The sequence below is a fragment of the Rhinichthys klamathensis genome, unplaced genomic scaffold (genome assembly GCF_029890125.1).
Source record: "Rhinichthys klamathensis goyatoka isolate OS25496 unplaced genomic scaffold, OSU_Roscu_1.1 h1tg000262l_1, whole genome shotgun sequence".
In the NCBI taxonomy this organism is placed as follows: Eukaryota; Metazoa; Chordata; class Actinopteri; order Cypriniformes; family Leuciscidae; genus Rhinichthys; species Rhinichthys klamathensis.
In genome coordinates, this window is record NW_026606783.1 from 3,151,358 (window position 1) to 3,222,813 (window position 71,456).

The 71,456-nt window shown below is 39.7% G+C and overlaps 4 protein-coding genes across 8 annotated transcripts; 2 read left to right on the plus strand and 2 right to left on the minus strand.

Annotated features, from left to right (window-relative positions):
* Positions 1 to 3,640: 3,640 nt before the first annotated feature.
* Positions 3,641 to 5,262, minus strand: LOC130101820 (uncharacterized). Its single transcript, XM_056267674.1, has 3 exons — positions 4,564 to 5,262; positions 4,220 to 4,354; positions 3,641 to 3,937 (listed from the first exon to the last, which is right to left on the minus strand). Exons 1-3 carry the CDS (start codon positions 4,973 to 4,975, stop codon positions 3,756 to 3,758), a joined length of 729 nt encoding a protein of 242 aa, XP_056123649.1. The 5' UTR covers positions 4,976 to 5,262; the 3' UTR covers positions 3,641 to 3,755.
* A 3,602-nt stretch (positions 5,263 to 8,864) lies between these two features.
* Positions 8,865 to 20,906, plus strand: LOC130101821 (RIIa domain-containing protein 1). The gene is made up of 4 exons (XM_056267675.1): positions 8,865 to 8,982; positions 9,196 to 9,272; positions 20,370 to 20,416; positions 20,816 to 20,906. Exons 1-4 carry the CDS (start codon positions 8,902 to 8,904, stop codon positions 20,878 to 20,880), a joined length of 270 nt encoding a protein of 89 aa, XP_056123650.1. The 5' UTR covers positions 8,865 to 8,901; the 3' UTR covers positions 20,881 to 20,906.
* A 780-nt stretch (positions 20,907 to 21,686) lies between these two features.
* On the plus strand, positions 21,687 to 38,594 carry otoa (otoancorin). Its single transcript, XM_056267697.1, has 30 exons — positions 21,687 to 21,851; positions 23,347 to 23,437; positions 23,587 to 23,690; positions 24,738 to 24,759; positions 25,223 to 25,259; positions 25,368 to 25,509; positions 25,828 to 25,896; positions 26,068 to 26,258; positions 26,391 to 26,554; positions 26,742 to 26,807; positions 27,222 to 27,334; positions 27,496 to 27,638; positions 29,365 to 29,473; positions 29,566 to 29,790; positions 29,879 to 30,040; positions 31,141 to 31,281; positions 31,366 to 31,421; positions 31,682 to 31,802; positions 31,910 to 32,028; positions 32,187 to 32,322; positions 33,095 to 33,288; positions 33,563 to 33,653; positions 33,918 to 34,083; positions 34,213 to 34,415; positions 34,608 to 34,760; positions 35,394 to 35,536; positions 35,662 to 35,798; positions 35,884 to 35,981; positions 37,718 to 37,925; positions 38,061 to 38,594. The coding sequence occupies exons 1-30, from the start codon at positions 21,747 to 21,749 to the stop codon at positions 38,138 to 38,140; spliced, it is 3,789 nt and encodes a 1,262-aa protein (XP_056123672.1). The 5' UTR covers positions 21,687 to 21,746; the 3' UTR covers positions 38,141 to 38,594.
* An 833-nt stretch (positions 38,595 to 39,427) lies between these two features.
* On the minus strand, positions 39,428 to 54,094 carry znf687a (zinc finger protein 687a). 5 transcript variants are annotated; one of them, XM_056267672.1, is made up of 13 exons: positions 53,954 to 54,084; positions 53,729 to 53,842; positions 50,900 to 52,952; positions 47,070 to 47,139; positions 46,838 to 46,922; positions 46,507 to 46,691; positions 46,229 to 46,420; positions 44,016 to 44,178; positions 43,709 to 43,933; positions 42,833 to 42,945; positions 42,462 to 42,564; positions 41,054 to 41,513; positions 39,428 to 39,791 (listed from the first exon to the last, which is right to left on the minus strand). In XM_056267672.1, exons 3-13 carry the CDS (start codon positions 52,935 to 52,937, stop codon positions 39,769 to 39,771), a joined length of 3,657 nt encoding a protein of 1,218 aa, XP_056123647.1. In that variant the 5' UTR covers positions 52,938 to 52,952; positions 53,729 to 53,842; positions 53,954 to 54,084; the 3' UTR covers positions 39,428 to 39,768. The 5 variants fall into 5 exon arrangements, with proteins under 5 accessions (XP_056123647.1, XP_056123644.1, XP_056123645.1 ...); XM_056267669.1 differs by lacking the exon at positions 39,428 to 39,791 and having other exon boundaries at positions 40,928 to 41,513; positions 53,729 to 53,837; XM_056267670.1 differs by lacking the exon at positions 39,428 to 39,791 and having other exon boundaries at positions 40,928 to 41,513; positions 53,729 to 53,805; positions 53,954 to 54,083.
* Between the last annotated feature and the right edge of the window lie 17,362 nt (positions 54,095 to 71,456).

Here is a 71,456-nt window from a genome sequence, read left to right on the forward strand (position 1 = left end):
GGTGACAATGAAAGCGCGGCTCACTCAGGAGCGCGCGCTCTCTGTGCAGACACTGGCAGCCGCATTCAGGGCGCGCGAGCACGCGCCTCTGAAGAGGTTTCAAAAACTGCTTGGTCTAATGGCAGCCGCATCATCAGTACTCCACATGGGATTACTGCGCATGCGCCCGCTGCAGCACTGGCTGAAACGCCGTGTGCCAACCCATGCATGGCAGTCAGGCAGCCTGCGCATTATGGTGAATCACGGGTGTTTAAGAGCACTGATTCCCTGGCGGGCTCAGGACTGGTACCACAAGGGGGTGACCATGGGGGTAGTTTCCAGGAGGAAGGTGGTTTTTACAGACGCATCCAACCTGGGTTGGGGAGCGCTGCACGAGGGCAAGCCTGCCTCCGGCCTCTGGTCGAGCACGGAGCAGAGCTTACATATCAACTGTCTGGAAATGAAAGCAGTTGGTTTGGCCCTGAAAGCATTTCTGTTAAACCTCAGGGGTCACCATGTCCTGGTCCGTACGGACAACATGTCAGTGGTGGCCTACATAAATCGCCAGGGTGGCATCAGGTCGGGCAACCTGTATGCTATGGCGAGGGACCTCCTCCTATGGGCACAGGCCAACCTGAGCTCCCTGAGAGCAGCGCACATCCCGGGCGTCCAAAATCTGGGCGCGGATATGCTCTCACGGGGCAACACTCCCCTAAGCGAGTGGTCTCTGAACCCTCAGACGGTCAGTCTGATATGGGAGAGATTCGGCGAGGCCGAAATCGACCTTTTCGCCTCGAGAGCCAACACCCACTGCAGGGTGTTTTTCTCGAAGAACAGGGACGCGCTGGCCCATCCCTGGCCCAACCGCCCCCTTTATGCTTTCCCCCCCATCTCGATGGTCCCACAAGTCATCGAACGGGTCAGGGAGAGCGGATGCCCAGTCCTTCTGGTGGCTCCTCTCTGGAAATCCAGACCATGGTTTCCGGAGCTGGTTCAGCTGTCAGACACGGTCCCCTGGCCCGTTCCAATGAGGAGGGACCTCCTCACACAGGCCAAAGGGACGATATGGCACCCCCGACCCGATTTATGGGCCCTCCATGTGTGGCCCCTAAACGGGTACCCGGGGGCCTTCCTGACAAGGTCTTAGGCACTATCTCTGAAGCAAGGGCCCCGTCTACTAGGCGTCTGTATGCTTTGAAGTGGTCGGGTTTTTCCAGCTGGTGCTCGAAAAATCGAGTTGACCCAGAGTCATGTGAGGTATCGGTGGTACTCTCCTTCCTGCAGGAGCTACTGGACGCGGGCCGCACCCCGTCCACGCTCAAAGTTTATGTGGCAGCCATCGCAGCGCATCATGCGTTGGTGGCTGGTCAATCACTGGGAAGAAATGACCTGGTAGTAAGATTTCTGAAGGGCGCTAGGAGAATTAACCCCTCCAGGCCCCCATCAGTACCTCCCTGGGACCTCTCCACGGTCCTCAGGGCCCTGAAGGGGCCGCCTTTTGAACCGCTCCGGTCGGTGGGTCTAAAACCACTCTCGCTCAAGACTGCTCTCCTGTTGGCATTGGCATTTATCAAGCGAGTGGGAGATCTGCAGGCCCTTTCTGTGAGTCCGGCATGTTTGGAGTTTGGAGCGGATGACTCCAGAGTCATTCTCAAACCCAGGCATGGTTACGTACCCAAGGTGCTCTCAACGCCGTTTAGAGCGCAAGTTATCACGCTATTAGCCCTTCCCCCTTCTGCCGAGGATGGGGAGGTTAATCTTCTCTGCCCTGTTAGGGCGCTGAGAGTCTATTACCCCTTTTCCACCAAAAAAAGAACTGGTTCGGAACTGGTGCTGGTTCAAAGTTGGTTCGAAGTTGGTTCAACTTGCGAACCTTCTCAGAACCTGTTTGTTTTTCCACTGACTAAAGAGCCCAGCGAACGACGTCATTACGTCACTGTGTACGTCGCCATACGTCTTAGCCTTCCCAGAAACGCTTGCGCCAACTCCAAGCATAACAGTTACAATGGCGGACTACATCGGATTTCTGCAAATGTTTCTCCTGGCTTTGCGATCTTATATTGGGGTCAGAAGAAGACGTATAGAACACATTTGTGCTGCTCGTCTGGATAACTGTAGACGGAGGTTACGTTCGAGAAGAAGGGTAATTATATAACTTGTTTCGGTTCTTATTATTATTGATGTTAGCTCTTGTTGGATGCAAATGCCAGGCCGCTAGCTCTAATGCTAACGTTAGCTACAGTATGTACCGGTAGCGCAGACTAACTATAGATTACATTGGAAATAAACACAAAAAAATAATGGTGAACCGATTTTTATCTTTACAGGCAACGTTAGTATTGCGGCACATCGCAAGACGGAGACCGCCTGTTGTCTGGGCACACCCACGATCTCAGCACTGGTGGGACACAATCGTTCCGGATTTCAACGCTCAACAGTTTTTGCATAATTTCCGAGTGTCCCGGGAGTCATTTGAGTACATCTGTGGTCGACTCAGGCCTGACATGGGGAGAAAAAACACAAATTACCGTATGTGTGTCACAATCCGAAAGCGAGTGGCAATTGCCATCTGGAAACTGGCCACCGGCAGCGAATACAGGACCATAAGCCATCTTTTTGGGGTAGGCCTCAGCACTGTGTTTAACTGTGTTCAGGACTTTTGCTACGCAGTCAACAGGGTGCTGCTTCCTATGCACATTTCATTTCCTGACGCTGACAAGCTTGTAGAACTGGCCACATTCTTCCAGAATCGTTGGAGAGTACCACAGTGTGTTGGAGCAATAGATGGAAGTCACATCCCTATAATTGCACCAGAGGAGTACCCTAGAGACTATTACAACCGGAAAGGATGGCATTCAATTATTCTCCAAGCAGTGGTTGATGGCAAAGGTCTTTTCTGGGATGTATGCGTTGGCTATCCAGGTAGTGTTCACGACGCAAGAGTACTGAGACAGTCAAATTTGTGGGAAGTCCTAAATGACGGGGAGTTATTAGGCCAAAATAAAATGAACATCTCTGGGTGTGATGTTGGATATTATTTAATTGGTGACCCAGCTTACCCCATGCAGAACTGGCTCATGAAGCCCTTTTCAGACACTGGCAGACTGACACATGAACAACGGACCTACAATTACCGGCTGAGCAGTGCACGGTCAGTTGTGGAGATGTGTTTTGGGAGACTAAAAGGTCGATGGAGGTGCCTCCTAAAAAGAAATGACTGCAAGCTGGAGCTGAGCAAGCAAATGACACTCGCCTGCTGTGTGCTTCACAACATTTGTGAGGAACATGGGGATAACTTTACAGAGGAGCATCAAGACAGGCCTATAAACATTCAGCCTCCTGTCCAGGCGGTACCTGAACATGGTAATCAAGAAGGGGCTGACATCAGAGCTGCGTTAATACAGTACTTTTGTACAGGGAATGACTGATTTTTTTTCCCTTACCACTGCCATACATTGCAATTCTACCTGTGTTTTTTTGTTAAATAATTAAACTGCCATAACACCAGATGTTACATTTTTATGTTTACTTGCTGAGTTATCTCTTTCTGGTTTCCTGAAATGCAGCAGTGTGTAAATAAAATACACAATTTCAGCACAAATGTAAATAAATAAAAATTCGTACACCTTGATTACTTGCATTTGTTTCTCTCTTGATTAAGCATACCACAGCAGACATGTTTCTTTATAAAACGTTTATTTAAAAACAAGTACAAAAAAATCACAAAATATTAAAGTGTGTGCAGTGCAAAGTGTGCAAGATTGTTTCTTTCTGATTCAGTGGGGTTGCCTCTCCATCACTGTGACCATACGCTCCATTAGTCCAAGCATTGCACTTGAGTCTGCATCCAATTTCCTCAGCAAGGTATCATTCATGTCCTTGCAGTGCTGCAGGAACCTTTCATCAGACCTCTCAAAATATTCCAGCAGCTCCCCATTCATGTCTCGTTTCCTTTTGCCTGTGCACCAAAAAAAAACATAAAAATTAACACAGATCTTTGTGTATTTAGCAATTGTAAAGAATCTGACACAAGAGTCAATGCAACATTAAAAAAATAATATTATATGATATAATACTACACTGATACACCTTATAATGTATATCTACTATCATATCTGTACACTAGTACACACTATTGAGCACTTTATGCTATCTAATCAAATACAACAGATCTGCAGTGAATTATTTAATGAAGACTGATATATTTCAGTTTGTTGATACTCATAACAACAATCCTTACCCTTTCTGGTTGACCGACTGGAAGAGGAAGATGAGGAGGTTTCAGCTGCTGAGCTGCAAGACGGTACTGGTGAGCTGCAGTGGAGTGGTAGCGGTAGCTCCCGGTCAGGTTCACAATCATCAATGGCCAACAACTCTATAAACAACAAAAATAAGACAGTGTTTCAATCACAAAAGTTTCCATTGCACCCTATTCAGTGTCTGCGTTAGCTATTGTTAGCAATAGCATGCTAGCTAGCTGACTCAAGCAAGCACCGCTACTAATAAGTAGCATTGCAAACGAAACAGCTAAGAAATGTATAGTTGGTTTGCAACAAGGTGAAACATTAGAAAAGTTAAACTTACCAGAATCAGTAACGTTGTTGGCAATACCCTGCAGCAGCGTCTCATCCACCACCATAGACTCTAGCATAACAGTTGTTGAATTTAATGCGCCGGTGACCTGGCACGCCGGTCTGTCGCCGAGGACCGAGTCCAAAACCTCAAAATGGGTATTTCTACTGCGTGGCCGTCCATTACCACTTCGGCCCAATTCCTTCTTTTGGTCCCTGTAATCCTTTTTTAGTTTTTTTAACTTGTTATTGATCTGCTCTATGGTTCTGTTAAATCCTGCTGCAGCCATCTCCCTCTGGATCTCCTCGAACACATGTTTTGTTCTCGAAGCACCTTCTATTTTTTGCTGTACCTCTGCCGAAGACCATATCGCTAACAAACAGTTTGTCTCCTCCACCGACCACTGTTTCGCTTTAGAATCCATTCTTCAATCGTTGTTACTATCTTTACTAGCGCTGTGTTTTTAGCAATGGCGGTCACAACCTTTCCCATCCCGTTGTGTTGTTGGTCACAATAACCCCGCCCCCAGCCCCCGACGTAAGCATGACGTGGTAAAAGAACGGTTCTAGTCCAGCAAAGAGTTGGTGCCGCTTTGGAACCAGTTCCCCTGGCCGAGAACTGGTTCTTTGGCTGTCGAAACACAAAGAACTGGTTCGCGAGTAGGCACCGGCTCCGAACCGGCTCTCAAAATGCTTCGGTGGAAAAGGGGCTTATCTGGAGCGTTCTGCGTCTTTTAGACAGTCAGAACAGCTGTTTGTCTGCTTTGGTGGCCGATCTAAGGGTGGTCCAGTTACCAAACAAAGACTGTCTAGATGGATAGTGGATGCCATTTCTATGGCTTATACTTCAGTGGGTCAGGTTTGCCCTATAGGTGTCAGGGCCCATTCGACTAGAGGCATGGCCTCGTCATGGGCTTGGTCATCTGGGTTTCCCATTCAAGATATTTGTGAGGCGGCCGGCTGGTCCTCGCCTTCCACATTTATGAAGTTCTATAATATGGAGGTGCCTTCCCTGCAGGCGAAGGTTCTTTCAGTATGATTAAGACTCGATGCTGTCTGGTCTTGTCTACAAAAAATTACTGTGCATAATCACATACATACATATATAAAACCCGCTTAGGCTGGTTATGAATTGTACTAATAATCCTGACAGTGTCGGGGTTTGTTAGTATATTCTGTTGGTTGTTACTGACTCTTATATATTATTCAGGCCTGACAGTGTCTGGTCTGTTATATATATATATTCTTATATTGGGTTCTGGCTTGTTCTGTTAGCTCAGGGGGCCTGAGTTGCAGTGCAACCAGTTACTAAGGGTGCGGCGTTTTACAGGGCGTCCCCACTGCGTATAGCTACGCAATACGAAGTGACCGTTCGAAAGGGAACTACTCGGTTACTATCGTAACCTCGGTTCCCTGAGAGAGGGAACGAGTATTGCGTAGCCGGCCGCACTTAGTAACGGGTGAAGTTGTCGCTTCAGTCGTATAAACCTGCTATAATGGCGAATTCGGGGGTCTTTTATAGGCTAAACCACACCCCCTTGACGGGCTCTGACGTTGAGCTAGCTCATTGGCTGTATGTCAGAGTCGCCCGCGCCATTGGTTGTGCAGTTGCGGCAGCACAGCCTATGAGCGTGCCAGACGCTCAGTGTGCTAGCTGTGCAGCTGCAAATGCGTTTTACATATAGGTTTCAGTAAATCGAGGAAAAGGAGTTTCCCCACTGCGTATAGCTACGCAATACTCGTTCCCTCTCTCAGGGAACTGAGGTTACGATAGTAACCGAGTAGTTTCATAAAGCGTTTATCTTAAAGCAAGTGTCATGAAACCTGCAGTGTTGTATACATTTGATATTTTGGTGATTTTGTTTTTTTCTTCTTTATAGATTGTGCCATTGCTGTTGCTGCCACATTTGTCATAAGCTTTGTCATTTTGGCATTCTCCATCTGCAGGACAAACAGGTAGGTCCATTTAACACATTAATGCATAAAAAAACCTAAATAACTACTTACTATAAGATATCCGTTTATTAACTAAACACAACTAAATTACCTTGTTTCAATTTCTAGCAGTGCAAAGTATGCTCCTACTAGAGCCCCAGCTGATGAACAAAACCAGCCTGGTTGAGGGAGGCATCTGTACCTGCCCAACAAACAACAGCACATGACGTGGAGTCATAATAACACATTATCATATTAACATGTAATAAACTCTATATTATTATATTATATCATATTAGGCTTTATATTATATTATATCATATTATATTAGTTTTTATATTATAGTATATTATATTATATCATATTATATTAGTTTTTATATTATAGTATATTATATTATATATAGACCAGTGTTGTTTGTATATTATCAACAGCAATGGTCTTTAGAGCTTTCAACACGTTTGTATCACATCTGTGTTTGCACGTCCCATTATTGGAGGAGATTTTTCATTGACATGGTTCCATGCAGTGTTGGGTGTAATGCATTACTAAGTAATTAATTACTGTAATTTAATTACTTTTCCCTTAAAAATTAAAGTGTGAAATTACTCATAATTTTCTGTAATTTAATTAGGCTAGTTACTTCTGATGTAATTGCATACTGTAACACAATAGTGGATTTAACATACAATTTTAACTTATCTTATAAAATGTGTGTTTTTAAAGTAAACTTCTCTGTTTAAATACTTAAGTCAGTTCTAGATTTAAAAGAGTAGTTTCATGTCTATCCTTGTATTGTTCAACTCAATGTTGGCATGGAATTTAGAAAGTAATAAAGTAATGCAATACTTTTTAGAGAGAGTAATTAAAAATGTATTATTATATTATATAGTGAAGGCTAATATAAATGTTTTAAGTTTGTATTTCCTCCCAGAATGGGAAACAATAGTTCCCTGCCTCTTCAGTTTGTGTTACGTGTGGAATATTCACAACAAGAGGTCACTCTTACTGTAGTTCTGGGCAATCTTTTTCCACCGTCGTATTTGTTACTTTGTTACTGTTGTCTTTTTCTGTAACGTTAGCTATTATTTACTCGGTGTCTTGGGTTATTCTGAAACTGCCATTAAACTTTGCTAATGGTTCTTGCTCAAGTCTCTGAATCTGTCGGGCCAAACTATTGCGCTTGGATTTGTGTGTGTGTGTGTGTGTGTGTGTGTGTGTGTGTGTGTGTGTGTGTGTGTGTGTGTGTGTGTGTGTGTGTGTGTGTGTGTGTGAGAGAGAGAGAGAGAGAGAGAGAGAGAGAGAGAGAGAGAGAGAGAGAGAGAGAGAGAGAGAGAGAGAGAGAGAGAGAGAGAGAGAGAGAGAGAGAGAGAGAGTGCTTTCAAGATTCAAGAACATTTCTTTGAATTGACAATAACACTATAACAGGACTCAGCAAAAAAGAAAAAAAAGAAGACAAATCCGCCGTTAGAATGAATGTAGTTAACTGCATGTTAGCTATAACCAAACGACTTTGCCTAACGTTACATGAACAGGAGAACGATTTAGAAATGGTTACAAAAGACTAGCTAAATAATATAGCATTGTGTAGCATCATGTAACTAATAAAATATCACTTACCAGTGGGCAACGGCATTATATCTGTCTCAGTTTGTGAGCTGAAGAGATCAATTGAGCATCAAAGTTTAGCTTTGTCAAGTCAACACTTTTTATTGTTTGTTTCCATGACGCGTTGTCAGTAGCCTGCTCATTTAAATGAGTAATGCCAGTAACGTTACCCTGAAAAACGACACAGTGCGAGTCTCTCGATGAATTGTTTATCAAGTTTATTAAACAATCAATTCTTGTTTGTTTGTGCGCATGTAGTAAAGCTACAAGGTAAACAAAGGTGGAATACATAATCTAGTCATTCAGTAGGCTACTATTTAAATGCATATCTTATTCAAATTAGATTAGAATTAAAAGGTGCGTTCCATTCGACAGGGTCCCTACGCAGTGTTCACTGCTCCCTATCCCTGAACACGGTACATCACAGTTGAAGTGGACTCAGGGCCGTTAGAATTTAAAATTTAAAATCTCTTCCAACGGCTCTGCTCTATGGTTAGTTCCGACCTTTATGGTTCCGACTGATGATGCGGTGCACAATGACAGTTGGTTGATTTTCGCTCTCCACTTCCTGTGAAGTGATGTATCGATGTTCCCTGTTTGCAGTGCCCTTTGAACTGAACATGTTCGTTCGGATTGGAATCTCACTTAAGATGGCGAAATACCCTGTGAAGTCCACTTCGCAGTCCACTTACGGTCGATTGGAACGCACCTAAAATGAATGAAAGTGTGGAAGTGTGTTCCTTAGCAACAGAATTCGTGACACAAGTCAACATCAGGTGCTTCAACACAGCGCAGAAGCTACGCTGTCATGGCGAAGAGAAACGCTCTGGAGAAACTCGATGTCGGCGCTTTAAGCCCCGAGCAGCAGGAGAAACTGCATCACTTCAAGGTATTTCATTTTCGGCTGCTGAAAGTTGTTTACGACGAGTCTGCAAATTGTATTGGTACGTGAATGCGTGAATACGTGAAAATAGCTAGCTACATGAGTACTCTGGCTATATGATTTATTAATAAGCTGTATGGGAAATATGATTTATTTCTGTTAGCGAATGTTTCGAAATCAAATAACTAAGTGTAAGTGATTTAACATGTCTTACTCCAGATCAAGACGAGGATAGCCAATGAAAAATATTTAAGATCTCATCCAGAGGTGGAAATGTTACTGAGTGACTTCTTAAGGTAGGCTATAGTGTTTTTGCTTTGTTCATCAAGATCATGATACAGCACATTTTGTTATATTCACCCCTCGCGGTAGGCCGTAGTACGGAGCCCGGGAAGTCACCTGTGGGAAAAAAAAAAACAATCCGAGGCGACGGTTTTGCAATCCGTCCCCTCAGTTTATAAACTGTACTCACGAATTCTTAAACTGTTCCCTCGGTTTAACAATTCGTGCCCACGGATTAATAAACCGTACCCTCGAGTTCCCAATCCGTGCTCTCAGATTTGTAAACCGTGCCTTCAGTTTTTGCAATCTGTACCCACAAATTCATAAACCGTGCCCACGCTTTCGCAATCCGTACTCACGGGTTTGTTATCCGTACTCACGGGTTTGTGGCTCGTCCCCCAGAGTGTGCCGCGTGATTCAACCAGGCCTCCTGTTTAGATGCGGGATGCATTGTTTTTAAAAGGACTTCACATACAAAAAAAAAAATTATATATATATATATATAACACAAACACAAAGTTATAGGCCTATAAAAATAAAACATTCATAAATTGTTTTATGATTAACATATTCCTGTCTTAAGTGAACTCATTTAAAGTTATAAACGCAAATAATAGGCCTAATAATAATAATTAGGCTATTATTATTACATTTAGGCTACATATTTAGATATAAGACGCTTTTATCAAAAAAAGAAACAAAGCAATTCGTCAAATGTCAGTCATAATACAGGTTAGACAATAATACAGGGCTGAGATTATCACAAATAAACACAAGATTTTGACGCATATCCAAGTGTTTGTGCACAAAAAATAAATGCCATTGACTTTTTGCCTTTATTAAACATTTAAAATTTTCGCAAATTAATATGAAAAAAAAAAATAGATTTTACTTTCTAAAAACTATATTTTGCCCGCAGTGCTAAATGAGAAGAGCATGTCTCTGGAACCATAAAGAGAGATGATTTATAGGTGATTTATAGGCTAATCATAATAAATGTTTCTGAAAAATAACGATGGATTTTTATTGTTTAAATGAACAGTTTTCTAGTGACGGGCTAAACATATCTCCATCTCCGCTGTAAAGGATGCACCTTTAGAGAAATGCAGCTTTCGGATTGTGTAATCAGACGGTATTTGCTTTCGATTCGAATTTGTTCGTTTAAAAGTGGACATTTCAAGCTTTATATAGGCTTTTGTTTCAGTTCATTTATGAGACGCGCTCCGGAGATCATGAAAGCGCGCCTGATTGTTTTATTTTATTTTACAAATACACAACGTTTTCTTGTTATTGTGAGTTTACACAAATAAAAGTAGTTGCAAATAATGTATTATGTATAATGTATTTTTTTCTGTATGACCAGAAATGCTAGATTATTTTAAATTGTTCCACTGTTGATAGGAACATCATATGCAAGCGTTTGCGGCCGCGGCTCAGTGCGCGCTCCACACAAACACTTGGATATGCGTTAAAAACCTGTGTTTGTTTGTTATAATCTTAGCCCATTATTATTGTCTAAGACTGACATTTGACGAATTGCTTTGTTCTTTTTTTTTTTTTTTTTGGGATAAAAGCGTCTTCTAAATAGGCCTATGTAGCCTAAATGGATTTTGATAGCTAATTATTATTTGCGTTTATTACTATGAATGAGTTCACCGAAGACAGTAATATGTTTAGCCTAACATAAAATAATTTATAGCTTATAACCAAATCTTTTACAGTTTTTGAACTGTGTTATTATTATTATTATCATTATTATTTTCGCTTAGGTACTATAGGCCTACTGAGCTTTTTCCTCTAAAAAAATGGACTTTAAAGATAAAAGTAGCCTAAATGTAGTTTTTTTTTTAGAAAATGCAAGAAATTATCCATTTAAAAAAAAGGGGTTTAAAAACAATGCAATGCATCCCGCATCTAAACAGGAGGCCTGGTTGAATCACGCGGCACACTCTGGGGGACGAGCCACAAACCCGTGAGTACGGATTACAAACCCGTGAGTACGGATTACAAACCCGCGAGTACGGATTGCGAAAGCGTGGGCACGGTTTATGAATTTGTGGGTACAGATTGCAAAAACTGAGGGCACGGTTTACAAATCTGAGAGCACGGATTAGGAACTCGTGGGTACGGTTTATTAATCCGTGGGCACGAATTGTTAAACCGAGGGAACATGTTGGCGCTGCCATCTCAGTTAGAGCTAGGTAACCGGTAACATGACGAAGGAAGAACTTACAACTCAGACATGATCTGGCGTTTTGCCTGCACACCCTCACAATAGAGCGGCGGCTACTTTATTAATGATTGCACACCTGTGCATGTTACTCCGCCCACGTCATGATCACAGTCAATTAGAGAACACACAATTACATGGATCAACACCCCCATTTGTTCCTAAATTGACAGAATATAACACAATGCGTCATACACATACATACATACATCTCTGTACATCAATTCATTTACATTCCAAACAAAAAACACATAAATTTATCCATTTTAGCTTTAGACACAGATTTTGTTAAAATGTCTGCCACCATATCAGCTGTAGGACAATAATAAAGAATTATCTGGCCATCATTCAGTACAGATCGAACAAAGTGAAACCGTATGTCAATATGCTTACATCTTTGACGGCACACTGGATTCTTTGAAAGTGCAATAGCACCCTGGTTGTCCCCAAAAATAGTCACTGGTGCATATTCAAGAACATTGTCCATTCCATTGATTAGATTGGTCAGATACAAGCTTTCTTGTGTAGTAGCTGATAACGCCATGTATTCTGCTTCACATGTGGATAAGGCAACAGTTTGTTGTTTCTTAGACTTCCAAGAGACCACAGGCCCATTCTTAGATAAACTGAAACAACAACCAGTAATACTACGTCTGTCATTTAAGTCTGCTGCCCAGTCTGCATCGCTATAAGCCACAAGTTTCAGATTTACATCACTTTTCTTATAACATAATTCCAAGTCTGCTGTACCTTTTAAATACCTCAAAACATGTTTAGCAGCCACCCAATGTTGTTCTTTTGGTTCCCTTAGATATTGTGACAATTTACTAACAATGAAGCTTAAATCTGGACGTGTACTTGTCATCATATAGATTAAACTACCAATCATTTCACGATACCTCTTTAACCCTTTAAGTGTCACCCCCCTTTTTTTGAATATACATGAAAATGCACATTTCTAACTTAAATGGTTGTAATTCAAGAATGCTTTGGAATATAGACGTAAGATTGGTCTTGTTTTAAAGAAGACATTTGGCAGATTTTTGTAGAAGTGAAATAAATTAAGAAAGTGAAACAGAAAAAAAGTTATAGAAGTTTGAGTTTATGAAAATGTACAATGTAAAAAAAAAAAATTATTCATATTTTATATAAAATACATATTTTCAAAACCTGGGCGACTCTAAAACTGCAAAAAAATCAAAGCCAAAAATCTGAACAAGTTGTGTTTCAAATTTTAGGTTGATATCTCAAAAAATGAGCTTTCAGTAAGATTTTGTTTGGGCGCAGTACCAAACTTTTTCACTAGATGACAACCAGACTCCATTACTGCCCATATAAGGGCGCCTCCATTTCCATATGTGTTTTGAGTGATATGAACCATTATTTCCACAATTTTCATACAATTTATGAAGTAGACATCCTATTCAGAAGTAATATGAGAAGTTTGGCAGATTTTGATATGATTTCAACCTCTAAGAAACATAAAAAGAACACGCATGTGCGTTTTAGCTTCCTGCCACATCATATAATTTTTTTCTTTATATAAAAAAAAAAATTCAGACTTTTTTTTTTAAATAATTGAATGGATGCTATCTTTTGAACTCTTGGCATGAAAACAAACTGAGATTTCTACCCTTCTTTCATGATTTTTCATGTTCATCACTATTTCAAAATAAAGGTCTAAGAGTATGAAAATATTATTGTTGCAAATTGATAAATTACGGCTCCTCTGTAATTTATTTTGAAAATCAATCACCAAATATGGAAACTAGAGATTGTAAGCTTTCAAATGATATATAGTTTGTCAAGATTAGTTTAGGTTTAGTATAGGATATTACTGTTTTAAAAATGTAAAGGATTTGGGCCCACCGGTGGGCCCGTGACACTTAAGGGGTTAAGTCAACAGGTTCACCTTCATTGTCAAATTTGACTTTGATTTCACACGGGGTTGATCTTGGTTTGCAGTGAGTCATATCAAATCTCTCCAAAATCTTTAAAATGTATCTTTCCTGATTCATTGTTACTTTACCATGTTCTGGCGTAAAGTCAATGCCTAAGAAATGTCGAAGTTTTCCCAGATCTTTTACTTTGAATTTAATTCCCAACATTTCCTTTACATCTCTGAGTATTTGATCATTACTTGCTGCAATAATAAGATCATCAACCCAAATAATCACACTGTAAAAAGTAAAACATTGGTGTTTTTCGTTTGATTTTTTTTTTTTCATTCCAATAGCCTAAAATTATTAGATTGTTAAGTAAAATTACATTTTGTGATTTGTATGTGTCTTTCAGTCTATTTTCTTAGATTGGTACAATATAAAATTATAACATTACAATGAATTTTAAATTATACATTCGATCAAACGACTTTTATTAGATAAAGCATGGTTTGCGCATGCGCACACGTGAAAACTCGAGAGAAGGTTCTAGAAGAGACCGAGCGCAGAAGTCGGAGAGTCATCTGTTGAACAACGCGAAGCGAACAGGACACGTTTGTCAGGTAAGGGGGTACCATTCAGCATTTAAATACTTGAAAAGTATTAACGTCATATCATTTTAATGAACAGACACGCAGATTAGAAGTTATTATAACATTCATTTTGACATTATAGTGGTAAGTAGCGTTAACGCGCCATTTTACAGCTAGGTGCTAACGATTTTCCAGGGAAATCCAAGAACTTAAGATTATATACCGTTAGACCGATTGAATGGATATTATGAAAGGAAAAAATGATGAATGTTGTTAAAAAAACGATGTATTCATGACTGAGTTTTGAGTAACGACAATTAGCTGCTAACGTTAAATGAATCACCTCAATATGGGAGTGACGTTTAAGTTAGCTAGCTAACAACTTAACGTTAACGTTTCCCGCCCAGAGTTTAAAGTCAGGCTAACTGCCTCTCCCCCGGCTTTCAATATGAACGCAGATTTTATAACGTTATGTTTTATGTATTAAATTTGCGAAGGCGGAAATTAATGTGAGGAAAATAAATTTACACTTTGAAACTGCAAAACTAAAACGGATTAATGACTGTTTGGATTTGAATTTTAGGAAAGCTGCTGCTTGGTTGGCATGGTTCCTAGTTTTGGGCAGTTTTGGTTGTCTGTCAAGTCTTCACTGACACGGGTAAGTTGTTTTTGCGTTCAATACAGATTGCAGGGCAGGAGCAAATGATTATTGGAGAAGTCAAGGTAACTTTACTGTGTTTCAATAAAAACAGTCTTTTTAATAAACTATATGTACACTTACAAAGTTATCAATGCCTTGTTTCAAATGTTAGAACCTTAATTATACTACCAACGAAGTGTGGGGCTACTTTGAACCTTGTTTATGGTTTATAAGACAGTGATTTATACTGAGCATGATGCCCCTAACACTAACATTGTGAGCTTTTTGCACCTTTAGGCTAAATGTGTTCTAAATGTGTCAGGCAGGCATGGCATTATAAAAAAAAATGCTCCATGATGAATGGTCAAATTTTTTATCATGTTTCATTATACTTTGTCTTTTTCAAACCGTATTTCTACTGTATGTGATAAAAAAGGAGCATGTTATTTTAATGAATGCATTTTGTTCAGGTCGTGGACAACACAAGGAGGGAATCAGTTCTTAAATGTTTATTCATCTGCTTTGGTGAATCTGTTCACCATCTCATCAAGAAAATTCAGGTACGTACATCGCTCAGCAATCCACGCACATACTTCCATACTGTACATACAGTACATACAAAAAATTAGAATGTAGTCTAAGTTCAGTAATTTGAGAAAAAAAAGTTACAAAAAAGTGTAACTCATGCATTATATATATATATATTTCACGCAATTATTTGTGCTACTTCTGTTGATTGCAGCTTATAGCTATGTTCACGTATATGCACTAAATACCTGGTATTTTGGCCTCCTTTTGCTTGAATTGCTGCATCAGTATGGAGGCAATCTGCATGTGGCACAGCTGAATGCCCAGGTTGTTTTAAAGGTTGTATCAGCGATTGCAGGCACAAACATAAATGATCATTCATCCTCATGATCCGCTAACTGCACGCCCCATAAGCAGGCCGTCAAAAAAAAAAAAAAAAAAACGCGTCTGTAGGCAGCCTAGGCTACGAGATCTGTACCCAAAAAATAAAAGACGGCAACAGTGCTACCAACCACTCATAGTGGTTCCACAAATAGTGTTCCAAACAATTACTGACGTGGAAAAAATAGTGTTCCAACCAATTACTGACTGAACATGAAAATGCTTTTCTTAAGGCATACATTCTGTATTACAAATCCTTGTTTTTATTGGTTATATGTGATATTTTAATTTTCTGAGATACTCCATCAACTGTTTGGTTAGCACTCTTTATTCATTACTATGTATTGTCTCGCCAGGATATGCCAGGTGATAGCCGGAGCAACCAATGGCCATCTTCATCAGTGAGAGCATTGAGAGCACAGAGGTCCTCAGTAACGTGCCCTCAACTGCAGCTGCTGTAACAGTTTTATTTGGACTGCATGTGCTAAACCTCAAATTTCCAAAAGAACTGAAATTAACTATGTCGCCTCTGCACTCTGCTGCATTGTCAATGAATGACTGACAGCCTCCATTTCAGTACTTTGATGAACACACACACAGGATGGGAGAAACGCCTTTACCCCAGTCTCAACTACATCGTAATAGTAGTTCAGTAGTTGTTTGTTGTTTACTGAATGTGGCAATATCTATGTTTTGTATTTGATTTACATTTATTTCTTCTGACAAAAATTTCTGAGAGAACCAGACCAATTGTTTTTAGGTATTTGTTCTTTTTTCTTATTATTGTTCTTATGATATATTCACATTTTAATACTGCTATATATGAAATTCAATTTGAAATGAACTGATTACTTGAACTGTCTAAGAATTACAAGTGTAAGTTTGTTTTGCCAAAAAAGAGTCTAATCTTAAAAACAGTGATTTTCATTCAAGACTTAATAAATATTTAAAAGAACGTTTGATCTGACTCATTGATGTTATGCCAATTGTGAAGCCTTTTGTATTATTTGGAATGAATATTTCAGATTGAAGAAAACTCAATTTAGATCAAGTCTGCTAAAAACACTTTTTTTTATTTAAGCCAATTTAAAATAATGATTTACACCAAATTCAGAAAAGAGTTTGCATGAAATCAAGTCTGTTAAAAACCTTCTTTTTTCCATTTAAGCCAATTTAAAATATTGATTTACAACAAATTCAGAAAAGAGTTTGCATGAAATGCAGAAAATTAGTTTGAACTGAATGGTTTCTGAACATTAGGCCAATGTAAAATCTTTATTGTGAATGGTTACTTCAATTTTATTAGGTTAATCCAATGTTTCACTTTTTACAGTGCAGTATGATTCTGTCTTCATCAATTTGCTTACTGTAAACACAATGATCTGCTGAGTTCTGAACAAAATCATTTTCAATTAAAAAATCATTCAACATCTTGTTCCAATTGCGTCCAGATTGTTTCAGACCATACAGTGATTTATTGAGCTTACATACCAATTCTTCTCCTGTTCTGGACTTAACTTCAAATCCTTCAGGTTGCTTCATATAAATTTCACAATCTATAGGAGCATGCAAATATGCAGTTTTAACATCCATCTGATGTAACTCTAACTCATACTGTGCTGCAAGCTGCATTAAAACACGTACTGAAGTCATATCGGCAGTAGGTGAAAAGGTCTCATTATAGTCAATACCTGCCACTTGACTATAACCCTTTGCCACATACCTGGCCTTATACAATTCCCCATCAGGATTTTCCTTTACAGCATAAACCCATCTTCCTCCTACTGCCCGTTTACCTTCTGGTAGTGTTGTTAATGTGAACGTATTATTCTCTTTTAGAGAATTGATCTCATCCTTCATAGCCTCAACCCACTGCTCTGATTTTAAAGAGCCTAAGGCTTCCTTCAGTGTCTGAGGTACATCACATGCAATACGATAACAATAATCTATAGTCAATGGCTGATCTGCATCATCTTTAACCTCATAATCATAGTCTGCAAGGTGCTGAGGGGGTCTTCTTTCTCTTTTTGGATATCTAGTACTGAGATCATTCTCTTTTTCACCCTGTGTACTGACTTCATCCTTAACTTTCATTTCTTGTGGAATTATTTTGGTCTTATCTAGTTTTGGTACTAGGATCTCCTCCTCATGCTCCTCTGTCTGAGTATCTCTTTCATTTGTACTTTTTGTGACAAACTTCACCAGTCTACTTTTGAGTACTCTCCCTGTGTCTGGATAGAAAACAAGATAAGCAGGGCTATTCTTGTCATAACCAACGAATATGGCCTTCTCACATCTTGCATCCAACTTTTTCTTGTCATACTTATATGCATAACACTCTAAACCAAACACTCTCATTTTGGATAGATCAGGCTTCTTTCCAGTTACCAGATAGTATGGAGTTTGTCCCAGACGGCTATTATAACATCTATTTCTAATTATAGCTGCTGTCTGTACCGCATATGTCCACAACTCCTTTGGTAAATTACTCTCAATCAACATGCATCTTGCCATTTCAAACAAAGTTCTCCAAGCTCTTTCAGCTGTCCCATTTTGATGGGGTGAGTAAGGAGCTGAGGTTTCATGTCTTATAGCATTTTTGCTGAGCAATGTCTGAAATACATTAGATGTAAACTCGGTTCCATTATCTGATCTTACACATTTAATTTTACCATACGGTGCAACATCAGCAATGAATTTCTCGGTTGCTATGGCAGTGTCACTCTTGCTCTTCAAAAAATAGGTAAACACAGCTCCTGAATAGTCATCAGTGAATGCTAAGGCAAATCTAAAACCATCTTTTCCTGCTGGTTCTATAGGACCAGCCAGATCTGCATGAACAAGTGCAAATACCTCTTCTGCTTTCTCATCTAGATCTCTATTTCTGTTCTGAGCAAATTTGCCTTGTAGGCACACTTCACATTTCAAATTGGATCTGTCTATTTTACCTCTAATTTTCATCCCATCTGTAACACTCTCCAACTTTAAGACATCGTCATAATTACAGTGACCCAGTATTTCATGCCATGTCTGAATGTCGTAGCACGCATTACACTCATCAATCTCATTGTCTATAGTACTCAAGTAAAACAATCTGTCACACATATGAATATCAAAAGTTGTACCATTTTTGTGAATGAGTCGGTTCTGTCCCTCTTTGAAGATTACTGTCGCTCCGTGTGCAATTGCCGCTTTGACGGAAAAAATGTCTTGAGAAAATGATGGCACATAAAGTGCCTCAGTCAACATCATGTCCACAATGCGGCCTTTGTTATTTCTCAAACGCAATTTTGCAGTACCTTTCTTCAACGCGATACCACTGGCCCGTTCTCCATCAGCCAACTCCAGAATGTGGCTCTGAGGCTTGAAACTTGAGTCGAAATCCACGAACTTCTCAATGTCCGTAACAATGTGTTTAGTAGCTCCAGAATCCACCATGAGACCTTTCATTTCCACTCCACCAATCGGGACTTTATTCACCTGCTCCACCATAAACATAAATGTGTGGTCCTCCTCTTCATCCATCATTTGCTTCACTTTATCCCGCTTTCTTCGACGACAGTGCACGTCCCTGTGTGAGGTGCTTTTACAGAAACTACACCATTGTCTCCGTTCCCCGCGATCCTCAGCAACCACCGTGCACTCCGCGGCTTTGTGGCCTTTCTGTCCACAGTTGTAACAGGTGAGTCTCATACTCCAATTGTCTCTTCCTTTAATTTTCATTACGCTATCCACTACCGAACTTGCAGGCCCAAACTTCTCAGTGCTTTCATAGCTTCTCAGTTTAGCTTTAAAGTCGGCAAATGTTAGTTTTTCATCACTCTGCGTAATAAAAATAGAGAATGGTTTGAAAGTATCGGGTAAACCCTTTAGAATCATGGCAGTCAATAAATCATCGCTCAAAGTCTCTCCCGCATTCCGTAATGCTGTGATTGCGGTCTCCGCACGAATAATATAGTCCGTAACAGTTTCATTTTCACCTTTCTGAAGAGATGTCAACTCCGTATACAAACTTATCACACGTGGCTTCCCCTTTCCAGCGTAGTGATCTCTCAAAATCTGTAACGCCTTCTTGCCGTCATCAGCAGCCTCTCTCATCACAAGCGACAAACTCTTGTCATCTAATAATTGGATCAGCACTGCATATGCCTCTTCGTTCTTACTGTCTTCCACCTCCTCGTCCTCATCGCCCACGGCAGAGGCTTCACCCAATATGGTGGATTTCAAACCCAGAAGACGCAACTGTGCCAGGAACTTCGTTTCCCACAGTTCGTAATTCTTTTCCTCTCCGTCGAAATATAAACGACTCCATCGGATCCCATACTCTTTACTGGGCCCATAACCTGTTGGCGCTGCCATCTCAGTTAGAGCTAGGTAACCGGTAACATGACGAAGGAAGAACTTACAACTCAGACATGATCTGGCGTTTTGCCTGCACACCCTCACAATAGAGCGGCGGCTACTTTATTAATGATTGCACACCTGTGCATGTTACTCCGCCCACGTCATGATCACAGTCAATTAGAGAACACACAATTACATGGATCAACAGAACAGTTTAAGAATTCGTGAGTACAGTTTATAAACTGAGGGGACGGATTGCAAAACCGTCGCCTCGGATTGTTTTTTTTTTCCCCCACAGGTGACTTCCCGGGCTCCGTACTACGGTGTTTTTGCTTTGTTCATCAAGATCATGATACAGCACATTTTGTTATATTCTCTCTCTCTCTCTCTCTCTCTCTCTCTCTCTCTCTCTCTCTCTCTCTCTCTCTCTCTCTCTCTCTCTCTCTCTCTCTCTCTCTCTCTCTCTCTCTCTCTCTCTCTCTCTCTCTCTCTCTCTCTCTCCCTCTCTCTAACAGGAATGTGTTTCTGAAAAGGCCTACGGATATTCGTGAATTTGCAGCAGGTATTATTTTATAAGGCAGCAACTGTCACATATAATACAACCTAATGTGTTATCCGACACATTTGCACAACTTCTTGAAAATAACTTTGTAGGATATAATCTTCTGATAACATTCAGAATGTGTTTTTGTTTTATGTATTCGATTTTTTTTTAGTATGTAAATAGTCTTGTCTCTCACATAGAATAATTTATTGTTCTGAAAAGAAAAATTGTTGAGCTCAACAAAAAAATGTAATTTGAGCTAATGTTATCAAATACATAATACTTCTTATTTGAGTTTTTTTATAATAATAAATAATTGTAATAACTATTAATTGATTATTATGTGCACTATTATGTTAAATTATACTCTTAAATTAAGGCCAGCATATATCTCTCATTCTCTTTTTTTCCCCCCAGATCATTTCAGTGACCCAGGACTGTCAGAGAAAATTCAGGCCCAAATGAATATGCACAATAAGTGAAAAGTGTGGATTTACACTTTTGTTTTTTAATAAAAAATGTAAAAATGTGGGCCCGTCATGATCCCTCCGTGTTTGAAAGCATCTTTGTTGTACCTCTTTGTTATCAGCAACAATTAACGTGAATGTATCAGGGGAGAGGACAGTCCAGGCTTGTTTGCTAAATGAGTCCACAGGGATGAAAGACAAAATGGGCTGAATTGAACAAGTCTTTCTGTTCTTTAAGTATTTCCAGACATACTGAAGCTGACACTAATTACTCATTAATTATTTATATTACGTATTACCTTGATCTTTAGCATAAAATACTAATTTTAAACTACTCGTTTTCATTGAGTTTTTCATGGATTTGTCCTGAATTTGTATCTAGTTTAACTTAGCAGTCCCAATTAGTGCTGTTTTTCACATTTGGACGGTCAGTTTGATCTTTTTCGTCTTATAATTTATGGTTTGACTAACTGAGAAGTATTGTGCAACCATGTTTCTTTTTTTGGATTTAACAAGTCACCAGGGACCTAATAAGTCACTGCTCATTCACATAGAAACATCTAATTGTCCTCTCAAAGTAACATTTTACTTTAGTACAGTACATGGAACTCATTAACCCCAAAAACCTATATAATTAAGCATGTAATTAAAAAGCAGAAAGATGTGTTGAGTCTATTTAAAATAATAATCTCAACTGCTATAAGAGAAATTTGTGGCTTTATTAGTGGATGATTATTCAAAATCACACTTTAAGTTATTTAAAAATGGCCAGATGATGGAAAATCAAATCTTGACCCCACAAATTTGCAAATGCAATTTCATAGCTGTCACACCTGCATAGATAGTCTTCAAAATTCTGGGGTGGGAGGGGTTGAGAGGACATGAGAGTGGAAAATCATGTTGTAATGAATCTAGTGTGCACCTGTTCAACAGACTGTCAGCTTCAGTTAAACTTGTGTCGCAAGGTCTCGAGATCATCTCTCACAGTGAGTACCTTCATCACAGCTTTAGCCTATAATCTTGAACATCCTGGTTACCATTTTATTGCTTAGCTTATTTCTTTTAGTAATTAAATCATTATAATGATTAAATAATTAAATCACTAGTTTTAAAATTATATTGGTGATGCCCATGTTCACTGAAAGGTAATACTATTTCAATCGGTTTTTTTTTTTTTTTTAAGTAAAGCTTGTGAAGGACTCATTTCAGAATCAGATAAATATGCATTATCAGATCTATATACATTTGTTAAAATGTCTACTTCTGCAAGGATGATTGTACGTTATAAAAAGACAGGATAAATAAAAAGCAGGATCCATTGAGTGTCTATGTTTACTTGCTCTAACACCACCAAAATTAACTGTTTGTGTAACCTGATGTAGTCAGGATGATTCTGTTATATCAAATAATATTTTGGATGAATGCCAGTTAATTTACATGTAACCACATGAAGTGCACTTTTATGGTACTTTTCAACCCTTTTTTTAAACTAATGTTTTATTAAGGTTTAAGAATTAAGGGAGGGGTATTTAATAGACACAAACCCTTGTTAAAGAGCAATCTTTGAGAGAAAACATACAGAAGGAAAATGTATGAAAAGACATGTAATTTAAATGGTTCATTTACTATGAGGCAGACTAAAAAAGCAAAATATAAATCTGGGCTCAATTAATTAATTGAAAATATTCTTTGGAGCAACATAATACTCTAGGGCAAAAACAAATATTCAAATGAAAGGAAACCCAATCATCGGTAAAATTGCACTGATTTGCCTTGTCATACAGCTGGGTCAGAAGTAAAGGCTGTTTTTCTCTAGCTGTATTCCAGTGAGAGTGATCTCACACTGGCAGTATCCTAGCACTCATCCCAAATCCTCACAGGTAGATGTGAGAACGATACATGCAGTTCCTGAGAGTCATTGGCATGCCTACCAAAACCATAGTGACACTGGAACATCTATCCAAGTTTATGTGAGAACAACACATATAGCCTACAACACTCAGGGATGCTTTAAAGCAGGAGGAGACTGGTATGGTTTTGTTTTTTGCATTAAAATGATAAAATAATTACATCATCTCCATCATACCTTTATTTTAATGTACTGTTAATATTCCCAGTGACTTTCTATCCTATTATTTTGTAAGTATTTTATTGCTATTCAAATATCATGCCTATGCATAACATAAATGATTTGAGTATCTACAGTTTATTTTTGTTCTTGCATGTTTAAATAATGCAAGCTATGCAAACATTAGTGCAACTGAATGGAACTGTTTTGCGTGTAATCAGATACGTATGTCTGGATTGTCAACGCGTGATTCACCTGCGTCCGATGACATTACAGATAATAAAGCTGTCACTGATATCTAGATACAGTATATGCAGAAGAGCATTACCCAATATGATTATTTTTAATGTACGTGTGGGTTCATTGCAATGCGATGAATTCATTGAAATCTTCTGAATTCATATTGTCTATAGAGCCTCATCTGGAGAAAGAGAACGGGGAACAACGTGATGGGATTTTATAGAGAGGGTTTGGTCCTCTCTCTTCTGGTCCAATGGGCGACAGGTAAAAGTTTAATAGTATCACACTTTTTAAATGTAATAATTTAAATCTAAAATAGAGTTTTGTGAAGCTTGTTGGAGTATAACAAGCAACAAAACGTGATTAATTTAATCATAAATGTTCTGTGTGTACTGTTTTGTTATTCTATACAGTAATGTCCCAGGGTGTGATGGGACCAGTGATGCCTGATCGTAACCAGTCAACAATAGACTTTCCCAAAATACCGGCAGACTTCCGGGAAATGGCCAAGAAATTGGTAACTTAGTACCACAAGATCATTGGTTGCATCTCATACTGATAACACTAGTAGGGTCAATAGGTGTTTCCTCAACTATTGGCACTACTGAAACACTATTTTCTCAACCAAAAATGTTTTTTGAGTAAAATCACTGACTGTTTTGTCATGCTGCATGAGGCTAATTCATATTATATGTCCTTAACAGACACAATTAAAAAATATTTTTACATTTTTTGCACAATTTAACAAAGTTACAGCTTGATTAGAAAAGATGCCCTGCCCAATAGAATATTATCTTCACTGTGACTCTGTGGTAAGGCAAGGAGAGGAGATGAGGATGTATGCAGCCTGTACTTTTATTAACTGAAATAACAAGAATAAAAACAGGAATCAAACAGGAGAAGGCAACATAAAGACAATACTTAACTGAGAGCTGAGGAAACTGAGGGCATTAAATACAAAGGTAAATAAGTATTTAAACAAGACACAGGTGATGATAATTTATAGAAACAAATTAGCAACAGGAACCAAGAGAACAAAGGAAAGAGGAACTAAACACGGTAAATAAGAACATTTACACTAAGAGTAACAGGAACAAAAAAAAAAACTACAACAACAACACAGAACATGACATTCACAAGCTATATTAGCTCTATACAAGCTATATTGATCACATACCTTTGTTTCCATCACATGACTTGTTACATGAATCTTTACTTAACAGTCTTGTTTTGAAATAAAGATCATTTAAAAATATTTGGATAACGTAAATATTTACATAAATAATTTTCACTCAATAAACATTGAAATGTTTTTTTGTTTTGTTTTGTTTATTTTACACTGTTTGGATTATCTTCATTTAAATTTATATTTTAATGATGGATTTTCATGTTTAAATATTTAAAGTCTGGGTCTTGAAATTGTTCACAAGTCACCAACAATACATTTTTGTGTGTGTGTGTGTGTGTGTGTGTGTGTGTAAGTCTTATTCAGAAGAACAAATTGCACTTTCCACTTACATTGTTTTATAATTTAATAATTATGTTTTATTTTATTTTTTGACAGATGATCACATGCTTCAAGAAAGGTAAAATGTCAAAAGGCATACACGCACATTTGCCATTATCTCTTAGTTTGAACACATTTGGCCTTACACAAATTATGAATCAAAATGACTTATGTGTTGCACCTGCATGTACTTAATAAAATCAATTATGTAGAGAGCTATATTACACAAACCATATGCAAATACAAGTGCCCAAGGAAACCGTATAGGATATATTTGCATATTTCAGCTGGAAAAAAAGAAGTTCCATTCGAGGTCTCCCACGCACGCCCTGAACAAAATGTATTAATCTAGACATCATAATCTACTAATCTTTCATCATTAATCCAATTTGATATTTTAGTACAGTACAATTTGATAGTCAGATTGTAATTCAAGTTTCTCAAATGTTTTTCCTTTTGTTTCCAGTCATAAAGAGAGAGTGTTTGTCTTTCTCTGTCATGCATTGTGTCTTTTGTTAAATGATGCGGTTGTTTTGTTTTAGGTTACCATGTGCCTGTAATGAACAATTCACTGAACAGGTAGACTGCCACTGAACTGATGATTTGTTGCCAGGTGTATATTTGAATACTAATGATCACATTTCATTGCATGGAAAACGTCCACATATTTTCCCTTTCATCTGTCAGCTCATATGCACAGACACAAAACCAGATGATGCAGAGCCCCATCTCTATGTTTGTAGAGCTTCTCTCCTCACTCCCTCCATCCTTCTCCATCCCTCGCTCCAATCAGTCCAATGACACGGCAGATGAGAAGGGCCTAGTCTGGGTAACTCTCACTATTCCAAACACACTCATATGGTAGCTTTCTAACTGGGGCTTCCAATTGACTTCTTTTGATGTTAAAGACACTTAGTTACTACAAGACTAACTCTCACCCAAAGCCTAATCCCAACCCAACAATACAACATTTTGCTACTTTAGAAAAGGCACTTTGTGAACCATTCATAGGGTTCTTTCATAAGTGATATAGGGACATTGTTTGGCAAATCTACATACATACAAAGAGATACAGGAAGATACTAATATATCTTTTTTCTACCTTTATTTTATGTTCATCCTGATGGGAAATCTACAATAAAATCAGGACATTGCTGAGAAGATGCAGAATTGCACCAACATGGGCCATATGATTGAGCTCATGAGAAACACTACGGTTAGTGCTAGAACATATATAATATAATATAATATAATATAATATAATATAATATAATTAATATAATATAATTAATATAATATAATTAATATAATATAATATAATATAATATAATATAATATAATATAATATAATATAATATAATATTCTTTCTTACATTTGCACACTCAGGAGAGCCCTCGTTGTTTGTTGCGGGCATTCGTGGCTCCTCTTTCCTGGATGGCCATTATGCAGAATGGAACATCCCTCAACAAAGAGGATCTAACAACGCTTTTATGGGCAGCTAAACCTTTCTTAGAAACAATGCCTGCATCTAGCTTTGTTCTGCCAGCATTTTCACAAAGCTCTCACTTGGCTGAAATGTAAATGTATTCCTTTTTATTAAACTCAAGTGACTGAACTTATGGAATACCTTTACCTTAATCTATAATGTTAATGTAAAATGTTGTTTCCCTGTTTGTGTCTGTCATCTCACCTCCCTCATTATGCTCAAGGATGAAGGTGTTTAGTGAGATGTTCAGCATTCTGTCTGAGGAACAGAGGAATGAGATTATAGGGTGGGTCAAAGAAAGAGTTGCACAAAATGAATTTAACTGCAGTCTGAAAGCACCTGCCTCCAGCATCCTGCCTCCTAAACCACTGGAAAAACCTACCATGCGTAAGTTTTGAGTAACCTATAAGCTTTTATCAAAACAGATTTGAATCATTATAAATGTGATGTGATGTGATGTGATTGATGTAATGTAATGTAATGTAATTTACTGTAATACAATATAATATAATATTAATGTATGGTTAATCTAAGACACAAATAATCTGTTCAACAATTCTCTTGACTTATGTAGCAAATGGCCATCAGTCTATGATGAGCAGACCTGGTGCTGAAGCAACTGACCATCCTGCAATGAATGGTAAATTGGATAAAAGTGGATGAAAGAACTGAAAACCAAAAAATAATGGAATGGCAAACTGTTGAAGAGGTAGAGAGGAACATTGGAAAAGAAAATATAGCAAATACAGAGACAGAAAGGCGTGTGGTGTAAAGATAAGAGTGTTATATGGAGAACTGCAATGATACAGTGGATCATAAACAGAAGAGTGGAAAACACCAAAGATAAACAATACAGATATATGAAGAGAGGAGAATTATTAATTACATTAAAATTGTTATAATTAGTTGTTTGATTACTTTTATATTATTAAGTTATTTTGTTTATTTCTTTATTTATTTACATTATTTTTTTACTTAGAGAGTGCTTTGCAAGCAATCACTCATCATTTGTCTGTCTGTCTCTTTTTCTTTGTTATTTTATCTTCAACTGCAGTCCGTAGATGTCCTCCTGGGTTTCTCTGGCTGAAGGCTAGGATGTTAGCAATGATGGGGCCTTTCCTATCCCGGCTGCCTTTTGAGGAAGTAAAGACCATCCCTAAAGAAGAGGTCTGTGTCTGTGACATGACATGCAAACCAATATCATAACTCTTATATGTATTGTTCCATGGTATTTGTGTCTCAGAGCCAGCCATACTAACATAATCTAAATCCAAAACTACATATTACTCAACAAATTTAATGACTATGATAATCTTTCTCTTTCTCAGCTATGTGAGTTTTTCAGGACTCCAGATTTCTCTCCATCTTTTCATAATGTTATTGGCATACAGCCCGCCCTGGGCCGGACACTTTTTCAACGCTTGAAACAAGAGTGTTCCAGCACTGACAATTTCACTCAATACGTGGACAGGTTAGGATCTGCATCATTAGTGTGTGTTAAGTGCATGTCTTTGGTAAATGATATTCAAGTTAAGTGATACACTGATTCCTCTGGAGGCCATTGCAGCTCCATGGTAAAAATAAAAAGGTAACTGTGTGATTAAAAATTTGAAAGTTTAAAATAAGAAATAAAGTCTTATTGTGAGACAGTCACACTGTGAGAAATAAAGTTGCAATAACAAGAGATATATAGTTGCACTGTCATACAGAAAGTCCCATTGTGACATTGTCACAATAACAAGAAAAAAGTAGAAATTTGTTATAAAAAGTTATAAAATGTATACAATATGTCACACTTATGAGAAACAAAGTCGCAGTTTCAAGATATAAAGCCACATTGTGAAATGTGAAATGAAGTTGCAATTACCAAAATAAAGTCACATTGTGATATATAAAGTCAAATTTGTAATAAACATAGTCACAATTGTGAGACATAGTCACTGGCCACTTTATTAGGTACACCTTACCAGTACTGGGGTTGGACGCCCTTTTGCCTTCAGAACTAGCATAGATTCAAGAAGGTGCTGGAAACATTCCTCAGAAATTTTGGTCCATATTGATATGATAGCACATCCTTGATCCCTTTTCCACCACATCTCAAAGGTGCTCTTTTGGATTGAGATATGTTGACTGTGGAAGCCATATAAGTATAGTGAACTCATTGCCATGTTCAAGAAACCATTCTGAGATTATTTAAGCTTTGTGAAATGGCACGTTATCCTGCTCGAAGTAGCCATCCGAAAATGGATACACTGTGGTCATAAAGGGATGGAGATTGTCAGCAATAGGCTGTGGCTTTTAAATGATATGCAATTGATACTAAGGGACCCAAAGTGTGCAAGAAAATATCCCGCACACCATTACACCACCATCAGCAGCCTGAAGCGTTGATACAAGGCAGGATGGATCCATGCTTTCATGTTGTTTCGTTGCAACAGAAATCGAGACTCCTTAGACCAGGCAATCAGACCAATATTCGATTGTCCAATTTTATTTGTGTCTGTGTGAATTGTAGCCTCAGTTTCCTGTTCTTCAGGAGTGGCACCCAGTGTGTCTTCTGCTGCTGTTGCCCTTCTGCTTCAAAGTTCGATGTGTTGTGCATTTAGCGATGCTCTTTTGCATACCTTCGTTATAACAAGTGGTTATTTGAGTTACTATTGCCTTTCTATCAGCTCGAGCCAGTCTGGCCATTCTCATCTGACCTGTCATCAACTAGTCATTTTCACTCACAGAACTGCCGCTCACTGGATATTTTTTTCTTTTTCAGACCATATAAAGCCTAGAGATGGTGGTGCATGAAAACCCTAGATCAGCAGTTTCTGAAATACTCACACTAGCCCATCTGACACCAACAACCATGCCATGTTGGTGCCACTTAAATCTCCTTTCTTCCCCTTTCTGAAGCTCAGTTTGAACTTCAGCAGATCGTTTTCAGCAGTCGAACAGGTGTACCCAATAAAGTGGCTGGAGAATGTAAAGTCCCATATGAAATATAAAGTGAGATATAAATTCCCTTTGTGAAATATAATGTCGCAATTGTTTAAAACAAAGTTGTACAATAAGTCACATTGTGAGGTATCAAGTGGCAATAATGTTTATAGTTTATTTTTTAGTCCATGGATTCCCCCTTACTCTACATGGAAGAACATCTTCAAAACATTCAATCCTGTTTCGTCAACTTCTTTCTGTTTTCACAGATTGGGCTCTCTGGCTTGTTTTTTTGATGGCGCAATGTCTCTGAATCTGAATCTTAGTAGAAAACTGCTGTCTCAGATTGATGCCTGTAAAAACTCTGAAATAGACAAGGTCAGAACTGCCACTTTATTGAATCATTGCTGCTCCTAAATATTTGTAGCGTAACTGTAATCTTATTGTAATTTCACTCAACCCACCCTCAGGTGAAGAGGCAGTTAGTACAGAACATTCTGGAGAAAGATGATGGCTTTTCTTCCTCTCCTGGTATGCTCCAGTCTCTGGGATCCTCTGTGTCTGTTATTCCACTTTCCAGGCTGTCCCGCTTCACCCCTGAGGACCTGAACAACACCCTCAGCAGCTTGAGTCAGGCCAAATGGAGCCCAGCTCAAGCTAAAACTCTGGCTCAGAAACTGTTAGAAGCTACAAAGGTTTGATTTTTCGCTCAGTTTATACAAGCTGTTTTCTGTTTCTTGATTCACCCATTTATTGTATTCACAAGGAGGTTTTCTTTTGTAGATTATAAGTAGTGAGAGGCTGCTGTCTCTGGGTTCGATGGTGAGAGGGGTGGCCAGTGCCGTCCTCAAGAATGTGAAGGCAAAAGGTCTGCTGGGAAATGAAGCCCTGGAAACTATGAGTGAGAAGATGTCCTCCCTACAGAGAGCAACATTACTGGAAGCGGTAAGAATCAGATGAGTTTGTTCAGAAAGAGATGTAAAAGATAAGGAGAAAGAAACTCTTATTACGGCTTTTCACACTGCACTTAACCCCGGGTTATCATCATTCTACACACTGCTTTTTATCTCAGGTAAAAGCAATGTTTTACACTTGTAATTTAGAACTGGGGTTAGCACAGCTTTTTACCCTGGGTTATGAAACCCTGCTCCGGAGCAAGGTTAGCACTATTGAGGTGTTGAACCTGCACTGCCAAACAATGCGGTGTTATAATGTTACCACTAGATGCTTAATAGCAACCGACAAGCAATATCATACCTCATATTCACATGCTTTGGACAGAAACACTATGTGTTGTATAAACTTAGCGTTTGAGGGGAGATATGTCAAAAGGTGACAGAAAACAATTGGAGTACAGAAGAGATTGTTTTATTCTTATGTTTAAAGTCCAAAAAGTCAGGATAAACTTGATAGTACCGTACGGTCTGCAATATTATGAGAATGCGCAATGCTTGAGTCTTCATGTAAACATATCACGTTCAGCGTTCGGCCAATCAGTGACACTGACACCACAAATATGCAAATAAGAACATTAAACCAGGTGTTGCAATGTTAAAGGTTCAGGGAAGAAGGAGGCGGGAACCAGCAAATGTTCAACATAAACTTCAATCATAAAATAAACAAACACCAAAATGAAAGTAACACAAAGCAACAACATAAAGTCCCAGGCCTGGTCCTCTCTCGTCCTTTACTGTCACCACTCCTCCTTTTATCCTTCCAGACCTCCTCCTTGAGACTCGAGGCCATTCACGCCACTGGCCTCACTCCGTTCCCAAGGAGGAAGGAACCGTGTGAAAAGACATTTTAGGAATACCCAGGTTTAATTGTTGACCCCAGGTAAATTATGGGTCATGTGAAAAGTGAAGGAAGATAACCCAGGATTCCATTTAACCCGGGGTTTAGAATGACTCAGGGTTAACTATTTCAAGTGTGAAAAGCTCTATTGCTTGCAAATTGCAAGTGACCACAAAAGTATTAATGAAAGTTGTTATGGCTCTTCCTTGAGTTTTCTCTCTCCCTCTCTCTTGGTCTTGTCAACTCCTCAGTTCCGCCGTGATGTGAACGCATCTGAACTGGTGAAAGGCTTGCCAGATTCTCTCCTCTCTTCTCTGTCTCTGTCCACGCTGGAGAAGGCAGACCTCAGCTCGGTGGACCAGCTACAGGGACGCGGCTGGACTCCTGCTCAAGTACACAAACTAGACAGTCATATAAAAATACAAATCTATTACAATTCCATACATTTTTGTCTATTTTTTTTCCTCTCTGTATAGTCTGCTTTCCTTTTGAAGAAGATTTTGGGTAATAAGATCAACCTTAGCGAATTACGGTAAGACTCTTTATGATTGCAGCCCTTAAAGAATCATTTTTAAATTGGAGAGAGAAAATCTTAAATAAAAAAATAATAATAACTAAATGAAAATGGTAATAAATAAATTTAAATCCCTCTTATGAAACTGGCACTGTACATAAAAATAAATCCCTCTTATTTTTTAATAGGTCTTTTATAAAACACATATTTAATAATAAAAATGTATGTTGTCCACATAAGAAGCAGTATCTTGATCAAGCTCACGGTGTTTTCAACAGAAAGCTGGGTCAGGCTGTGCAAGGTGTCACCTGTGAAATGATTGGAAAAATCAATCGAACTGATGCTTTGGATATGGCACAGACACTTAACAAATCCTGTGCGTGGCTCTCCAGGGTTCAGGTAAACATCACATATTCATTTACTCAACACACATTCTTTCATCATCTCTGCCACTTTTCAATGATCAAATCTATAAAAAACTGAATTGTGTGTTTTTTCATTCTCAGATTCGCTGTGCAGCTCAAAAACTCTTTGCAAGTCTGGAGGAACAGAGACCAGGATATTTCAGTGACATTAAAAACTCTGAGCTCCAGGCCATCCCAGCTCTGCTACTCATCCATCTACCGTAAGAACAGAACAGTGCTATTTAACATACATTTACATTTAAATTTTTACTAATTATTCAATTTATACTAAGTTGAAATCATATGCTAAGACAGGCGGGATATTCTTTTCTTTCATTTTCCCCTCTCACACGTATCCATACTGTCATGACACGTTCAGAGTGGAGAAGATTCAAAACCTGTCAGATGCTGTGTGTCCTGCTTTCATGGAGAAGATGACGCAAGTGAACCTGACCTTTCTGCCAAACAGTTCTCCGGCACGCTACGCTCTTACCAGAAGAGCCATTGGCTGCCTGGTAAAACACGCACACGCTTTTCTTCTCATGTCTAAAAACCCCACATGTTACTATTTGCAACCCATTTCACTGCTGTAATGTGATGCATTTCTGAGTAAAACAGGATATTCAACCAGGAAAAATGTAGGGTGGGACTTATCCATCATGAATTGATTTTATGGTGTGCATTATTACCAGAATAAAGTCAGACTTAATGTGAGTTTGTGAAAAAAAAGAAGAAGAAATAAATAAATATATATATATATATATACTGTATATATAAATGTGCTAGGCTAAGTGGCCATTCACACAGAATGCATTTAGCATTTCACTCCACTGCTTTTCATGGATTAAAGCAAAAAAACAAAAAAAAATCATTTTCTGACTAAAAACTTAGTATTGTAAAAAGGTTATGACACCAAGATTTTAGATACCAGTGAAATTTCTCAATTCTCGATTCCAATTTCAATACCTAAGCAAAAACTATCCTGACTAATATAAAGTTCAAATATTATTAAAGACAAGTAAATTGTGCATAATAAAATAAGATTAACGAATTACAAATAAATGTAACAGAACAAAGATACAAATTAAATAAACAGTCAAGTTTAAGTTTTTCAGGTAGATCAACAGTAATCAGGCATACAGAAATTGAATAATCAAATGTAAGTAAGTCTTGTATGTAAGTGTATAAATGTATGTAAGTAAGTGTTTTGATGCTGGAAAAGTGGAAAAAGATATTCCTGACAGGAACTACTGCAGGCAGCCTAATCTGTGTCCTGTTTCTGTGCAGAAGGGGAATGTCTCTGATCTGTCTGCAGCAGAGGTTTTGACTCTAGGCCCTCTGGTGTGTGAGTTAGACCCAGCCTGGATCTCCTCTCTGAACCCCGCGGCTCTGAACTCCACCCTGCAGGCTCTCGCCTCCTGTCAGTATATCCAACAACAGCACAGAGAGCATCTGTTCAGCCTGCTTACAGGCACATATGGGTAACAGCATCACACAAACCACAGTGGGTTCACACAGCCCACAATCTCACACATAACTTCAGACCTCAGATCTCACATCCTTGCTTTTTTTTTTCCTCATTGTTAAAGAGGCTATGCCTGTTGTGGCTTTAAGACAAGAGCATTTTAAACATTTGGAAAAAAAAGTCTTTACATTGAACAACCAACTTTTTCCAGCCTTAAAACATTCAGCTGTGCTGGAATTAGACATTTTGGATTGGTGTTAATAATATATTTGTCTTTTCATTTAAACAAGGGACCCTGCTTACTGGTCAGAGGTGGACATGAGGGCACTTGGTCCTCTTTTGTTACTTAATGACACTGCTGTTGAAAAGCTGCCATTCAAAGTAAGAATCTCATTTATTTATTTTACAGGTGATTTTTTTTTATCTACATTTAATACATATAAATTAATTAATAATTGATTCCTTCATTTTATTTTGAATGGCACTTTTAGTCCTCCATACCATAACAGATGTGTTATTTATAACTGGCAGATGTTATTTCAGTTAAACGGACAGTTATTTTTCTCCACAATCTTACAAAATTATTTTTTATTTTATTTTTTTATTTACCAATCCACCCCTCCATCCTGCTCTTCTGTCCTGCAGAGCTGGCTGAAGTCATATCTGTCAGATCTGATGGATAGTTTGCCCAGTCAGCCTGTTGTTCCTCCTCCAAAGGAATTCTGCTCTTGGCTTGATCTCTCTGCTCTTCGCCGCAAACTTTTTGAGCTCAAAACGAGCAGCACATTACAAAATCGCAGGAAGCGTGAAGGTATGTGTGCCAGAAAGTGCATAATGTGGTAGAGAAACAATGTCTTTGTGAAACCAGACAGTTAATGATATATGTTCTATTGTTCTCAGAGAATAAACAATAGTGGAAATGATTTTATCTTTCTGGCAGTGGCGGTTTCTCTCACAGTGATGTCTACTCTAGAGCCTACACTCATTTATATTGAGGACCTAAAACAGGGAAATGTATACTGGACTCCCACCCAGCTCAGTAAAATGACCATGCAGACTTTTAAAGATGCCGTGCCAACATTAGGAGAGATAAACAACTACAGCACAGAACAATTGGCTGCACTCAAAGCAAAAATTGTGGAGGTACACACACACACACACACACACACACACACACACACACACACACACACACACACACACACACACACTTTAAGGTTGCTAAAGTCTAGAAAAAAAAATTACATTTGTAATATATGCACAACAACAGAATCTAAAAATGATATTTACATCTGGAATGCAGTGGTCAAAGACAATGTCTATTGTTTATTGCAGGCATGGGGTAGTGTGTCCATGTTGAATGAGTCCCAGATTACTCAACTGGGCTGCATCTGCCAGGGTTTCAGTGCTGAAGAGCTGGGCAACATCAGCATCACCTCACTGGACACTCTGGAAGTGCTGACTGCCTGCAACTTTACCCAGACACAGGTAATACAAACAAGCACACATTCAGTCACCAAACAGCATCTAGAATTTATATATAAAACATGGTAAAAAATGCTATGAAAGAAGCATATGTATTTATTTATTTATTCACACTACCATTCAAAAGTCAGCAAGAAATAATTTTTTTTATTCACTGAGGATGCATTAAACTGATCAAAAGTGATATTTTTTCCTTTTCAAATAAATGAACTTGTTCATCAAAGAATCATGAACAAAAAATGGTATCACAGTTTTCACAAAATACAGCACAATACTTTTAAACATTGATAGTAAGAAATGTTTCTTGAGCACCAAATCAGCAAATATAAAATATGATTTCTGAAGGATCATGTGACACTGAAGACTGGAGTAATGATGCTGAAAACCAGTTATTTGAAATTGTAATATTTTTCATAATATTACTGTTATTACTGTATTTTTGATCAAATAAATGCAGCCTTGAAAGATTGTTTTAAAAAATATTGTAAAATCTTACCAACCCTAAACATTTGAATGGTAGAGAATGTATTTATTTATTGGTATTTAGCATAGAATAAATATATACAAAAAAAATGCAAAAACAAACATAAGCAAAGCAGAAAACCAAACAAATACTAAAAGTGATGGATTCTGCAGAGGACAGCCATCTGGCAGGCTTTTGAAAGGGTGACTGGAATCAGCGTGGCTGGACTAGGGCATCTGGAGATGATGGGACTGGGACAGTTTATCTGTGGTCTACAACCTGCCCAGATTGATCAGCTCAATTCCACCAGCTTTAGGTACTTGCACATTTGTGGCTATATTTTCATTTTCAAGTACACTGCAGCACAACATAGCTACTGTTAAGCAAATACTGTAAACAGACCTGGTCATTGTGATGCCCTGTGATATGTGTCTTTACTAGGGAGGCAGTAGAGGCGGTGGGCCGTGCTTCTTGTCTTCTGAACGTTAGAGAGCGTCTTAAGGAAAAGGCAGTGGCTGCATTTGGAAAGCCAGAAACTTGGACTGAAGCTCAAGTTAGTGAGATGGGCAACATCCTTGGTGAGGACAACTACTTTAAGTTTAATAAGTAAATAGTTTACATTTAAAATGCAAGAACTGCCTTTGTCATTGAATGTCTCTCTAGCTGGTCTAAGCACTGTTGAGCTGGGACGTCTAAATTCAACCGTCTTGCCATTCATTCAGCGGTCCGCCATCCCTCTCATACCCTTAGATCGCCTAGCTGTAAGTTTTCTCTCTTTTTTGCAAACTTATTTTTTATTTAGCTCCTGGTTCAGTTATTATCACATATCTTATGTTCACACATCAGTTCTTAAAGGTGCAGTAAGTGATTTCTGAGAAAAGCTGTTGCAAGTAGATCGGACTGAGAACCACAACACACTTGTAGCCAATCAGCAGTAGGGGGTGTGTACACTCATACTGGGGGAGGAGAGAGAGTGAGCAAGAGGGAGATTTGAAGAAAGACTGTAGAAAGAGCTGAGAGACTTAACAAAAGAGAAAAAATCAGAGGAATATCACTGGAAAAAGAAGGGATATGATCAGGCAAGAGCTTTAGGAGGACCTGCGTTAATATTAGAAAAGCTTTCCAGCGCTGGAGAGACCTGAAGGCCTGAAAACCAATGCAGAGGTTGCGTTGTTTCTGCTCCATACATGATTAACATGGTTTTGAGTGTCATTGTTTGTCTGGAGCTGGTGTGCTGCTGGCGACTAACAACAAACTCTTGCTTGTATATACTCTTGTGTACTGTATGTTCATATTTTGTTCCTTGTTGTTTGTTTGTTATCTTTGTTTTGTTTTCACAAAATATTGTTTTGTTTGGGTTCATTTCAAATATCAACAGTGTTCAACAATGTTTCTCGAAAATCGCTTACTGCACCTTTAATTGAGTTGATCTGTAAGTCAAGTCAAATCCCCTTTATACAATACAGATTGTTTCAAAGCAGCTTCACAGTGATAAACAAATAATGATCTTCATCAAATATGAGAAAAATTCAATCGCTGCTGTAAAGCAGCTCTAAAAAGACAATGGTGTCATTATTCAGCTGAAGTTGGTTCAGTGTTGATTCAGTTCAGTTCAATAACTGTGTTATGAAATTAGTTATATTCAGCTATAAGCAGGTTAACAGAAGACAAAAGTGCCATTATTCACTTTGAGTAAGTTTAGTTCAATTTAGTTCATTAACAGTGTCGATGTTGCAAAATTAATGAATTATGAAACAAAGTCGAATCAGCTATAAAGCAGCTCTGCAGAAAACAGTGGTGTCATCCAGCTCAATTCAGTTCAGGCCAGGGTTAGCTCTCATTCAATAATAATGGGCGAATTCCAATCGGAAGTGAGCATCCATATGCCTTACTCATTTTGAAGGGCAGAGATTTTGAAGTAGGGACTTTGGAGTTAGCAGGGCACTTGATTGTCATAATGTAGCCGTTTGGAAAGCAATTGGTGAAGGGAGCAATGAAAGACAATTTAATGTCCTCAATAAATTGCATACTTCCCTACTATATAGTAGGAGAAAAACAGCATGTGACAAGAGTACTATGTCCGAATTCATGGTACTCATAAAAGAGTTGGCAAAAAGTACCCAGATCACCTACTTCTTCCGATGAGATTCTGAAGTGTGTAAACGATACATGAGACCACGGGAGAGGTTTTGTGAATGTCAGTGATGACGTAACTGACACTGGTAGGTCCAATGATAATGACAACATGGCGAATGTAGTACATCCGGATTACATTCGTACTACACTACACACACGCATACTATATAGATCTTAATTTTTTAGCAATTGATAAAATTACCCTTTCTCTAACAGACTTGTGGAAGGGCCCTTCGTGAAGGGATTCACATTTGTTTGAAATGCCCCTCAAATGGCATCCCCTTCCCTCAGTGGCCATTAAGGGTGCAAAAACGCCATTTGGAATTTGCCTAAAGAAGTTACTGTTATAATTTGTGTTCAGGCAATGTCAGTCAGCCAGTTGAAGGCTTTGGGTCCTGAAAATGCTGCCATGGTCACGGAGGCTCAGCGCGCAGGGCTGAGAGTCGATCAAAGGTCTGCACTGGATGAAGCCGTGGGACTGAAAACTGCACGTGCTGAAGTGTCCACTGGAAACTCCAGTCCAAGCTCCAGTGGATCAGTCCCAGTTGCCCCACTGCCACTAAAAGGAGGCGAGTGACAGGAGAAGGTTTTAGGGGGAGGGGGATCTTCTAGATAAAGATTACATTTGGATCTTTTAGTTGCATTTTTATTATAAAAACAATTGTAGTCTTAAATTTACAGATATGTTTCTCTTCCTCCTCCAGACGCAGCAGTAGAGAGCATGACAGGATGTGTCCTCCTCATGCAGGCCATCCTGCTGATGTTACTTAGATACATTCTCTAAGAAGAAGAAGGGTCAAAGGTCACAGATATAGCATGTGTCAGATGGCAGATTCACATGATAATGTAAACCAGTAGATTAGTATCTGGCCATTTAAGAATTGCTATATTTCAAAATTATATTTAAAACGTAGTCACTGAATGCACATTTTAACTTTAAAATAAAGCCAAATATAGTATGCTGAGGCAGGGGTTTGATAAGACTGGGGTCTATCCCATTAAATGTATTTTATAGAGAAACTATATTTGATAATACTGCTGTTTAGATATTTTCACATCCAGATTTATTATTATTCTGACATATTTAATACTGTGCATACTTCATTAAATTGTAGTTTTGTTATCAAATTATTTAATTCCAGTTAAATGTTTGTATTAGAGGTTGTGTTCTTTGGTAGCATCATTCGAATCATTTATACCCCAACATGAGGTTAATAAAAGTCTTATGTGTAAAGAGAGTAAGTGTGAAATTTGAATACAGTCAAACCAGAGACTTTCACACCCTCAGGTGGTGTAACAGACTCACCAGTTTACTTCTGATGACTTTAAGTTCATACCAACCTTACTTCAGGTGCACAGGCCACAAAATTGTGTGATTTGTCTCACCTACTTTGTCTTTGTCTACTCTTGTCGGCTAAAAGACAAGTTATGAAAATTATTCAAAATGGATAGTACGCCTCATTTATCGTCAAAGAGCTCAGGCTGAAATGGAAAAACATTTGGTCTTTCACACTTCCAGATCCCTTGCAAATATCAAGAATTGCAAAATACATACCATTCAGTTTGGGGTCAGTAAGGTTATTATTTTATTTTATTTAAGAAATTGATACTTTTATTCAGCAAGCACACAGGAAATCAATAATCACAGTAAAGCAAATAATGATAGTAAAGACTTTTACATTCTTACGAAAAACTATTTCAAATAAATACTGTACTTTCTATTAATAAAATAATTCTGAATTTTTTTTTTTTTTTTTCACAAAAATAATAAGCAGCATGACTGTTTTCAACACTGATAATAATAGGAAATGTTTCTTGAGCACCAAATCATCATATTAGAATGATTTCTGAAGGATCATGTGACACTGAAGACTGGGCCTTTAGTGTAGGTTAATGAAAAACAAGTAAATGAGATTTCAATAAATCCTTTTGAATATTTCAGATAATCTACAGATTTTTGTTTCTGGAATCTGGGCTACAATGTATATCAGTATTACAATAAGTAGCTTCCAAGTGAAGTGATTTAGTTTGTATCAGTTGTTTATAGACAGTATAACAGGACATCGAGAAATGATTTAGCCATTATTGTTTTTTTTTTATTTATCTCAACAAAATCGATATGAAACAACCAAAAAAGGGAGAATGCAAGAGGTTACATTACAACAAAGCTCTATTAATCATCTTTACAAAGAAAACCAGAAGACAATGTGTAAGGCACCAATAAAACATAAGTCCAGCACAAACATAAAAAATATAAATTTTTAACTCCATCACACACACACACACACAACAAATTCCTCCCAGTGAGGAAATGATCATCTGAGGCCTTTAAGTGTAATCTTGTCTTAAAGAATCTTAAGACTAAATGAAGAAGGCACTTATTTCGTTCTCATTCTAAAGATCAGCAACTATTCAGCAAGTTTCCTGATTTGAATCTATGGACACACAAATAGAAGAAATACAGACATTAAACATAGAAATAATGATTCAAGCACAAAGGAGTCACCTGATTCGGGATCATTTGGCTAAGCTAAACCGTTAGTAATTACAGTATTTTATTTATAGTAAGCTGCATTTTGCATTAGAGAAACGGACTGTGTTTTTTTGGTTGCACAATGGAATCAGTAGGCACAGAAATATAGCAGGATTGGTAAACATGACCCTCTGAATATGTTGAGAACTCAAAGACATGACGCTCAGTGTCTTGGCCTTTCCCCAAACCTCTCAGATCAATTAAGAGCTTGTTGTGATCACTTTATAGGTTGATCGAACCTAAAGCACTCCTCTACAGCATTACTTGTTCGACAACAGGCTCCCCTCGACTTTGATTTGACAAAACTGGCCTAGTAGAGTAACTACATGTTATTACAAACATGATTTTGCCCCAACGCAGTGTATTTTTCTAGTTTGTTAAAAGCCTGCGACAAGCCTAAATGTTAATAATCTGCAGACTCTCTATTCTATTGCCCACTAATACATACCACACGCTTTCTGCTTATTCTCACAAAAACACTGCTCACATTTCACCCCGATCAAAATCGAAGAAAAAATACACAAGAAATTATATGTTTCATAAAGAATTTTAAATCGAATTAAATATAAGTTTTCATAACAATTAAGCACTTCTTTTTTTTGCCAAAACGTGCATTTGGACATTTTACTTTTGAGATTTTAATAATCAGTAATTTGTTATTGTGTGTTATTTGTTACTGTGATGCTGTATTTTTTTATTTAAATCAGCATAAATAAAGGGCTATAAATTATATAAATAAATTGAAAAAATTATAAATTAAACATATCTTTTTTTAACTTTTACTTAATTAGAAATAAAAAAGTATATATATATATTTTTTTTTTTTTAAATTGTACTTAAAAATAAAATGTCACAAAATAAAAATAAATATCATGGAAAAAAAAATCTCTCAAAATTAAAGATAGTCCTAAAATTAGGCTTCTTTTTCTTCAAGTAAAATATAATTTCTTATTTTACGTTTTTGATTTTGGGGTGGCATATGACCCGGACATGTTCTTGTCAGGTTTCATGATTTTCATCCTCGTGTTAATTCTGTCCTGTCTCTCTACGCTGGTTTGTCGGTTTTGTATGCGGTGATGAAGGCCATGCCGTGAGTTCTGAAGTGTGTATTAAGATCAGCAGGTTTGTTAAAGTTACGTCGACACACCTTACAGGTGTGCTTACCTTCCCCATCCTCTACCTGTGTCCCCCCTACACTCGATGGTGACCCCGGGGACCCTGCTGCAATTGCAGAGTCAGAGGTCACATGTCCAGAAGTTAAACCAGTGACCGGAGACGCCTCGGTGTGATCGGAGGGGGAATCCCGCACGCGATGGCTGATGAAGAGATGCCTGCTGAGGGAGGAGGCGGAAGCGAAACACGCCCCGCACTGCTGACACTGACAGGTGCTGCCCCCGTCACGGTGACTGACAATATGCTGGAGAAATTCCTCCCTGTCCTCTGTGGTAAAACCACACGGCATGCAGCGAAATCCCGTGGCTTCCTGCTCCTCTTTAGCCTTTTTGCTATGTCTGGTCAGGCTGCTCTCAGCCAATTGGCTTTCTGCTTCAACTGAGGCCCCGCCCAAAGCACTACCATCGTGCTCCGATGAGCTGTCAGCTGCATCTGTGATTTGAGGAACTGCCTGCGAGTTGAAAACACTGAAAGTGACTTGCAGTGACAAAACCACAGGAAGTCATTTCACTTTCAATGAGCCTTACAGCTCATTCACATCAAGAACGATAACTATAATGATAACAATATTAGCGTCCACACCAATGCGCAATAATGTTCTGTTTATTTTAAGCTCGCGCAGCAGTTATGTCATATACCACTATAAATGCTCAAGCTCTTTAAAGCAGGATGGTTTCTAATTGGCTGTCAATGTTTTTTTTTTTGTTCATCAGCTGGAAAAAAATTATTCTGAAAGTGATTCCAATGATATCGTTTCTCTGAACCGTTATCAACACAGTTGTGGTTTGGACTTCCCTTTAAATTTAAAATTAATTTTAAAACTATATCTTTATAGTTATCATCCTTGGTGTGAACGAGCCTTAAAGGAATGATTTCAAACCTGTATGAATTTATTTCTTCAACTGTAACCAGACAGTTGATGTACCCCATTGACTTCCATAGTAGGAAAAAAAAATACTATGGAAGTCAATAGGGTCCATCAACTGTCTGGTTACTGACATTCTTCAAAATATCTTCTTTTGTGTTCAGCAGAAGAAAGAAATTCATACAGGTTTGAAACAACTTGAGGGTGAGTAAATGATGACAGAATATTATTTTTAAAGTGAACTATTCCTTTAAGTGTTGGTACAGTGTGTTCAAAGACTCGATACATTTGTGAAAAGTTTTAACTTTATGCAAATGAACAGCGACACAATGAGGTGTTCAAATATCTCAGTTGTAATCAATTTTTTGAAAGCTGGGCCCAGTTGCACAATTCACCAATAACATTACGGCATCTAGCAGTAGGAACACCTACTAGAGACAAATGTTACAGTGACCCTCAGCAAACAAAATCACTGTCAGGTGGTCATGGTGTTGGACATATTATGTCCATCTGACAGTGTATTTGAGCTCTTACCTGACTTTGTTTGGCTGCTCGTCTGTCTCCACCATGCTGAGCCTCAATATGTTTCTCAAGAATCAGCTTACTGCTGAAACTCCTCTTCCCACCTGTACAAAGTCTTCACAACAAGAGACAACAGTAAATAACTTCTAAAGGACCTCAAAAAATTAGTGTTAAACTTCCCGTTTATTTATGCCTGGATAAAAGGATAAAACTATGATAAATAATAGAGAAACACTGCTGAAACTGAACACTGCGGAACTAAGCCAATTGATTGCAAATAGCACTTGATATTTGATTTTGTTTTAGATGCGATTCCTAGACATTCATACATTTTAGGTGTCTAAATACTTCATGGGGCTACGGTACATATGTCTTACACTCACTGGCAATAAAAAGCTCTTTTGATTCCTTTGTGTTTGACACGAATGTGACGTCTTAAACTTGAGGATGACGAGAAGGAGCCTTCACAAAGAGTGCATGGAAACTTCTTCAGCTCCTTCAAACAAAAATGTCAATGTATTTTTATACACCATTAATACATTCATTTGGTTCAGGACAAATCAGAAAACATTCAAATTTAACAAAGCAAAAAAACAGTACAAATCATAAACGTGTTTTTATGGCTTGAAAAATGTTTTTTATTGCATGTAATGTTGTAAATTCTGCTTACTTAAATATGTTATCCTAATACATTATGTTATATTTCATCAAATAATATTATTATAATATAATTATAATAAAATTTAATATAATTTCCTTTGATGTAAAAGCTGAATTTTCAGCATCATTAATCAGTCTTAAGGCACTGGTATAGTCTTCAGTGTAACATGATCCTTCAGAAATCATTTTAATATGCTGATTTGATGATCAAGAAACATTTTTTATTGTTATCATAATGGAAAAAAATATATTTTTAATTTTAATTCTTAATATTTTTGTGTAAACAGTGATTCTTCTTTTACAGGATTCTTTGATGAATAGAAAGTATAAGAGGAATAATTAGAAAGAAATAGAAACAGCATTTACTTAAAAGTATTTTTGTAACATTATAAAATGTCATTACTGTCACTTGACCAATTTAATGCATCTTTAATGAATAAAAGTATTAATTTCTTTCCAAAAGAAAAATTGTAGATTCAAACCTTTGAATGGTAGTGTATAAAACATGGACATATATATAATTTTTTTTTTTTTTTTTACATTTTTGACAATGTATGTAATCTGAACTTCTGCCTATGCATCCGTGATGGCATCCTGACCTTGCCATGCTGCTCGGACATATGGGTGATGTAGCTCTCTTTCTCTTTGTAGCGCTTCTGGCACTGTGAGCAGCTCCAGCTCTGGATATGTGGAGCAGCGGAGTTCCCATCCTCTCTTGACACTCTTCCTCTGTCTTCATCCCGCCCCCACTCCTCCCCATCTGAGCTATCCATCTTTACCAAGTTGTTCTGTGCCGATGTGTCATAAATGTCCTTGTGAGAATCCTAGAGACACATTATGGTCAAACATTTATAATTTTTTATCAATGAATGGAGCTCATTTTTGTCTCAGCTGAACGAAACCAACCTTAACATGCTCAAGGAGAGAACTTCTCTGCGTGAAGAGCTTGTTACAGTCAGGGCATTTAAAGACGTGCATCTTCTGCTTAGCTAAGTGAGTGTCAAAATGGACACTGAGCAATGCCTTCTGAGTAAAAACAGTCCGACACATCACGCATTTATAGATCTCCCTGTTACAAAAAATAAAGGTTATTAGCACCTCAGTTATGCAAACATTTAAAGTCACCATGAAATCAAAATTGACAGTTCTTTTTTTTTTAAAGAATGTTACAGTGTTTATTATAAAGGAACGTTTATTATGTCTCGGCGAAGGGTGGGACCAAATATCCTCCACAACTGACTACAAAATTACATTCAGATCTGCCTCCATTTAGTTAGCAACTCCCAACTTTCTACGATCCAATCAATTCCCGAGGACGAAATCCAGTACTGTCCTACATTTTGTGTCATTCCAAAAGCCAATTCAATCGGATGTCACAATGAGACGAAAAGACTAATCTCAACTCCCATTTCATGTCGACTTTAAAGAAAGAATCGAGGAGACATGTACAAGCTAGTGTTGGGGAGTAACTAACTAAACTTAACCTCATTTTCCAGTACAGTTTAAATCCTTGCAACTTCTTTTTTGAAGTGAAATATTTAGTTAAATGCTTCCAGATTTAGAGATAATATAAAATATATTGTCCCCTTAAATAACTTCAATTTAATTTGTAGTGTAGATAATAACTACGTTAAAGCTGCCGTCGGCAACATTTTTTTGATCATATTCAGTGAAATCGACACTATAATCCGGCAGAACAACATAAAGTGGTTTGAGAAAAAAACCCGAGCTTCTAACTCCACCTGGAGCGTGTTATTTGTTTTGCAAAAATCCACAGCTCCCGGATCATCGGGTCCAATCAGCGCAGGGGGGTGTGAGATCTGACTGTCAATCACAGATCGGGCACACGCCACCCCTCGCGCACGTTACAATCACATGCACACGCCTGAAGTAGGGCTGTCACTTTTTATTCAACATTCGAATATGCATTCGAACATGACGTGAAATATCCGTAATCGAACTATAAATAAACTATCCGGTTTTTAAAGTGCCATGTGTAGCGCATTTTTTACAGTCTGTGATTAGACCGTTTGTTTTTTATTTTATTGTTTGCCATCTCATCCAGTAGCGGGCGCTCTAAACGTATTGTAGCGTAGGCCCATGACCAAATCAAGCGAATAATAGCCAATAGCCACCCTTTTTTGAAAATGGAAGATAACTCACAGAACGGCCAGCCTGAGCGGACAATTACGACCCCAAGTCATCTAAAAAGTAGTGTCTGGAAATATTTTGGGGTCTACACCATAGATGGTAAAGTAACCGTTAAAGATACGGCAGTTTGCCGAATTTGCAAAAAAACGGTTTACTTACACATCCTTGACATCCAATCTTCGCGCTCACCTGTCAAGTTACCATCCAAATGAGGCAGCGGAGTAAGAGACACAGCAGACGGCCAGGCACGTCTGTGTGCTCCGAGTCCGAACACGTGTTCTCCACCGCGGGGAACATCGTCAATAAAAAGAGAGCCACACTTGATCCAGATCAAGTTGATGTATTGGTGTTTCTAGCAAACAATATTAAGAAATGAATTAGGCAGGCCTTACTCCTGCTGCTGTTTAAGTTGTCTCGTTATTGTTTGTGCCGTGCTGTTCCGATTCTGTTTTTTTTTCATGGAGGGGCGGGGCTCGTAGATATTCGAACATATTCGAATACATTGCTTGATATTTGATATCCGTTCGAATTTGATTTTTCTCAAAAGTGACAGCCCTAGCCTGAAGTTCGTGCAGTAACGAAGAGTGATGGTGTAAAATCAAGTAAGCTCATTTAGAGTATAAATGACGTTAGCAATTGCAATCTATCTGTAGATTAGCCAGGGCAGCATACCTCCAAATAATCCATGGTGTTGATGGATGCTGATGAGACGGGCGCGTTCACTGAAAATCTGGTGCACACGCACTGACAAGCATGAACTCGGTGGGAGGGTATCCGTTGATAGTGGGGGAGGGGCATGAGAGTTGTAAACATTCAAAATTTTGCCTAAGTCCACTCAATCTGCCAGACTTGCTGACCGCAGCTTTAAGTGACTAGCTTGTGGTCTGGCTGCAGTTGCAATGTGGTTTCCCCAATACTGGCACACACACACACACACGCACGCACATGCACACACTGTTTACACTTACTTGGACTGTCTAGCCGTCTCAGGGAGTTCAGGATGCTGGGAGGTACAGTGGGTTTCAGCACCAGAGGAAGACTTGAAAGCCATGGGGCAGGAGGGGCATTTATGGAAGACCTCACAGTGAGCCGTCTGCATGTGAGTCTTTACAGCGTTCAGACTATTCACTCCTCCAAACACCAAATGACAACAGGCACATCTGCAGATAAGAGGAAATAGCTCCTTCATAAACCAATGGATAAAACAAGGGATTTATTAGTATTTATTACTACTATGTGTGGATACCTATATCCAAGGCGACGTGAGTAGTGCAGGCAGGTTTGATTCAGGTGGGTGTTGAGGTCATGAAGCTGACAGATGACACCACATTCAGGGCAAACCAGTGGAGGGAGCTGCTGATGTAACCGGCGGTGAGTTGCAGCACTGCATGAGTTCCACAGTGGCATTGGAGGAGAACACTGCATACAACACTAGAGAGAAAGCAAAATGTAATCATTTTGTCAATTTTATTATCAAATATATTAATAAAAAAAAAATTTTTTTTTTTTTTTGTGTGAAATTGTTAAAAGGGGCATATGCAAATCGAGTCCTGATACACACACATGCACTCACTCACCATGTCAGTGACACCAGGATCCACCTCTTGAAAGTGTGCTGCTATTTCTGCCTTGCCTTTGAATGGACTCCAACACTCTGGACAGCTGACAACATTAAAAATACCAAACAGCATCTTAATCTCTCAAACACCCACAATCTCAATTCATTTCATTTGAATGACTATTTTTTTCTTTTATTTCTAATTAATTCAAGCATACAAACTAAAACATGATCTGACAGTGTGTGGTTACCTGTTATCAGAAGGTTGTGACAGTTGGCCACCACTTTCTTTAAGGGCAGGCAGCGCAGGAGAGAGCATACCTGTAATTGAGACAAGAGTACAGTAAGTACATACTACACATCAGCTAAATCATTCTGAAATGGACATGGGTTAATGTATTATTCTAGATTATTGGTCAATTATCTACAGCACTGTTAACCTAAAGTCATTTACTGTTCAACTCCCTAAAGGATAAGCCAGCAATGCACCGGGTCCAGAGACTGTCCTTTGAAAATGGGTACAGAGAGAACAAGCCCCAGCTGAATTATTCCACTTAAAGGTTTAAGTCCTTTGTTTTGCAGTGGACAGACAGTGATTGGTTGATTTCTACGCTGCTCCCTGATCCCTGTGTGCACACTGGCTACTGATACTTATAGCATGACTATAAGTTTGTCTATTTTTACTTCTGGAATGTTTTATAAAATATAATGTTTTGTTCAGACACGTTAAGCTAAAATTAAGCAGCAAATTACGTCATTCAGGTTTTCAATATTTTCAATACCCCTGAAAGGACCCTGAAATAAGATGATCCCTTTGCAAAGAACTAATTTCCTAAAATATAAAAGCAGGTATACGCTATCGTTCAAAAGTTTGGAGATGGTATAATTTTTAAACGCTTTTAACTACAGAAGAGTCAAGTTTTAAATAGGAAAAATATCGAAACTCTTTGGTCATTTTTTTTTTTAGAAATGCTAATGGTCTTGTCCACTTCAATGATGTATGCTAAGCTATGCTAAAAGTGGTACCGCCAGAACCGGAGATCGGCTGAATGGATTCAAAAACAGTAAAACTCAACAGTTTAACTCTGGGGGAGTTGTAAAATGAGCCTATTTCCAAAAAAAGTGGAGTATCCCTTTAAACCTGAAGTAATGTTCTAGAGCAGCTTTACCAACCGTATTACCATTATTAGCAAGCCAAAAGTGACAGTGGATTTCAAAGGTTTTTTTTTTTCAGCAAAATAAAAAAATAAACAGTAATTAGATTTGGTAAGATTGCGCAGCTTGCGCACAAAAAGTATTTTCGTCGCTTGATAAACTTAAGATTGAGCCACTGTAGTCACTCAGACTATTTTAACGATGTCTTTCATAACTTTTGTTAATATATTAATATTAATATTGCCATTCATATTTTTTGCTGTTAAATTAATTTAATTGATATCTCAAGTTATCGCTTAAAAAAAACTTTCTTTTTTTTTCGCTTCTGTGGTTCCTTCTTGTTATGAAAATTCCTGATCCAAAATTTGCACAATGCAAAGTGCAAACCTAAAGTATTTACTAACTCACTCAAAAGTCTTGTTGGTTTGTGTCTAGAAACCTTAATACAACCCCTGGCAAAAATTATGGAATCACCACCCTTTTATACATTATAGCAAATAAACAAAATCACAGATATATTACAAAATATAAAATTCAATTGCTTAAAGGGCTAGTTCACCCAAAAATGAAAATTCTGTCAGTAATTACTCACCCTCATGTTGTTCCAACCCCGTAAGACTTTCGTTCATCTTCGGAACACAAATTAAGATATTTTTTATTAAATCTGAGAGCTGGATCACTCCTCCATAGGCTTCTTAAGGGATCGAAACTGGCCGGCCCAAAAGTTATGAAAGACATCCTTAAAATAGTCCGAGTGACTACAGTGGCTCAATCTTAAGTTTATCAAGCGACGAGAATACTTTTTGTGCGCAAAAAACAAACAAAAATAACGACTTTATTCAACTATTCATTTCCTTCTCTGGGGGCCGTGAGATTTCACGTAGTGGAACTGCGCAAAGCTTCTGTGTTGCACGTCACACGTAGGCTCACTATTGGCCGACGCTGGTCATGTGTGTGATGCGTGTGACGTACAACCTAGAAGCTTTGCATAGTTTCACTACGTGAAATCTCAAGGCCAACAGAGAAGGAAATGAATAAAGTCTTTATATTTGTTTGTTTTTTGCGCAGCTTGCGCACAAAAAGTATTTTCGTCGCTTGATAAACTTAAGATTGAGCCACTGTAGTCACTCAGACTATTTTAACGATGTCTTTCATAACTTTTGGGCCGGCCAGTTTCGATCCCTTAAGAAGCCTATGGAGGAGTGATCCAGCTCTCAGATTTAATCAAAAATATCTTAATGTGTGTTCCGAAGATGAATGAAAGTCTTACGGGGTTTGAACAACATGAGGGTGAGTAATTACTGACAGAATTTTCATTTTGGGGTGAACTAACCCTTTAACATTCTGGCTTCTTGAAACCCTCAAACAAACTCAAATTTTTTTATTAATGGCATGTCTTTTTTTCCCAGATCAAGCAGAGGAACAAAGTATGGAATCATCTTTTAATTTCCATTTCGAAAACAAATACTGGATGAAGTCTAAAAAAGCTAATTAGTCAGCAGTTAAAAGAGTGCTTACACACCTTAAAGCAACACTAAGTAAGATTTTTTACCTTAAAATAATGTTTTCAAAATCGTTTCAGTGGTTCATCGTGACATGGTGAAATGCACTTATGCCACCGTTTTGCGGTCCTTTATCTGATATATCCACGCTATGTAAGATTGCCAGATCGGGTCGCGTTTCTGTAGTCTGAATGAGACATAAGAAAACTACAAATTTGACTTGCTTTACGGCAAGCGTTACAATTGCCGATAAGTGGAGCGTACTCAACAGTAGACTACAACTACATGTAAGATACCTAGCAGCCGGATAGCTTTTGAATTGTCATCATGATTCCAAAGCCGGTGCTGGATAAACAGAGAGCATGTGTGTGCGTGCGACAGTAGGATGCGGTAGGCTAAATTATTTACGACAGCAGTAATGGACAATTCCGCTTCCAACCTGTATGGCGAACGCAGAGGAAAAGTTACTTGGTGTTGCTTTAACAAGCTGCTAATTGAAAGGAAACATGGCCACAACAAGAGAGTTGTCAGTTGAAACAATGGAAAGGATGATAAAACTCCAACAAGTAATTAACACAGAGTGTGGCCAAAGAAGTTGATTGTTCCCAGTCAGCTTTGTCTAAAATTTGGTGCAAGTATAAACAAAATGGGAAGGTTAGCTATAAAAGGAAAACATACAGGCAGACCAAGGAGGATGTCAAAGTGTCAAGATAGAAAACTCAATAGAAAATGCAAAACAAAGCAAATGGGCGGAAACAGGAGTAAATGTTTGTAACAGAACTGTAAGAAACCAGCTGAATGAAATGTGATTTACGCATTGAAAATCCAATCAAAAACCAGAACTAACACCTTAACAAAAGAAAAAGTTACAAAAGAGAAGCAATCACGGAGTGTGGATGATTGGATGAAAGTGATAATCAGTGATGAATCACAAATCTGCATTGGCCAATGACATGGCCAGCAAACAATCCGGATCTCAATCCAATTGAAAATTTATGGTGAAAATATATATATTTTTTAAATGTCAATGACAAGGCTCTATCTTGCAAAGCTGATCTGTCAAACACTATTTGAGAAAGTTGGAAGCAGCTTGATGGGGAATATTGTCAATATGTCCATGCCTCAAATAATTCAGAAAAAGAAAAAGAAATATAAAAAGACATGCCATTAAAAAAAAAAAGTAAGGTAATTTATTTAAGGTACGTTTCATGAAGTCAGAATGTTAAGCTATTGAACAGAACCTTTTTTCCATCATATCTGTGATTTGTTTGTTATAAAGTAAAAAATCTGGGTGGACATCCTCTCAGTGTGGTGATTCCATATTTTTTTTTCCCACCGGTTGTATTTAAACAAATTGAGGAAAGGTCACATAAGTACTTTTCTTTTCCTAGTGCATCTATAAATACACTGATAAAGACACAAACCTATAGGCACGGTCTCCTGCTGGCCAATCATCTGCTCCACACTGACAGGACTCATGACGAGGTGTGAACACTGCATAACCAGTCCCTTCTCCTTGTGCTCTCGTGCGTGGAGCAGCAGGCTGCACTTATTAAAGAAGGCCAGGCGTTTGGAGCAGTGGTTACAGGTCACCTCAATCCTCATAGAGCGCCGATCATAGTGCCTCGCCAAGCTGCGCTCCAGGGCAAACGCATCCCCGCACTCAAGGCAACGATATCCCGTTGAGGGCAATCGAAGACCCCATTCAAGGGGAGGCATGGTGGAGAGGTCCGGCTGATAACTTGGCAGTGGATTCTTACTGTTGAGGATTTTGTTGAAGGCCTCGACGAGGCTAGACTGGCTGCGTGAGATTACAGCTCCTGGGCTGTTCACAATGGAGGCTGGTTTGGCTGTCCCAGGGTTCCCATTCATCGTTTTCTGCGCCAGAGAGCGAATGTTAGCCCCAGGCATGGATGAAGAGATGGATGGCAGGGTTGACGTTCTAGTGATGTTGACTGCAGTGGCAGAGAGAGTGGTGGCCAGTTGATTCTGTGCCCTGCTGGCTGCAAATAACATAGCTGTGCTGGCATCCTGAAGGGTGGACACGGGCAACATTGTCACCTGAGGTGGTCCTTGAGGAGCAGCGCCAGATCTCTGAATCCTGTGGACTGGCTTACGGGCCCCTGCTCGAACTTTGGAGCCACCAGGACCTTTGGGAACCACTTTAGATACCGTACGTGTGATGTTACCGGCATACGCTTTGACATTCTTGATTTTCACTTTGAGAGGCTTGGCGGAGGTCTTGCTTGAGTTGGTGACACCTTCAAAGGCTGAATCTACCAAACTAGGCTCCGTAGATTTCTCTTCTGTCTCCTCAGCTCCATCATCATCTTTTTTTGTGTGAAGACCGCTCTTCTCCTGCACACTTACGCTCATGTCAATAACTTGATCTTGAGGGGCTTCTTCTCTTCTCTCCTTCTTTTCTGGCTCATTGGCTCCGAGCTGATTTGAGGGCAGAGATATATAAGGTTGAGGGATTTCTGGCTCAGGGCTCTCAGGAGAATCTCGCTCCTCGATTATGTGCTCAAGGTCTTTTTCTTCAGCTGGCAAATCATTTTTGGAGGTCATTGACGTTGGGTTGACACTGCTTTGTAAAAGTGTTGGAGGCTGGACAGAGGGCTCCTCAATTTGAGTGTTACTTACTGGTAAGGAAGGGGACGAGGGAGAGGGCAGCTGAAACACACTTAAAGGGGACCGCTGCATTCGTGGTACCTTGGGAGCAGAGCACAGCTGGGAATCCGGGCTCTCCTGTATGACGAGTGCAGGGCTGCCGAGGTCTGGTTCAGATTCTTCATCTTCAGATAAATGGCGGCGGACTCCTGCCCTCAAAGTGCCATTTAATGGTTGTGCTGCCTCACAATCAACTCTGAGGGGGAAATTTGAACTAATTGAATGTGAAGATAAGATGGGAGGATCAGTCAGGGGTAAAGACTGAGGCGGGGAGAAAGTGCTAGCAGGGTGTTTAGGAGAAGTGCCATCCTGGTTGTCATCATTAGTTACTCTAGAGGAAGAGAGAGACCAAAGTGGCCCATTGGTCTGCATCTGGGTTAGAGTTGGTGATTGAGAGGGTTCTGTAGCCCCATCTGAGATTGTTTTGAGTCCATTATAGATGAATGAATCTGAAGGCATCAGGTCATCTTCTCTGGGACCTTTCTGGGGAGACTCATGTGATGCATCTACACCAAGAAAGTCTCCAGTTATATCCCCTTCAGTTTTGTCATCAGAATGTACACTGTTTTTTACAATCACACTGACCATGGAGGGGTCATTGTTAGGACTCTCAGGGCTGTCTGGGGGTCTTAGGCATGGACTTCCACTTCTCTCCTTTCCAACAGCACCACTGTGTTCATTATGACTACCATCGGTGTCAGACTGAATTGCTTCTTTGGCATCAATGTCTGGAATGTCAAATGCTGCCAGTAGGTCATCGAAATCTGGTGTCTTCATGTCCCCCATTCCCATGTAGATGACAAATACCTGCATTACATGACATTCCATTAGCATAGATTTGCACTCTTGTTTATAATGTAGAAAATTGTAATGTGTTCAAATGCATCAACATGTGGGGAAAAAATATAAATGGCACATATTATGGCACATTATTCTCACATATTATGTGCCATCTATATATATATATATAATGAGATGTAATGTATAATGTGATCAGTTAAATTTAGCTAATACTTTAAATAGGAGGAAATAAAAGTCTTACTATAAAAGGGTTACTTACAGGAAGTAGCCTAGGCTATCAAATGTACAACGTTATTTCCTTACACACGTTCTTCTGAATAAGACATTTTACATTTATAAATGTAGTAGCTTTGCTCAGCTGCTATTTCATTTGTGAATGTTCTGAGCAGCAGGCAGTGCACTCGTTTTTAATTTACAAATATGAACTTTACAGTAATCGTTTCATAGGCTACCTAGAACAAAAGTATTAGGTGCCTTTTGCACGACAGTTTGGCCACCTATTTCAACAGAGAATGTAGTTCAGTAATTACAAGAAACTGACAAATCCGCAGGTCGCCATAATGAAAGTAATCTGTCACATAGTAGTCTTGCTAAAGTGTCTAGCCAAACAGCTACAGTAGCTTCACCCGCAGTCTGCAACGTCTAACGTTGATAATACAACAAACTTGATATTCATGAGGTGATGATGATCGTAATTATTATATATTCGTATATATATTTATTATATAATTATAGCGATACATGTCTTGATGTATGTGTTGAAGCGTAAAACTTTAGTTTACCTGGCCAAATATTCTCGGAGTGACCCAGGACGGCGCACAGCATTTGCGTCACCTCTGAAGAAAAACAAGTCTTTCCACTGTACACATGCAAATGTCGATACTGTTAGAACTATACTACAGAAAAGAGAGCCGTTGATTTCTTATGCGTTGCTTGCAAGTGTCCAGCCAGCTGCTTCACAAACGGCCGTTGTCGTAAAACTATGACGCAGTATTTTTAATACGTACCTGTTGAGTGTGACAGTAGCGAAATGGAGTTTATGCCCATGATAACCACACACGATCCACTTGCAGAGTTCAACAAATATATTCACTCCGGAAGAGGAAGTAAAAGCTGATTTATACAACTATGGCATTAAAGTGTGTGTGTGTGTGTGTGTGTGTGTGTGTGTGTGTGTGTGTGTGTGTGTTTATGACGGAGTTTATGAAGAAAAAGTACATACTTTTGAGTGTGTAGCAAGATTAGACAAGCTTTGAGAATTGTGTTTGAGACACTAACACGTCATACAATTGCGTCTTTAACGGTTGCTCTCTGTCGCATCCTGTTACCGTAAACTCCTGTCAGCAAAGAGGCAAATATAATGCATGGGATAACCAAATGATTGTTTCATTTGAGCTGATTAATAACATTATATTATTGGCAAAATACTTTATAGCCTACACAAATGAATAAATTTAAATTTGTAAATGTATACCCCTGTTTATTATATTCAGAAACGATTAAAATACTTCTCAGATGCCCTCAGTAAAATGAAAAACCAAACTGCAATAAAACTGTATAATTTATTTGTATTATACAATCTGTTGTAGTTTTTTTAATTAATAACTACTATTATTTAATTGTATTATTGTATAATTGTATTATTATTATTTGCTTTATGCCATTTTGTTGTATTCATATTTTGTATTCAATAAAAAAAAAATTTAAAATAAAAAAAAGAGAAGCCAATGCGAAACTCTGATGATTTTTTGGTAACAGCCACTGCCCACTAGGTGGCGCTTCGGTAGCGCGGCCGCGGCTGCTATTTGTGAAAATGCCAGACAGAATGACAACGAAAGGCTCAAGGAAGTAACAAAAGAAAGGGTTCAGAGTCCAAAAATATATTTAACAATATATTTATTTAAATCTAGGGGTAAGTAATAAAGAAAATAGTTGTTCAACAGTAAATAAACAAACACTTAAGAGAAAAACAATATGATGGTCCAGCTCCTCAGCACAACTGCAGGCCTCCCGGTAGACAGAGGGCAGACATCTTATATCCATCCACAAACTCAAGACAGGTGTGGATCCTTATCTGACAACCTATCAAAAGAGAGAAAAAACAAACAGAAAAAACCCAAAACAAAACTAATCCGTAACACCTCCCCCCTTAAAAAGGGAGAGATTCTCGTTAGAAACTCTACCTTATACAATTTCCAACCCCAAAGCATACATAAGTTTATGAGGAACAAAAACAACCCTACCGGAGTTAACACCAAGTCATTAACCATTACAACTTTCCCAACTCCCCGCATCTCTTGGTTTCGAAACCAGCAATCTCCCGGCGCCTGGAGAAAGCAAAATTAAGGAATTGAAAACCAAAGAAAGAAAAGAGAAGAGGAAAATGATTGTCAAAAGACTTATTCTCCACCACATGGGGCACGGGACAAGGCGTCAGCTAAGACATTATCTACGCCTTTCACATGACGAATCTCCAAAGCATAAGGCTGTAAGAAAAGAGACCACCTAATAAGACGCTGATTTGGATTCTGCAGAGAGTGAAGAAATGTAAGAGGGTTATGGTCGGTGTACACCACAGTGGGCATAGTCCCACAAGACACATAAACCTCAAAATGCTGCAGGGACCAGATCAACGCTAACGCCTCTTTCTCGATAGTCGAATAGTTGGTCTGATATGAATTGAATTTCCGTGAAAAATAGCTGACAGGGCGATCGATACCATTCTCATCAACCTGCAGCAGAACAGCTCCCGCTCCAACCTGACTAGCATCCACCTGAAGTTTGAATGGTTTATCAAGTCGAGGAGCTGTCAGAACAGGAGATGACGTGAGCAAGCGTTTAACATTCTCAAAGGCACTTTCACATTTTGGAGTCCACACAAATTTAGCCTTTGCTTGTAACAAATCCGTGAGCGGGGCAACAACAGAAGAAAAGTTGGGACAAAAACTCCTGTAATACCCAGCCATTCCTAAAAATCTCATCAATTCACGTTTAGTCTGAGGGCTAGGAAATTGGTCAATCGCTATGACTTTAGCACGTACAGGTCGCACTTTGCCCATTCCAACAACCTTGCCCAGGTAAGTCACAGTAGCCCTGGCAAACTCACACTTTGCCAGGTTAACTGTTAGTTTGGCATCTGACAATCGTTCAAACAGTGCACGAATTCGGATAAGGTGTTGATCCCATGTGTCACTATAAATAACAATGTCATCTAGGTACACGGCACAGCCCTCTAAACCAGCGGTCACTCTGTTCATTAGCCGCTGAAATGTAGCTGGAGCATTTCTAAGACCAAAACTCATTACGGTGTAAGAATATAGTCCAAACGGAGTAATGAAAGAGGAAATATCCTGTGCTCGGGTGGTCAAAGGCACCTGCCAGTACCCTTTGAGCAAATCAAATTTACTGACAAAAGTAGCTGATCCAACTTGGTCAACACAATCTTCCATCCTAGGCAACGGGTATGAGTCAGGTCTAGTTAGAATATTTACTCGTCTATAGTCAGTGCAAAAACGCTGAGTGCCGTCTGGCTTTCCCACTAACAAACAAGGCGAAGCCCAATCTGAAAAGGAAGGCTTTGCTATGTTGTTTTCAAGCATGTAACTGACTTCAGCCTCCAATTTCTGACGTTTGTCAAACGATACACGATAAAACCGTTGCCGGACAGGTTTAACATCACCAACATCTATATCGTGTTCAATCAAGTGGGTACGAGAAGGAGTATCTGAAAAGAGAACAGAAAACTCAGTCAGCATAGATTTTAACTCGAAACGTTGTTTGCAAGATAAATGTTTTACCCATTCTTCTAGGTTAGCCAAAGACTCAGAGTTTTTTAGACGAGGTTGTAAGATGACATCATCAGGTGATTTCACATCCTGTTGTACGTCACCTTTTTGACTTAAACTAGCTAGCGCAACTGAGGAAGGAACGACTTCAGGAGCAACATTACGAGAGTAAAAGGGTTTTAATAAATTCACATGGCACAACTGGGTAGGTTTCCTGCGCTCAGGGGTAGAAAGAATATAATTTTGATCAGACATTTTTTTAAGCACAGTGTAAGGTCCTAAAAACCTTGCACAGAAAGGAGAATCTGGTAAAGAAAATAAGGCTAACACCTGATCTCCTGGACTAAACATGCGAACCTCGGACTTACGATCAAACCAGCATTTCATCTTTCCCTGAGTTTTTTCCAACTTTTCTCTTGCCAATTCCCCAGCCAGGACTAGACGTCGACGAAAACCCTGTATATACTGAATCAGACTCTGTGGTGGCTCCTCCGGTAGCGCAGCTTTACTCAGTACTGCCATGGGTCCTCGTACACAATGTCCAAAGACTAGCTGATTGGGACTAAATCCCAAACTCTCCTGGATAACCTCACGTGTGGCCAATAACAACCAAGGCAACCCTTCTTCCCAATCACCTTTTAACTCAGTGCAATATGCCCTCAACAAAGATTTTAACGTCTGATGGAAACGCTCTAGGGCACCCTGACTTTCCGCATGGTATGCACTGGACTTGTTATGCCTAATGCCAAGCTGCCGCAGAACTTCTTGAAACATATTAGATGTAAAGTTTGTCCCCTGATCACTCTGAACAACTTTTGGAATTCCAAAAATAGAAATGAACTGGGACAAGGCTTTTACAACTGATCGTGTGGTGATTGAACGCAAAGGAAAAGCCGCAGGATACCGAGTGCTCTGACACATCACGGTCAATAAGTAAACGCTACCAGACTTTGAAGGTGGTAAAGGCCCAACACAATCCACTAGAAGATGCTGAAAAGGCTGTTCCATAACAGGTATGGGATACAAAGGCACAGGTTTTATGGTTTGATTTGGTTTTCCAGTCAGCTGACAGATCGAACAAGTCTTAATATACTGCCTTACGTCACTCTTAATACGAGGCCAGTAAAAGTACTGCAGCAAATGTTGGTAGGTTTTATTTACGCCCAAATGTCCAGACACCCCGCCATGAGCAGAATCCAATACAGAATTTCGCAAAGAAACAGGCACTACTACCTGTATAATTGGTTCCGTCAAACCTCCCTCTGTGTTAGAAGTCCACTTCCGCAATAGTGTCCCATTTTCAATGAAGTACCCATTAACGGAACTCTCTGCTACATCAGGAGACAAAGCAGCATCAAACAGCGAGTTCAGAGATGAATCCTCTTTCTGAGCAGACACCCAAACCTGATGGGGAATAGAAGGCAAAGCAAGGAGACCTGGCACCACTCTCTTAGACGTTAACAAATCCTTCACATCCCTTAGTTTTGCATCGGCTGACTGTTTACGCATTGCACGCGTGAGTGCACAAGACACAAATACCTCTGGATACTGCTGGGATATATCATTGTCACCCAATGGGGCAGGACAAGTAGCAACCACAGGTGGAGGTGGAACATCACGCCACACACGGTCACCCGCCAGATTATTCCCCAAGATCACTGAAACTCCTTCCATTGGTAGTGAAGGACGGACTCCCATCACAACTGCTCCATTTACTAAATCAGATTGGAGAAACATGTTATGCAGGGGTACAGACAATGTTTGCAACCCAATACCGCGAATCAGCACACTGTTCCCTGTATTGGACTCCTGAGTAAAAGGAAGAACAGATTGCAAAATGAATGATTCTGATGCTCCCGTGTCTCGGAGAACCTTAATAGGAACCTTCTCAGTACTTTCAAGCAGTGACACATAGCCTTCTGTAATAAAGGGAGAATATCCAACATCTCCAACATTGTAACGTACCGCTGGTTTCTCCAGATTCTGCAAAATATCAAGACAGCAGTCAGAATTATTATCTGTCTGAACAGACGAAACAGCAAGAGCAGGCTTGGGTTCAGATTTAACACGCATCAGTTTCCCTTTAAGTGCTAAACAATCCTTTTTCCAGTGTCCCTTTAAATGACAATAAGCACACCGGTCATTTTTATCAGCGTAACTTTTAAAATTCCTCTCACTCTTATTATTATCAGCCCAGGCATGACGGACAGTTACATTCTCTGTTGGACTTTCACTGAACTTGAACCTACTTTTCTTGACTTCACATTTATGAGTGAGTACATACTCATCAGTAAGAATGGCAGCCTCCTCCGTAGATGTAACATTACGATCAGTCAGAAAGATGGAAACATGCTCAGACAAAGTGCTTTTAAACTGTTCTAACAGGAACAACTCGTGAAGATTTTCCCGACTAGTTACTCCTGAAGCAGCACACCAGCGATCTAACTGGATCTTTAAGTCTCTCACAAACTCACAATACGTCTGTTCTGCAGGTTTTCGCATGTTTCTAAATTTCTGCCGATAGGCTTCTGGCACCAGCTCATAAGCCTTCAGAACAGCCTCCTTAACCTTATGATAATTCTGACTATCACGAACACTCAAAGAGGAGTAAGCTTTTTGTGCCTTACCGGTTAACACACACTGTAACATCAAAGTCTGTTCAGAATCTGGCCATTTCATAACATCTGCCAAGCGCTCAAACAAACTAAAGAATGTGTCTACATCAGTTTCACTAAATTTGGGTATCAGCTTAATATTATTGGCTACATCCAACCCTTTTCTGACAGATCTGGTTAGAGCACTTGCACTGTCCCCCAGTTTACCCTCCTCAATTAACTGAAACCGCAAAGCCTCAACCTCCAATTTACGAATTTCAATTTCACGATTCATTTTCGCCTTTTCTAACTCTAAAAGCATTAGTTCTTTTTGTTGCTCAAAAGAGAACTTGGAAGCAATAACTGAAGTTTGTGCAGTGCTATCATCATCTTCATCAGAACCAACAGGCTTATCAGGATCAAAAACCTCTAACTTAACTAGAGTGGCTTTAACAATTAGTGCAACAGACTCTTTTAACTTTTTTTCTTTGGTGGTTAAGCAGATATCATACTTAGCGGCCACCTCCAACAACTGTTCTTTCGTTAATTGGTCAAAGAATTCCTCACTAGGAGATTCAAAAAATAAGTCTAACTCAGTAGCCATTCTCTATTCTATTCAGCAGAACTCGTAGTCGTTCACTCTGACTTACAAGCACCAAAAAGTGACTATTCCCCCTACTCTCTCTCTCCTCTCCCCTAAAATAACTCAACCCTAGTCTTCATGCCTCCACCAAGAGTCGAGTATCTTTAAGCACTCAAATACCGTCAGATGTATAAACTCACGGACAAACCAGTGAGACATACAATCGCGGCAGTGCTCTCAACTCAGCGTCAGCACAAAAACAACAAACTAAAATAAAAAAAAGATCAACGCGATGCGTTGCTAAACCTACCGGGGAACCTCACTATTTGTGCAACAAAATACAGAGTTCGCTGACAAATTACCTTTCTTTCAGCAATCCTAGCTAACCGAGCAGAGTACCAGAGTAAACATACCCATCAAAATCCTGCCAAAGCTAGCCTATCAAAAGAAACAAACGTTTTTACAATGGGAAATATTAAGAGAAATCAATACACTTACCATATCTAATGGTCTATTTCGGGTTCCACTTACTTTCTCTTCAATTGAACCCTATGATGAAGAAAATCCACCGATTTAAAGACACCGAAAACTCTCGCGCACATTTCCCAACAAACACCCACTGTTTGCTAGCGCCAGAACGCCAAGCCACACGCAGGTGAATCGAATAGTAGCCTAGTCAAATACGCTCCGCCTACACATACACAGGCGCTAGCGAAAAATTTACAAACAATACCTTTTTTTCAATAGAAGCTGGACCTTCCGAATTCTAACCAAAAAAAAACTTTGAGGACGAGCCCCCAATTGTTACGTTCCGGCTCAAGGAAGTAACAAAAGAAAGGGTTCAGAGTCCAAAAATATATTTAACAATATATTTATTTAAATCTAGGGGTAAGTAATAAAGAAAATAGTTGTTCAACAGTAAATAAACAAACACTTAAGAGAAAAACAATATGAAGGTCCAGCTCCTCAGCACAACTGCAGGCCTCCCGGTAGACAGAGGGCAGACATCTTATATCCATCCACAAACTCAAGACAGGTGTGGATCCTTATCTGACAACCTATCAAAAGAGAGAAAAAACAAACAGAAAAAACCCAAAACAAAACTAATCCGTAACAAAGTCAAAGTGGAATAAAAGAACACAATGTTCGGCAATCCACTGCAAAAACTATCAGTGTGACAGTACAAATCTTGCCTTTCATCGTTTTCCCAAAGACCGTGACAGGTAATTATTCACAAAAGTGTTGAAATATTGTGTGTTTTGAAGTGGGACAATGCTAGCGCCTGGGAAACGGATTAACGTTATTATAACGTTCGATGAACTCATCACTTCATACCTGTCTCTCATCATGTAGAGAGAAATTTAACATTAAAATCCTTGAACTTCCCTGTCTCAAGTTCTATGGGCAAAAAGTCTGGTTAGTTAGCAACTTCTTTTAACAGCGATAACGTTAACTAAATGTAAAAAAAAATCACCTACTTATTTTAACCTAAACATTATTACCTCTGCACTGGACCAAATGTATTTGTCATCTTTATACTTACCTGCAATGCCTATTTGAATGATAAAATATGAGTAAACAAAATCAGTCTTGAAACTAAATAGACATGGTCTTACCTTCCCCCTCTTGTTTTAGAATGAATGTAGGCCTATCCTGTTTTTTCTTCTTCCTCTCAGCAGTTCTTATTCATTATTGTCATGTACCCTAAAAATGAATAAATAAATACATGCATACAAATACTGTCTTTTTCAGGTGTTCCAGGTGGGTGCAGCATCTCAGGAATGTAGCTACTGAAAAAATACCACAATATGTTAAATTGCCTACAGAAAAATCATAAAGATGCTTAATATTTGGGGACAATAAACTTTGACTGGTGCTGAGAATTATCACCCTACCACGCCGGTTCAACTGCGCATGTCGGTTGCAAAAGACGACCAGAAAAAAAATGTTGTGTTGTGCAGTGGGATGCAAGAATCAGAAATCTGTAAACAGTGGTCTTAAGTTTTACCGAATACCATCAACTCGCACTCCTTTTAATGCCAAGCGCAGACGTCTTTGGTTACAAGCCATCAGAAGAGCCGATTGGAACGAGGACCAAACTAAAAATGCCCGACTCTGCTGTTCACACTTCATATCAGGTAAGTTAACGTTACGCTAAATCAGACACATCACTCGGTTTGGCTTACAACAACAAAATAACAGTAAATAATGAGTTGTACGCTTATCTAACAACAGAACACCGAATAAAGTACAAGTTTGAGTCGAACTAGCTTACTAGCTAACTTCCCTTCAATTTTGTTACGTTGTCTTGCTAGTAATAGTCAGCCTGACTGCTAGCTAGTCTCGTAAGCTTGGCTAGTAACGTTAGTACTTGGCTAATACGTTATAACAAACTCAGGCTAAGTTAATAAAAAAGCAAACTCAGGCTAAGTTAGCTGTTACACTCTATCGTATTGTCAATTTGTCAATCACTAGAATACACTTTTTTTCTTGTACAGGAGAGGTATCTATGGACTTGAATAGTCCCGACTTTGCCCCTTCTGTCTTTTCCTACTCAACCCAGTGAGAAATTAACAAAGGCAATGCAAAACTTGAGAGGTAAATATTGTCAATTTTGCGTTTTGCCTTATTTAGTTGCTAAATGGGATCACATTGCATGCATCAAAATGCAGAGAATGTATGGCCAGTAATGTCACATCGTTTTTGATAATAAGATGATTTGTTAGAACAGATCGTTTTTGTTATGTCTGCATTGTCTTGTGAAGCCTCTTGAGGCATGCTATGTAATTTACACTTGACTTGATTGGTACCTGGTAACCTCTATGATCTACCAAGCATCTAAACTGTTTTCGACTGACTGTTTGCTCTCATCTCTGAGTATCAGCATTACCTGTTGTTGTCCTTCCAGTTCTGAGAGTGGGTCTGATTTTTAGTTGTAAGCTCAAGGTTTACACACTGCAACCAACCTACATCTCTGGTTTGGAGAGGATCCAGCCTGCCTAAAGTGTTCTGCCCCAGCAACCCTGAAACACATCCTGGTGGGCTGTAAGACCAGCCTTACGCAAGGCAGATACACCTGGCGCCACAACCAAGTGCTGAAGTGCCTGGCTGCTACACTGGAGAGTAAGAGGGTAACTGTCAACGCCATGCCCCTGGAAGCCCAGACTACCATCCTGCAACCAGCATCCTTCGTCCGGGAAGGGGAGAAGCGGTCGACCAATCGATTGCGTCCAGACTCATGCCCACTGAACACAGCTCGGGACTGGGAAATTCGGGTAGACTTAAGTCAGAGGCTCACCTTCCCACCCGAAATTGCAGCGACCAACCTGCGCCCAGACCTGGTCCTTTGGTCCAAATCCTGTCGAAGTGTCTTCATAGTGGAGCTGACAGTCCCGTGGGAGGAAGCCATCGATGAGGCATTTGAAAGGAAAAGGTTGTGATATGCAGAGTTGACTGCCGAAGCAGAGGACCGGGGATGGAAGGTAAACGTGCGTGGAAGTGGGCAGCAGGGGCTTTTTAGCTAGTTCCACCGCAAGGCTACTAAAGGAGGTTGGAATCAGAGGACAGGCTCAGCGGAAGACCATCAAAGACCTTGCAACTGCTGCCGAAAGAAGCAGTCACTGGCTGTGGCAGAAGGAGACTGTATTGACTGCCAAGTGACCTATTGGAGCCTCTGGTGCGACACACACCCAGGTCTGATCAGCCTATGGTGGGGCAGCCTCGGGTGAGGGTGTATTGTGGTAAAAGGCCGAAACACCCAATGAGGCCGGGGTGCACAACTGAGGATGTGTCGTATTGGAAGCACCAGGCGGTCATTCCCCAATCCAACCTGACCCAAGAGGACATCTCCAACAACAGCGCTTACTGAATATCAAGGGATTCTAACATCTAGTCCTAGAAAGCATACAACACTTCTCCGTCTTTCCCATCCTGACCCACAGCTCAACTTTAAACATAAGCATGCCTCTAATCTGCACAAAATGGCATAATGTAATGTGCTTTAGGCTATACATATAACAGTTGTATGATTTCAGTAAATAAGCTGTTCAATTTTGTTTGATTAAAGGGGGTTGAGAGGACGCTGGCGTCGTGTGTTTCACCGCTTCTCAGCCTGCTAAAACTGCTACAACTATTTTGTGTATCTGCTTTACTGATCTGTTCAACGGATAGCAGATATTGAGCCCGTTGTCCAGCTTTGCTGGACACTAAAGCATATAGGCTCGGATATTTCTTACCTGGAGCTGCCCTGCTGCTGGAGTTGTGAGTGGTCTGGAGCTGTTTCGTCGCCCTGGGATATGGGAATTCTGCCGACCTGACTACTTTCAGCAAATCGAACACATCGTTGGTGCTGATCCTCGGACAGCTGCATTGCTGTGGTTAGCTGAAGCTTTCTCGCTCGTCGAGGCTGCGCTGGCCCGCGGCTAGTCTAATCGGCTGCTACCACCAGATACTGCCCGGAAACCAAATTTTCTGCAGTCCACATGGGCTTTCCTCACCTCCAGTGTATGCCACACGTGTCCCCTGGGTCATTACGAGCACTACCACTTGTCCTGGTGTACATAGTTATCATTCATCCACGTTTGCCGGATCCATGGATAGCTGCTAATTGTAGCATTACAACGACTCCTACATCCACCATGCACCTGTACCTCCCGAACCAACTCTTGGAACTTAATACTCGCCTCGCCCCATTAAACATCTCTGCTCTAAAGAAACTGGGCATTCTTCGCCGACCCCGCTACGTCCATAGAGGGTCACGGCGGCATCTTGTTTACTCCGAGAGCTTCACCGAGAGCTCTATTCCAAGCTTGTGGACAGTTACTAGCACCAGCGCACACCAACGACATCACCGGATGCGTCATCAGAGCACCTGTGGTTCTGGTCTAACAAACTACAACCGACCACACCCAGGCACTCTGCTTGAGGAACTACTCACTGCGCGCCCTGAGAAACGCGGAGTGGACCTTACTGTGCTGCGCTCTCTGGTAAAGTGGACTCCATCTTCAATAATTAAAATGAAACAGTTAAACTGCCAATCACTTACCAATAAGGCATCTTTTATTCACGACCATATATCAGATCAGAAGCTTGATTTTATGTGCTTTACTGAGACCTGGTAGAAATTAGAAGTGTATTCTGCACTAAATGAAGCGTGTCCCCCTGGCTACACATATTTGGAAAAAGCTAGGGGAAATGGACGTGGAGGGGGTTTGACGGTTATTCATCGTTCTGATTTTCACCTATCCCCTGTTACCTTGCCAAAGCTGTCATCATTTGAATGTCTGGCTTTTGTGTGTGAAAAACCCATCCCACTTACAACATTCTCATATACCGGCCACCTAAGCCACACCCATGTTTTATTTCAAAATTAACTGAGTGTAATTTTTTGTAAGTTTTGTAAGTTTCAATAATTACTTCTGTCAGTGTGTACCACATCAAACAATGTGGAAATCCTTGGAGACTTTAACTTCCATGTTAATTCTCCTACAAGTTCATATACTACAGGACTATTACAACTTCTTGATACACTCAATCTTAGACAACTTGTGACTGTCGCTACCCATACAAAAGGGCATACATTGGACCTTATTATAACAAATTTTCCTGTTAATACCGTTCATGTACATGATTTAGGCATATCTGATCACAATGCCATATCATTAGATTTTTCATTCTCGACCTCACTCAATAAGCCTAAACACAAAATTTGCTTTCGCAAAATAAAATAAATTAACCCTGAACATCTGTCTTATGACCTACATAATCTGGCCACATTTGCCCATCACTCTGATACTGACGTGCTCGTCGACCATTACAACACTGGACTACAAGAGATACTTGACGCCCATGTGCCTCTCAAGACACGGACTGTAACATTTACACGCTCTGCTCCGTGGTACACTGGTGCGCTGCGTAGACAGAAGGCGGCTGGGAGGGTCCTTGAGAGGCGCTATGTTGCCTCTGGGCTGACTGTTCATAAAACTGCTTATAGAGAGCACCAAAGATCATATTCCAAATTAATCAGTCAGGCACGGTCACAATACTATTCCAACATCATTAACAATAATCCGGGAAATTCAAAACAGCTCTTTAAAACAATAAATTATCTTCTGAGTCCACCTGTTCTGAGGCAAAAACACAGTACTGATGACCAGTGCAATACATTTCTTGATTCATTCACCACAAAAATAACTACCATCCGCTCTGACCTAATAACCGGCAATGTCACTCCATCCATCCCCATAACCCCAGCACCAATATTCTCACATTTCATTCTCCCTACACATAGACAGGTTGAGATTCTCATACACAGTATGAGACCCTCAACGTGCTCATTGGACCCTTTTCCCACTGCCCTGATCAAATCAAATACGAATTTTTTAAGCCCTTTCATCACTACCATCATAAACTCTTCCCTGCAATCTGGTCATTTTCCAATCTCTATCAATCCTTGGCTTAAAAAACCCTCCCTTGATCCTGATATTATATCAACTTACCGGCCCATTTCTAACTTCCCATTTCTCTCCAAAGTCATCGAAAAAGTTATTGTCATCCAAATCAATAACCACCTTCATTCACACAGTCTTTATGAAAAATTTCAGTCTGGTTTTCGATCCGGCCATAGTACAGAGACAGCCCTGGCCAGGGTCACAAACGATCTGCTTGTGGCTGCTGACCAGGGCTCTCCATCTCTCCTCATGCTCTTGGACCTACTCCATCGTCTGCAACACTTCATCGGTATTTAACACACAGCACTTCAGTGGTTTCGGTCCTAGCTGACCGATAGAGTTGCGTATGTGGCCCTGGGGGGAGCCAGGTCGAGGCCCCACACAGTTACATGTGGAGTGCCCCAGGGCTCGGTTCTCGGCCCTACTCTTTTTTTCCATTTCCATTCTTTCATCTCCGGAATATTTCCAAACTGTGTCCCTCCCTCTCTCTTTCTGATGCAGAGAAGTTGGTCCATGCCTTTGTCTCCTCCAGGCTCGATTACTGCAATTCACTCCTGCAGTACATTCAGAATTGCGCTGCCAGGGTCCTGATGGGGGTGCGCAAATCGGAACATATCACACCCATCCTCCATAAACTTCACTGGCTTCCTGTTAGGTTCAGGATTGATTATAAGATCTGTCTCCTGACCTATCAGTGTCTTTACGGCAACGCACCACTGTACCTCAAAGAACTCTTAAATAGGCATAACCCAACCCGGCATCTCCATTCCTCTGACAGCCATAAACTCCAAGTCCCCATGCACTATGGGAGATAGGGCCTTCCAGGCGGCTGCGCCTCGACTGTGGAATGCCCTCCCTAACCACCTGAGGGTGCCACAGCCCTTAGAGGTTTTTAAAAACAAATTAAAGACCCATTTATTTATTACTGCATTTTCTTAAATAATTTTTACTTATTGCTGCCTTTGACTGTATTTATGTTTTTACTGTTTTTTTTATCTGTGCACCTGTAGCACTTTGAGATGTGTCCTTCACGTGTAAAGTGCAATACAAATAAAAAAAAATATGTTATTCAATTGCTGACACTGACTGAATTGGGTAAATAATGAAAATTTAAGATAGTAAACTTATTTTGGTTACATACCCAGCCATACAGGTGCAGCTCGCAGTAAAAATACAGTTGTTTGTCTTGTTGACGATAACCCAGGCCTTGTACAATTCCATCTGTCTTGGACATGGCCACACAGAACAAAGTTGTACGCATCAAGAGACTTGTACGTTTTTAACTTCTCCTGGGTATATACACTTGGCGTGTCGATCAGGTAATTATAGCTTTATCTTTGGCCACTGGATGCTTGGCCATTTCGTTTGGCAAAAGGCAGTAAATTTGTTTTTGGTCAAAAATGAGTTATTGATATCTTTTGGACATTTAAGACCTCCTTTATCTTGTGGATAAGTATCTTGAGCCAATTTCGTTGTTTGTTCGAGAAAATTATGTGTTGTCTTAACAGTCACTTTCAAAAGCAAGGAGAAAACAAGGCAGAACAGCATAACACCAGTTACCGCTCTTTGACTTTGTTTTGGAACGCTCAAATTGAGTTACGGACCCAGTACTGTGCATTTGTTTAGCCGTGCGTCAATACTTCAAATCCACCAGTCAGAGAGCTGTCATTAGAGCATGGTAGCCAAACTTAACTTATCCCTTGAATAACCAGTGGCACTAACTTGTATGCCTGTGCCTAATTTGTTAAAATAGACATTGATTAATCAAATACCCTATTGTTAAAAACAAATGTTTGATGGACCTACGTGTATTTGATGTATACTGTATATAAAATAATTCTATTTCCTTTTCAAATTTTCCTTCATGCCTTATTATTATTATTAAATTTGCTCTATTCCTTTCAGTTCCTTGTGGCGATATTACTTATTACTTATATTATATTACTAAACAAACGAAAAATGATCGTTCTGGACAGTGGTAGGCATTTCCCCAATTTGATAACATTGAAATTAATTAATCAAATATTGTTCAAATATTTCATGTTCCATTTATTTCCCCATGCATGTCTCCAATTGTAAATTTGTTCTGTTCATTTCAGTTACTTGTGGGTATATTGATTGTGATCCAGCACCCAAATCAAAAACAGTTCTTGATAGTTGTCTGGATATTAGTTTCCCAGAGTTTGGTTTTGATGAACTGTTCTGCAACATAGAGCCCTGCACGGGCCTCAAATCTAGGCCCTAGCCCGGCCCTGGCCCGAGACGCTCAGGCCCTAGCCCGGCCCGTGTCCGACAGCTCATTAGAATGATCAGCCCGAGTCCGACCCGAGCCCGTAAAAAAAAAAAAAAAAAAAAAAAAAAAAAAAAAAAATTCACAGCCTGCCCTATGTTGCAGTCAGTAAAACAGATATTTTTTTCTTCTCAATGGCAAAGTATTTACCAGTAAGTTTATTTTCATTTCTTTATAAAGTTAATTTAGAAAAATGTTTTTTTTTTTTTATGACGACCAAGCAGCCGACAGTGAGTTAAACATGTTTGATCCATTTATAGCCTCTCAAATCAACACTTTACTTGGCTACAATACAATCCATATATATAAAACAACTTAAGCATATCACACAGACAGTTAACGTTTGTTTAAACGTTTATTGTCATTTTTGAAAAGCTGAGGCAAACTGCTCTGCTGCTCAGTCGCAACAGCGCTCGCAAACTAAATGAGTTTACAATACAATACAGAGAATGCAATCTAAACAAATCAAATAAATTACATTAAAAACAAACATGCAGGTTATCTTAATCAAAAATCAAGTCTTCACTACAGAACATGGCCATTCTTATTTCCAATAGTTTTCAACAGACTCATGAAAATAAAGTCCAATCAAACAAAAAACAACCTCCTAACATGGCTAAGAACAGTCTCAGAGCATCGTGAAGAAAAAGCACAGCATCCACAGTGGAAGGTTTTAATCCAGTCGTACTTTTTCCAGCTGCGCTGAAGTCACGCTCGCCACCGGGACACTAAACACAGAACGAGCCGGTCGCACGAATCTCAGATCGCGCCGCCGGGAAACCTGTGCGTGTGCGTGAGCAGACTGTCATGTGTCAGTCATGTCAGTGTGATAGGTTATAAAACGTCTTTCTATGTTTGCTTTTCAATCGTCATCTTCTCATATTTTATTTTAATTAATGTCTAAAATAGGCTATAAAAAAAGATAAGCCTAAAACAGGCCCGAGGCCCGGCCCGCGTGTGAACTATGACGTGAAAATTGGCCCGAAGCCCGGCCCTAGAAGCGTAAATAAGTCGGGGCCCGTCGGGCTCGGGCTGAAATGCAGGCCTCTACTGCAACACACTTGACACCACGCTTGTTGCTCTTATGGAGTTTCCCCTTGCTCCAGCCACAGCTCTACTACCAACACCAGAGCCCACCCTCGCTCCAGCCACAGCTCTACTACCAACACCAGAGCCCACACTCACTCCAGCCACAGCTCTACTACCAGCACCAGAGCTCACCAGAGCTCCAGCCACAGCTCTTCTACCAGCACCAGAGCTCACACTCACTCCAGCCACAGATCTATTGCCAGCACCAGAGCTCACACTCACTCCAGCCACAAATCTACTACCAGCACCAGAACCCACCTTCGCTCCAGCCACAGCTCTACTACCAGTACCAGAGCCCACCCTCGGTCTAGCCACAGATCTACTACCAGCACCAGAGCCCACCTTCGCTCCAGCCACAGCTCTACTACCAGTACCAGAGCCCACCCTCACTCCAGCCACAGATCTACTGCCAGCACCAGAGCTCACACTCACTCCAGCCACAGATCTACTACCAGCACCAGAGCCCACACTCACTCCAGCCACAGCTCTACTACCAGCACCAGAGCCCACATTCACTCCAGCCACAGCTCTACTACCAGCACCAGAGCTCACCAGAGCTCCAGCCACAGCTCTTCTACCAGCACCAGAGCCCACACTCACTCCAGCCACAGCTCTACTACCAGCACCAGAGCTCACACTCACTCCAGCCACAGCTCTACTACCAGCACCAGAGCTCCAGCCACAGCTCTTCTACCAGCACCAGAGCTCACACTCACTCCAGCCACAGATCTATTGCCAGCACCAGAGCTCACACTCACTCCAGCCACAAATCTACTACCAGCACCAGAACCCACCTTCGCTCCAGCCACAGCTCTACTACCAGTACCAGAGCCCACCCTCGGTCTAGCCACAGATCTACTACCAGCACCAGAGCCCACCCTCACTCCAGCCACAGATCTACTGCCAGCACCAGAGCTCACACTCACTCCAGCCACAGATCTACTACCAGCACCAGAGCCCACACTCACTCCAGCCACAGCTCTACTACCAGCACCAGAGCCCACATTCACTCCAGCCACAGATCAACTGCCAGCACCAGAGCTCACACTCACTCCAGCCATAGATCTACTACCAGCACCAGAGCCCACACTCACTCCAGCCACAGCTCTACTACCAGCACCAGAGCCCACCTTCGCTCCAGCCACAGCTCTACTACCACCACCAGAGCCCACACTCACTCCAGCCACAGCTCTACTACCAGCACCAGAGCCCTCACACCAGCCACAGATCTACTACCAGCACAAGAGCCCACACTCATTCCAGATCTACTCCCAGAGCCCACCCTCACTCTGTGGCCAGAAATGCAGAACATGCTAATTTAGTGAGGAGAGGCGTAAGGAAATCTGGAACAGGTACTGGGACATGGATTACACAGACAGACGTGCATTCATGTTCCAAAGTGTCAGCCAGCTACCAACAGCAACATTTTAAGTTGATGTGGCAGGTCCTTTGTTTGCAGGCTACAAAATGAAGATCAGGTAAAACTAATCTGTAAAACTTTCTTCTTGGCCACTTTTGGGGTGCCACCTGGCAAATGACAGCCTGGTTCTCTCTGTGATGGGGAATGAGATAGGAAATGAGGTGATCACAAGAGACCAAAGAGGAAGACATACACAGCCCAACAAGCTGGACATGCAGCCTGACCATATTGAATCCTTCCACCCATCAGTGAGCCACTACCGAAGGACGCATGCCCCACATCGTTGCTATCTCCCTAGCA

Excerpts from the sequence above, each read along its gene's own strand:
- otoa (XM_056267697.1), top strand. The coding sequence starts at position 21,747 with ATGAGAGTGGAAAATCATGTTGTAATGAATCTAGTGTGCACCTGTTCA. Across the intron at positions 32,029-32,186 it reads CTGCTACTCATCCATCTACC|AGTGGAGAAGATTCAAAACC; the intron begins GTAAGAACAGAA and ends TGACACGTTCAG. Across the intron at positions 33,654-33,917 it reads TTGAAAAGCTGCCATTCAAA|AGCTGGCTGAAGTCATATCT; the intron begins GTAAGAATCTCA and ends TCTGTCCTGCAG.
- znf687a (XM_056267671.1), bottom strand. The coding sequence starts at position 52,937 with ATGGGAATGGGGGACATGAAGACACCAGATTTCGATGACCTACTGGCA. Across the intron at positions 46,692-46,837 it reads ATCCTGGTGTCACTGACATG|TGTTGTATGCAGTGTTCTCC; the intron begins GTGAGTGAGTGC and ends CTTTCTCTCTAG. Across the intron at positions 41,514-42,461 it reads GAGCAGCCAAACAAAGTCAG|GCAGTTCCTCAAATCACAGA; the intron begins GTAAGAGCTCAA and ends TTCAACTCGCAG.
- LOC130101820 (XM_056267674.1), bottom strand. The coding sequence starts at position 4,975 with ATGGATTCTAAAGCGAAACAGTGGTCGGTGGAGGAGACAAACTGTTTG. Across the intron at positions 4,355-4,563 it reads CAACAACGTTACTGATTCTG|AGTTGTTGGCCATTGATGAT; the intron begins GTAAGTTTAACT and ends TGTTGTTTATAG. Across the intron at positions 3,938-4,219 it reads CAGTCGGTCAACCAGAAAGG|GCAAAAGGAAACGAGACATG; the intron begins GTAAGGATTGTT and ends TTTGGTGCACAG.
- LOC130101821 (XM_056267675.1), top strand. The coding sequence starts at position 8,902 with ATGGCGAAGAGAAACGCTCTGGAGAAACTCGATGTCGGCGCTTTAAGC. Across the intron at positions 8,983-9,195 it reads AGAAACTGCATCACTTCAAG|ATCAAGACGAGGATAGCCAA; the intron begins GTATTTCATTTT and ends GTCTTACTCCAG. Across the intron at positions 20,417-20,815 it reads TATTCGTGAATTTGCAGCAG|ATCATTTCAGTGACCCAGGA; the intron begins GTATTATTTTAT and ends TTTTCCCCCCAG.